Source organism: Lytechinus pictus, unplaced genomic scaffold (assembly GCF_037042905.1).
Source record: "Lytechinus pictus isolate F3 Inbred unplaced genomic scaffold, Lp3.0 scaffold_20, whole genome shotgun sequence".
NCBI classification, from domain to species: domain Eukaryota; kingdom Metazoa; phylum Echinodermata; class Echinoidea; order Temnopleuroida; family Toxopneustidae; genus Lytechinus; species Lytechinus pictus.
In genome coordinates this window covers 5,327,138-5,399,226 of record NW_026974141.1, presented here as the reverse complement: position 1 = coordinate 5,399,226, position 72,089 = coordinate 5,327,138, and the positions used below count along the sequence as shown (strand labels likewise).

General features: G+C 37.5%; 1 long non-coding RNA gene and 1 pseudogene across 1 annotated transcript; both read right to left on the bottom strand.

Annotated features, from left to right (window-relative positions):
• Window positions 1-38,332: 38,332 nt before the first annotated feature.
• LOC135157864 (uncharacterized) lies at window positions 38,333-50,471 on the bottom strand. Its single transcript, XR_010296785.1, has 3 exons — window positions 50,151-50,471; window positions 41,853-42,648; window positions 38,333-39,205 (listed from the first exon to the last, which is right to left on the bottom strand). It is a non-coding gene; the product is annotated as an uncharacterized LOC135157864 (long non-coding RNA).
• On the bottom strand, window positions 38,607-38,676 carry LOC129283430 (U6 spliceosomal RNA; annotated as a pseudogene).
• Window positions 50,472-72,089: the final 21,618 nt, after the last annotated feature.

Here is a 72,089-nt window from a genome sequence, read left to right as displayed (position 1 = left end):
TTTCTCCTTTTCTTTGTGGCACCTTGCTCAATTATAACCCGGACTATAAGGGTAGGGTGGCTATTGCATACCTTCTTTGTGGTGAGCGAGTGACCGTTTGCACCGACCTGTTTCCACTACCAATACATTTTTCAAATATTATTTATTCTACAACATGCTACAATGCATTACGACCTGTGCACCTGCCATGTTCCTCTTTTTATTTTCAGTTTTTATTTGCACCTCCCTTCTCTCCCTCTTTCTTTCCTTTGCCTCTTTTTCCCTCCCTATTATAATGTTGTAATCTGTAATGTCATTATAGCCGTATCAATGTTACACAAATATGTTGTGAACTCTTCATTATGTTGATCCTAATTGTTTATCGCGATGTGATTTTATTTTGACGTCTTAATGACAGATGGCACTCTGGATCAACCAAAGATGATAAAAACGCCGACCGAGGACCACTCCCAGATGTTCCTGGAGGATACGCAGATTACCTTGTAGGAGAAAAGTCTAACCATACCTGAAACCAAGCAACATTCCACAGGGATATGAGACCTACGAAAAGCCAATGTAAATTTATTTATATTGTCACACCTCTTTGTGTGAATAGCTTTGCATTTGTTCTGTAATTATATTTACATCAATATGATTTAGACCTTTTGGTTCCTTCTCTTTTTTCCTTTCCTGTATATATACGCAAATATGAATAAGTCGACTATATTTTCTTCATTTCCAAGGGGGATCCACACTTAACGCTTAACAAGCTTTGGTTTTTAGTGGACCCTTCTCATTTCCATTTATGTTCAATATTTTACTAGTTTTTTTACTAAGTAAGAATGCTCGTCTGTAAAATTGTACTTGATTTGTATTACTTTATATTACTTTGCATTATGTTTTGAATGGAAATGGAATAAAAATTGAATTGAAATTGTTACTCCACCCATGGCTAAGAAGCCTTATTCTTAATCAGTTATCATTCTTAAATGATAACTGGGGGTCGTTTTATAAAGTTGTTCGTAAGTTTAGATAGACTGGTGAATCTTCCGCACTAAATAATCACCAATTAACATTTAATATTGAATATCATAGAAAGGATCACCAGTCAAAGTCACTCATAATTTACGACCAGCTTTATAAAAACACACACCAGGTCGAGAATCGGTTTCCATTAAAATGGTTTTATGAACACTATTATTTAATTTTGTGAAAATACGGAAAACAAACTTCAAATATTTGAATTGTTGTGACTTGGGTGTGATATTATTATGATTCCATTTTCCCTTATTGTAAGCATGCTTGCAGAATTAGTGAAATGAATATTGTCACAATTACTGCAACTAAGTAAACAGATTAAAATATCAGCCTCCTTGCTTTTATCTAGTTAAATTCATAGAAGTGAACGGAAATTATTAACATTTACACAGAGTTTTCATGTTTTGGCTGCTACATAGTGGTTGTGCCAGAAGTTGTCTTCAGAGTGATTAAAGGAATATCCATTACGTATAATATAATCTTTACATTAAAACATAATATTATGCTAGTTTGACATGACTTGTTTGGATTATAAATTCATTCTTGAATGTGAATCGAAGATAAAATTGATGATTTTATTATTAATATTTGTATTGATTTATTTTCAAAGGCAAATTTAAACATGCAATGTCTTATTTGATATTCGGATTATCTTTGGCTTTTATTATATCCCGAATTACTGCTTAAGTGCTTCTCTGGGATATTAATTATTCCGCTCTTTGCTATCTTTGGGAATCAGATAAAGAACTGTTGATTTCATGATTTGAAGAGCTCACTTGCAAAAGGAGTTAGGTCCATTTTGCATCAAAATATATTTTTTTTTTCTCAATGTACAGATTTCTAGTAGCTTTATAAGATGATACCAAAGAAAAGTTGAAATTCCAATTAAAAAGTGATCTAAAATGGCAAAGAAAAATCACCTTTTTTTCAAAGGGGTTAGGTCCATTTCAGTTTTTGTTGTAAAAGAGGTTAGGTCCACACAGATTCTTTTTTGGAAAAGAATATTAAAAAAAATGAAGACATGTAGATTTCTTTTATACCCAATTTTATGCTCTCAGGGTAGTGTATCATGAAAATTTAGTTTGGCATAAGAATATTGCAATATGGGAGAATTAAAAAAAAATGATTTTCTTGGAGTGGACCTAACCCCTTTTTCAAACAAACTATTCTGAAGAGCTCATTTGTCAAAAGGGGTTAGGTCCATTGTACATAAATAATATTGTTTTCTGTCTCAAAAACTTCTAACTTTTTAGTCGTTCTGATAAAAACAAAGAAAATTTGAAATTCACATGAAAACGTGCATAAAAGTGGCAAAGAAAAATCACTTTTTTAATCAAAATAGATTGGATTCATTTCAGTTTACTTGCAAAAGGGGTTAGGTCCACAATGGTAATTTTTAAAAGAATATATAGAAAAAATTGAAGATAGGTAGATTTCCTTTATATCCAATTTTATGTTCACATGATAGTGGAGTACATCATGACAATTTATTTTCTCATAAGAATATTGCAATACGTGAGGAAAAAAAACGTGTTTTTTTATCGGAATTGTAAAAAGTGGACCTAACCCCATTTTGCAACTTAACTCTTCATTTGTAACCATTTATTTATTGCAGTCATGGCAGTTGTATTAATGCCAAACTTGCAACGTGTGCCTATCCATTACTTGTTCAAAGTTGACAAATTGCACCACAAAAATGGAGACTGTAAATATCCTGAACTTTATTTCTCAAAAGCAGCCATTCTTTTACTGATCTGGTTATGATATTGGAGCTAGGAGAGGAAAGCTGAATACATCATTTTGATAGTTATCTTATTCTATTTTTGTGTAAGAAATCTGTGAATGGAAAATGCTAGAGCATTTCATTATTACAGATATCATTATCATTTTTTTAACTCTCTGTGCAATGCCGTAGTGGCAAGATTCTTATTCGGAGTCTTGATCACAGAAATTGATGTTAGTATATCATGTACATGTAGGCCTGCAAAGTAAACTGTGATTGTTGCCATAGCAATTGATGTTTTTCTCTAGATATGAGTGTTTTCGAGCTTTTTTACAACAGAGCCATCCAAAGGAGAATGTGTGATCTATGTGTAGTTAAATCATTTATATACATATTATCCAAATGCACCGCATTGTTTTTCATAATCTGATCCCATCGTAAGGACAGATAATTATAAAAACTTTTTTTGCACTCTCTTTCCCAAATAAAAATAATTCAGTAGTCAGAAATTACGAACTGTGGTAGTAAGACAAAGTAAGCGAAAAGTAATGAAATACACAGAAAAGAACGCATTGATTATTTAATGCAGTGTAAACAGGATTGACTTAGTTGTAAATGATTAATACGGTTTTAAGTTAAAATATGTGTAATCTTCATGCAACACACAATAAAATAAGGTAACAGAACAATTTGTATGCGTCTTCATTACTTGATTCTGTGTTGTAATCATATCCCTCTTTTAAAATATACTCATTCTTATATACAAATGCATTTTAAACAGTTCATCCAAAGTTTAGCAAATGTGACATTTATATTCTTATTCTGTAAAATAAGGCCAGGTGGCTTAATCAGAAAAGGGGCATGTAAAGAATACAGAATACAATGTAGGCACACATCTTTCCTTTTTGTTTCAACTAACAACAAGTTCTGTGATCTCGGAATGACTGTGATTATAACATCATCTATCCCCCTAAAAATGTTTTCCCTTGGAATGGATTAATTTCAGTAGCTTCTCCACTGTTTCTTTCTTTCTTTTCTCTTTCTTTCTTTTTTCGTATATCCTTCATGTGTTCATTTTTAATAGAGTAACAAAGAATCAGCTCACCAAGTTGAAACTATAATTTGGAAAATTTATTTTTTTAAATAAAGGCCAATCCTCAGGAAAATAAGGTGCTGCTCGCCATTCCAATTGGTATAGGCCTACTGCTAATTGGGTCCACATCCGCTTGGTCTATGTATTTTGTGTGTGGTCTCATACGACATGGTCCAATTTTAGTTCGTCTCCTAACCATTTGGTCTAATCACCACTTAGCCCATGTGCCATTTTGTTTTATACTGTACATATGTATGCAGATAGGTATTCATGATTTTGAAAAGTGCAAATTATAAAACAGACACCGTGGAAATTACCGTCTAGGCATATTGCTCAAATAATACTGAGACAAAATGAGTTTTGGCCAAGTGGTGGTTGGAACAAGCGGTAATTATCAAAGATCTACTGAAAGATTTAAACTGACATGACAGACCTCTATACTAAATCTGACAAAGACCTGATCATTATGCAGGCCTGGTTGAGGTCAAACAGTCATACGGCAGTTAAGATTATGATTTTTTATTTTATTTTTTTTTTTAGTAATATTTTATTTTCTTCTCTCATAAAACAAAATTGAACATAGTAAAATATATCATTCATGATCATAAATTAAAAAGCGATATCAAATCAAATTACCCATAGTTACAAAGTTTGATTTGAACGTACCAATATTGTGATCAACACCTCCATACATTTGACAATTCTTAACAAAAATGAAGTCAAACAATGTCATCAATAAATTCTAAATCAATTCGATTTGTTCTCAACATATCTGATATACATTCTTTTCTCTTACATTTTTATACATACATAATACACTGAAAAAAAGTACAACCTAAAATCAAATTACTCACCATTTATTGATGGTTGTATCACAATTTTTTTTTTTAAACCTGTAAGTTATTAAAATACTACTAGTGAGATTTATGAGAGAAGATTGATGCACGCGAAAAACGATTGATGGGAGAGTAGTAACGGTCAATTTGAAGGATCGTATTCAACATCCGCAGTTTTTACAATCATTTAATTTTTTGATGAGTACTAAATGAGAAGAAATTTTCGGATTATAAGTGTTTGATACACTGGAGTCCAAGACCTATATTACAATTTCTATTTAATAATCGTCTGTGATCCATAATTTATGATCTTTATCCAAATGTTTTATTTACTGATATGGCCTTCACTTGTTTGTAAATATATGACTCTGGATTTCTGTATTCATGATATTGATTGAAAAAGAAATGTTCCTGCAAATAAAACTTTTAAAAAATACAGCAAATTTTTTGGTAACGCAAGATTTAATAAATTTAATATATATATATATCTTACAGAAAAAAAGGGCCTAATGTGAAAAACGAAATGTTTACTTTCCCCTAGTTGGCAAATACTCCCCTCTTGAGATGTTTTCAATCGAGAGCAAAATATTTTAAAATCAAATTTATAGTCTTCGATCGTTATGAATTTAGACTCCAACACATTTGCCATCAGAAATTAACACGAAATTCGATCCGATCGGAACCAGCATATCGCCACCTTCAGTGTTTAATTCAGCAAAGTTGATTATTTACCTACTAATTGAACAGGTGGATGGGTCACTAATCTATATCAATGTCTCATATAATCGTCACTAAATGGTTTGACGTCACATGGACTTTCTTTTGTCGACGACGCCCACTTACGAAAGCGACTGGCGCGTATAATCTGGAGAGAGAAGAGCGCCATCATTGTTCAACAATAACTAATGTAAATACTAAACTTGGCGTTGTGGCGTGCGCCTGTAATCCAAGCTGTGGGGAAGTTACAAATTGATGCAGAGGTTCGAGGTTCGAGCCCTGGTCACGTCTTTCGGAGGGTGACGTTAAAGGTCGGTCCCAGACGTAAATAATCATATCTGATTGATACACGTCTGACAAAACTCAAATACACTCACACACACACTCCTAGTGATGTCTCACGTGAGATTAATCCAGGTCACGTGAAAGTTGCAAATATATTAAAACGTCCAATGTTCAAAGCCTGTGTTCTTATATTAAAGCGACCTTTCATTGACAAATCATGGGGAAATCAAGGCTTATCTCAGAACAGAGAAGGGATTCAAGTCTTTCACTCGGCTGCATGCCTTGGGGTGTTATGTAATAGACGCCGGCATGTATGGGAGGTATAGGAGAGCAGTAGCAGTAGTAGACTAACCAACCAGAAGTAAACTGCGTGTTTTCACTTTGAAACATGTAACTTCACAGTGGTTATTTATTTTGGTTCAGCAATCAAGAGACCTGCTAAGAGTCTAAGAATTGGGATTGTTGGAAACTGGAACTGCGATGATCCGAAGTAAATAGCCATCACGAGTTCGGTCAAATTCGTACTCCCCAAACTTTTATCGCATTAGTCCGACGGGCGCTCATGACGGACGTATTATATTATGCAAGACAATTGGCCTTTTGCAAATTTCGTATTGTTTCAATTTCCCCATGATTTGTCAGTCGCTGGGCCCTTTAATATCGCTGTGTTGGAGGAAGGTCCAGTTTCCTAAAATTTTAGCTGTATGATTTACCACATGATGCAGGCATTCGGCTTCGATTCGGACCTGATCGGTATTCAGGCGGAGAAGACGTCATAGTGGCAAACGGCAGTTGGAGATGGACAACCACTCGACCACTCTTTTATTCATAAGCCACCCCCCCCCCCCCGAAAAAAAAATAATAATATAATGATAATAAATAAATAAATAAAAAATAAAAATAAATAAATAAATTTAAAAAAAGTTCATTGGTTTCATTTATTTCCACGAATCCGTAACGTTACAACACTTTATAAAAAGTGACATAATTATGATGAAGAAATTTGACGTGTTTATGATAAAGATGAAATATAATATAAACAAGCATTCTCGATTAATACTGAAAATGAGTGAAGTGCATAAAAAGGAAATGTAGATAAAAGCTAAGAAGCAGAATGTTTGTAAAACAAGACTCATTTATCGTTGATTATTCGAGCTTGTGAATTTTCGTTTTTGCAGCAATTAATGAAGTTCAATTAAGTTTTAATTAACATATTGTATTTTTATTTGGGACTAAAGAGAGAAATAAGGACTCTCTCAAAAAGCACGTATGTGTCGATTCGTGTAGGGGGCAGGGAAAAACCAAGTTGCGTAATACGATGATCTATGATTATGTAATAAATGTGTTTATTGGCATATGAGAATTGTCTACATGTTTTCGTGAATAACCGAAAATGCAGCATTGAATTAAATACACATTAGACCTATGGGTTAAAGGTTGTTAATTTTTTTTAGCATTGTTTAGGAAACTAACAGATTATCTGCGACTAGGCCTGTGTGATTTGTTTTCAGATATCACGGAATACGGGGATGAGGTTAAGTGGAAAAGGAGAGAGAAAGCTATAACAGAGAACTGACAAATTAAAAGAAAAGAAGAAAAATAAAAAATAAAAATGGTCGAGTTTTCAGACGGCACTTGGAGTAAACTGTACATTTGTGTGATAGGCATACAAGGTTTTAGGAGTCAAATCATATTAGCTCATCATCAGCTTAGACATGGTGAGCATAATAGTGGGATACCCTTAACTATGCCATCTCGATCGCTATGGTAATAGTGTTCAGCTGTGCTTACGGGTTTCACATCTCCGACTCAACATATTATCTACGAAAAACATATACCAAGTATATATACTTCAGATGCCACAAACCAGGTGAGACGTTAACTTGGAATCGACTTACTGTATATCAGTAAATCTTATCTATAAAATCTTCTCTATCATGTCTATAAAAAAAAACACAATCAAATTGACCGGAAACGCACGTTATTTGTCCTTAGCCATTGTTAGCTTTGGGATGAAAGAAATGTTTGATCTTCATTAAATTAAATTCAATTGTTATTTAATTTCTAATTTTGATCATGAGAGGAAGGAAAGACCACGAAATCCACATAAATCATGATATTTTCTAAACAATCCAAGTTTAATTTCCGATTCAGTGATACTAGTGAGTGTGGGAGGTCCTGGATAAATATGGTGACTAATAACGATTAGGCCTATACATTTTCGTCATTGCCTTAGTTAATTTCTCCTTTGCTATGTTTTCTGCACACACTCAGCCCCACTCAGGTTTCACATTCATTTCAAATTTATGTTTAACCGTTAGGGAAAAAATGCAATTTCTATCAAATGAAATTTCTATTCTATCAAATGAAATTAAATAGTATATTTTTAGATTTATTGGGGCTCAGTGGAGATTCTGATAGGCCCCGTGCACAAAGCAAAACGATTTCGCATTATGAAAATTTTTGATTTTCTAAACTTCTACACAGCTACAGATTAGTCTCGATTCACTCTTCTTGAAATGGGGGCGGGGCTCAAAATCCCCCAAACGACCGGCGCTATTTACGCACCCCCCCCCCCCTTTTCGTTTCTCTGTTGCGTTCTCAGCGCCCACCGCTGAAAATGCGTCACTGACCATGTACCAGTTAGGAGAACAATTGGTAATGGTAGTGATTTTTTTCCTGATTGCTAAGAAAACGTTAATGCTTGCAAGCAAGTAACCAGTGGACCGACGGCTTAATGTCTTCTCCGAGGGACCTGGTAATGAGGATTTAAATGCCTCATCAAAGGGCATCAGCGCACCAATTGAGAATCGATGATGATCTACATATGTGGAACTAAAGTTAAATTCATGCAAATCTCCGTGATCCAAATTATTTCACAAAGTTAAATCCACATTGCTTCTAGCTATCAAAACATTTATTTCTTTATGATGAAAACTCAATTCAAAATTATGTGCAGCATATGATATCACATGCTCCAGTGCTAACTCTGCGATATTTGATTTGATTTGATTTATTTATTTCCGTTTCACAATTGTACATAGTATAATAAACATAACATAACAAGGTCTAAAATACTACAAGACAAAATATAATATATATAACATAATCATAGATTTAAGGAACACAATTCAGTAAATAAAGATATCTCAAATGACATTTGTATTTAAAAGTAAAACGGAGGGACTTGCCGAAAAAAAGCAAAGCTTGTACACAAGCCCCTATCTTAGTTACATTACAAAATTACAACAAATAAATATTGGGTCTTAATAATAATTTTGTTTAAAAATAAATACAAACAATTTTTGTGCACTTGACAAAACGTAACTGATGGATCGTGTGAGAAAAAATTACGTTTTACAATATTATAAGAGAGGGGGGAGGTGAGGGGGGAAGACAGGATCGTGTGAGAAAAAATTACGTTTTACAATATTATAAGAGAGGGGGGAAGACAGGAGGGACAGAGGAGTGCAGTACACTAAGTAGAAAGAAAGAAGAAGGCGGGCAGCAGGAGCAGGTACTTTTGCTAATTGCAATCTTAAGAAGAAAATAATAAAACGAATAATATACATGACTATGTATATAATATGAGCGCATATAATACGCATATACAGAAAAGTCGAGTATAATTAAATAAGTTATTCAGCTTGACCTGTTTGCGACGAGTATTGCAGAATTAACATTTTTTCAGTTTGCGTTTAAAAATATTTACATTGGGGGATTCTTTGAAATCTTGAGGCAGAGAGTTCCAGTAGGCAGGCCCAGAGAAGACAAATGAATTCTTTACAAATAAAGTTCATGTTAAAGGGAGATGATAATATTGTCGTTGCCTTGTTGGGTAGCAGTGTACGGATGTATTTAACGGAACATATTAGAGAAAATGGCGGGAAGGTCGTCCTTGCTTAATTTGAACATAAATTGACTAAGCTCGAAAGATATATGTCACTTACTTTAAGAATGTTATTTTCAAAAAAAAAGATATCAGTATGTGATCTAAAGTGTGTTTGAAAAATTATTCTTAGAGCTTTTTTCGGGAGAAGTAATATTCTTTTTTAGTTGTGTTTGTATTGCACATCCCCAGGCAATAATTCCATAATTAATATATGGTAGAATAAGGGTGTAATATAATGTTAACAAAGTGCGGGAAGGGAGAAAATGTTTGAGTTTATTAATAATTCCAAGGTTTCTAGAAATTGTTTTACATATACTATCAATATGATGCTTCCAGGATAATTTGTCGTCAATAAGGACACCCAAGAATCTGGTAGTGGAACATTATTAAGAACGAAATTACTGAAAAGCATGTAGTTTGTCTTCTGGTGATTAAGCGAAAGTTTGTTTGCCTTGATCCAATCTGTAACATTTGTTAGTTCAAAATTTACGATTCTAACGAGTTGGTTAATATCATCATGGGAATATTCCAAAATATTGCTATCAAAATGATGAAAATACAATTTCAGATTTGAAATAAACGATACTTTTCATCACTTTCAATGGTCTCCAACAAGCGCAATTTCTGGATAGGTCGCCTCAAATTTCCAGAGGGAAGTTTCACCTTAGCTGACCGCACAAGATTGTCTTTACTGGGGTAGATTTCAACGACTTGACCCATCAGCCCTCTTTTACGAGGCATGTTTTCGACAACAACTATGGTGTTATCGATTGCGATACTTCTACTTTCGCTGCTTATGATCCACTTAATGCGTTGTTGCAATGCCGGTAGATACTCTTCAGTCCATCGCCTCCAGAACACATCGGCTATGTGCTGTACCTGTTTTCACGTTCTGCGCGAGTAGAGATCGTTTGATCAAATACCCCTGGTGGTAGCTCAGCATTCGGCCTAATCACGAGGAGGTGAGTAGGAGGTCAGAGGCTCATGATCCCTCTGATCTGTGGACACCACTGTCAGCGGATGACCATTGACAAAAAAGCGCCACCTTACACATCAATGTTGTCAGTCCTTCATCATGAAGACTTTGCTGCTTTATGAGAGCACCAAGGTTCTTTCTACTACAGTTTGTACATGGCGCTCCAAAGCACCTCCTATGTGAGATGATGTAGGCAGGTGGGGGGGGGGTAAGCTTTCAAGTGATTTCCTTCTGAAGTAGGAACTGATGAATCTGGCGTTGGTTCCAGCCTTTGATCTTTTCCATCAGTTCTCTCTCTGCCCTTACAAAGTTACTGGCGTTGTCTGACCAGATAATGTATGGTCTCCCTCGTCTCGAGGTAAACCTCTCCAGACCATCGATAAAGGAGTCTGTGTCCATAGCATGAAGAACCTCAATGTGGATAGCTCTGGAGACTAGACAGGTAATAATACATCCAAATCTGTTTACATCCTTTCTTCCCTGCTTTAAAGTAAATGGCCCAAAGCAATCAACCCCTACATATCTGAATGGAGGCTTGTCATGAGTGATTTTCTCTTGAGACAGGTGAGACATCTTTCGCTCCATTGGTTGTGATGATTGTTGTCTACAAACAAAACATTTGCGCAGTGCCTCCTTCACTGCAGGGCATCCACCTACAATCTAATAGCGTTCCCTTATGCATGCCAAGAAATTTTCCTGCCAAGAGTGGCCAGAAAGTTCATGATAACGTCTCCCAATCATCGTAGCCACGCAATGTTTCTTGGGAAGAATCAGTGGATGCTTGTAACCTTCATCGACCCTGCTGTGCAGCAATCGGACTCCGACACAAATAAGCCCCTTTTCAGACAGCTCTGGATTGAATCTGGACAAAGAAGTTGACTTCAAACATCTTAGACTTCTTTGGCTTAGACTTGTCACTTTCTTTGTTGCCTTTCAGTACTCCTTGAAGGCATTCATACTCGGCCTTGAAATGTTTTCTCTGCACATAGCGTATGAGAGCTTCATCTGCCTCTGTCATCTCGGTCAACGATAAAGGGCGATTCATACGAGAGTCTTCGAGCTTGACTTCATGACCAGCTTACCATCAGTATCTCAGTCTAAGTATTATTCTACTGCTGTCTTCAAACGAAACCATGATGAGTATCTTCCCATCAGAACTTCGACAACTTCTTCCGAGTGCGCAAAAAACAAAAATCCTTGAGTATGACCTTTATTGACCTCAGGATCATTTTCCAACTTGCTTTCTTGAAGCACAAGACTTTTAGGCCAGTATTCTTAAGCAACATACAGGAATTCTGGTCCCTTAAGCCACCTCCCATTCAACTGTTCGGGATTCAGTCCTCTTGTGATATCATTTGCAGGATTCAATGATGAGTTCACATGCCTCCATTGACTAGGATTTAATCCCTCCCTAATGGCAAAATCCCTGTAAGCTACAAAGATAAGAAAATACTTGTGTTCCTTAGCAATGTAAAGAACGATAATGGAACTATCTGTGCAGAAGACTGAATTTTTCAGTTGCAGATCTAATTCGTGCTTGATCATCCTATCCATCGGTACTGCTTGAGTTACCGCCATTAGTTCTGATATTTGAAGCATCATATTCTTGAGGGGTGCCAAACGAGACATGACCATGATTATGCTGCAGTTGACCTTTCCCTCAGCATTCTTCATGCGAAGATATGTCACTACTCCATACGCCTTCCCTGAAGAATCACAGAAATGATGGAGCCGATTCTCTATCTCTTGTCCAAAGTCAGAACTCCTGTATTATCGTCTTACCTTGACATGTTCCATCTTTGACAATCATCTACAAAGAAGTTGTGGGCAACAGTTTTCACTACTTCAGGACTATATTTTCCTGCTGGTATTCTGCAGTCCTTTTCCAGGTATAGCTGCAAACGCTTGGACTCCATGTCCAACCAAATAAGTTAACACATATTCTGAAAATCTTGGGTTCAAATGTCAAGTTACCTTCTGGCCACCAGAGAAACCTCAGATCGTCAGGTTCATTCAAGGGCACACGGACCTGGTGGAACATAGCATGAATATCAGCCATCAGGTCAGTAGGTAATTCTTGCCTGAATCTCAGTAGAATTCTTGGCAAATTATTTGTCATGTCTGGGCCTTGCATGACAGTATCTTCAAATATCTTGCTTGCCATTTAGCAGCACGGTAAAAACGATTCTGATTCTCGTTTTGTGTGGCTTGTTCGGGTTGAAGACAGGATGGTCGTTAATTGTCTTCTTCCTGATATGTCACCACTTCTACAGTGCGTCCCAAAAAAAACTATACACTTTTGAAATGGCTGCCAAATAAAAAGTATATCACTTTGGGGGGAAAGACTTATATATATGGAAAGCCGATAAAGTCGTCTTTCAAATTACACCAAAATGTTGGAAAACTATTCATGCTTGAGTGAGCACTACCCGCTTAAACAAAGGGTATGAAAATTAGGGTGGGCAGGAATTAGCCTTTCGGTTTCTTTCAGTTTTTGAGAGGCGAGTCCCTTGGAACTTGCAAACTGGAGGGTTTTCTGATGAATTGATGGTCATTCATTATCAATTTAAATTGTTAGAGCAAATTTCATGAATTATCAAATTGAAATTCCATGCATGAGTGAGCATGAATTGCAATCTTTAGTGAAGCATTTTAACTTTACAATGTGGGTCTCAGCAGTGTGTTCATTGGAGTCAGGAGAATAGGGGTAAGAAATGACTTCAGTGGGTGAAGTAAGCTGATGGGAAAAGGGTCAACAGAACGTTTAGCCTCCCTCCTACAGGTCCGTCCCTCCCCCCTCCTGTTGAGATTGAGACTGATTGCTATTACATGTACGCATTAAGTGCAAAGCGGACTGTCAATTTGATAATAAATTCTGAAAATTAGATCATCAACTTTTATCTATCAATCATTCAATCAACAATCTGTTAGTAAATAAACTCAATCAATGTGATCAATCAAATATTCACCCTTTTCAATAAATTATCAATCAAACATTCAGCTTTTTCAATAAATCATTTCATAAATCATAATTAGTCAAGTACTTAATAAATCATTCAATGGAAAAGAAAGACCCATCAACCATCAGTCACTTGGCATTTTAAGTTTTAAATACCAACCAAGAGAAAGAAAGGGGTGGAGGGCGGGGGTGAGTACATGACATGTAATTTGTAAGAGAACACAAAGAAGAATGCCCCTTTAACCCAGTCTTACCCTATCTCATCCCCTTGCATGTAACAGGTACCATCACATTACCCTGACTCTCACAAGCACACTTGCTAAGATCCACATAACAAACGAAAACTGCTACACTAAAATTACAATTCCTGTTTACTCATGCATTACATTTCAATTTAGTAACTCGTGAAATTTGCTTAAGAAACCAAAACTGATCTCCATTTATCAGTAATTTAGCATAACACCCTTAACTTTGCAAGTTCCAAAGGACTCACCTCTAAAAAAAATGGAATTAAGGCTAATTCCTGCTCACCCTAGCAAAGGCTAGTCTCTCAGGAGGGGTGAAAGGGGTAGAGAGAGAGAGAGAGAGAGAGAGAGAGGGGGGGGGTTAAGTGTTCTGTTGACCCATATCCCGTCAACCTACTTCCCCCACCTAAGTCCTATCCCTATTCTGACTTCCATGAACACATTGCTGAGATCCATTAAAAAAGTGAAAAATTGTATTTCATGTTCACTCATACATTAATTTTCAATTTAATAATTCTTAAAATTTGCTCTAAAAACCTAAATTGATAATGCTTGATCATTGATTTATCATGATTTATCAAAACATCCTCAACTTTGCAAGTTCCAAGGGACTCGCATCTCAAAAACTGAAAGAAATTGGAAGGCTAATTCCTGCCCACCCTAATTTTCATACCCTTTGTTTCAGTGGGCAGTGCTCGCTCAAGCATGAAAAGTTTTCCAACTTTTTGGTGTCATTTTAAAGTTGACTTTTTTGGCTTCCATGTATGTAAGTTTTTTCCCCCAAAGTGATATATTTTTTATTTGGCAGCCATTTCAAAAGTGTATAGTTTTTTTTGGGACGCACTGTATATAATTATGCTGTAGCAGATCTGTAATGCCCTCCTTGTACTTGATATGAAAATGATCATCCTTTTGTCAACCTCCTATGGAGTGACTTCAGTCTTAATTCAGCCAGGAGACAATCATCTGGAAGTCTAAGAGGATCTTCCTTGAAAAATTGAAAGCTCATAATGGCCGTCCTTGAGACTGATTTGTCACACATTTCAATTGCCTTTTTGTCATTGACTTACATTGCTCTTGTGTCTGCAAGGCGCTGAATGGATTCTAAGGATCAGAACAATTTCAACTGAGCAGACTATCATCACTGGTGGCGAAATTGATTGATGCGGGCTGAATTTCCCCATCTGTGTTTTCTGTGGTTACCAGAGGTACATTAAGCATCCATGTTTCGTCTAATGGCAAAAGGACCATATTCACCCTTGCGTACATCCAACGGAATCCGAGCTTCCGGGGTGTCTTGTCCATTTAATAATTCCACCTTCATAAAGCTAGAGGAATATAGAATATCCTAATCAACAAGATGAGGACATTGTAAGATGTCTTCTTGGCTTACATTGTTGCAGCTGATGTTAATAGCCTTCTTAGTGTCGACATGAGGAAGGGCGATTACCTCATCAGTATAACTCTGAGGCTTATTTCAAGACACTCCAACTGATCATTAATATTACAATGATGACCAGGCGAATATGTTTTTTTTCAGTAGCTTGAAGCCTAGTAGATAAGTCTTCAGTATTGAATGAGGTCGTTGAGCCAGGGTCAAGCATAGCAAACATATCAATACTGACATTATCCTCACATGAATAGACCCATACTGGTACAATTGGTAGAGCTACCTCCAACTTGCCGGCCCCTGTGACACGACTATGTGTTTCAAGTTGTTGCTTATCAGGCTGGCCTCGAGACTCAGACGGAGACTGTGATTGAGGCTGAGGACTTCCTGTCTACCATAAGCTGTGTGTAGACATTTTGTATGTTTCAAGCTACATCATGCAACTGAACAGGTTCTCTTTAAGTTACACTCCTTTGATTAGAGAATTGAAACATATGCCTGCTTTCTTGGCAAAGTGTAATAATAGTAATAATAATAATAATAATAGGCATTTATATAGCGCCGTCTATCTATAAATATTCTATTCCGAGGCGCGTTGTTATTATTATTATTACCCCGGCTTTAGCTCGAGCTGCCTCTCAGCGCTCATGCATTCAAGGAATTAATCCTGCTGGGTACCCATTCACCTCACCTGGGTCGAGTGCAGCACAATGTGGATAAATTTCTTGCTGAAGGAAATTACGCCATGGCTGGGATTCGAACCCACGACCCTCTGTTTCAAAGTCAGAAGACTTATCCACTGGGCCACAACGCTCCACACAAAGTGTAATCTATCTACAGGTGCCATCTTCTTAAATGAAAGGCATCCAATTAAGCTCTGCTCAGCCTTGCACAAGTAACAATTCGCTTTATTGTTCTTGTCCTTGTTGACATCTGCAGATGCTGTGGATATGTGAGAGAAGTGGAAGTCTTTTATTTCATAATTTCTTGTCTTGGAGGGAGATTTTTTACCTCTAATAATGCACAAAAACACGGGGCCTTTTACCTCCTCGGAGGAATCTGAGACAAATTGTACTACATCATTGATGGTTGGTGCACGATCATGGTGACGAATGTCCTACACAACTTTTAGCCACCCACCCTTAAGCTAATGTGGCAACCTCTCTATGATCTTCATATGTTCTTGATTAGTCATCTCATCATCATTCCAAGTGCTTCGAACGTATGGCTGCAGATTGTAAGATCATAAGCAAACCTCTGCAAACCAGACTTGTCGCTTGGTCGCAAGTCTGGCCCACTTGTTACCTTCTTCATCCAGGATTGGTTAATCTTGAATCTACTGCCGAAACGCTCCTCTAAGAGTGTTCTCATATCCTACAGTAGGATCCATGTTCATACAGCACTGGATGATATTATTTGGTTCTCCCTTACGACAAATAGCTTCAGAAGCTCAGCACCACTATCTAGTGCTGAATTTCCATTCAAGTTTAACTTATCAAAGGATGTTCTAAACTCAAAATACCTCAAGGGGGCGTCTTTGAAATGAGCAATGATAACATTGTTTAGACTTACGGCTTCTATCAAACGGTTTTGTAACTGTTCTTCTGACCTCTCAGGAAGAGATGTTACTCGATCGACTCCCATCTTTAATGGCTAGAGACAACATAGGAAATGTCTGACTGGGAACGGAGATTATCTCGTCCCGGTCTTGATCACGAGGTTTCAAATGTTGCTTCTCGAAGCTGAAGTAAACCTCACTATCATGACTTATTTGTGTCTTCTCTTCTTCATGAAAGCTGCTGTATATTTCCTCTTCAGTTTTGGCAATGTCTAACCTTTCGTTGCTTACGTACAAGTCAAGCTGATGGCTTTTGAGTAAGTTTCAGCTGCTAAACCTCAAGTTCTTGTTTCTCCCTTAAGGCGTCAGCTTCAGCTGCAAGAGCTGATCTACGAGCCATAGCCTTGCCCCGTAACCTTGAACTTGAATTAGTCTGGAATTGTACATTATTAGCTGAATCTTCAGGCTTAACAGAGTCTTTTGATTTAATATCACTCATCTTAATTGGCTGAAGACTACACTGATGACAATCATCGAAGACCGTGTTGTTGAATTGTAAGTGACGGAAGTTATTCTAATTTTCTAAAGACAAATAAAAATCACAAGAAGGCCCTCACTTCTGACATCATCATCCAATTTCCAAAGGAATCAGAACACTCAAATTAGCATATCGCTAATTAACCGGTGATAGATAAAGCCTTGGCAATTTACAGGGTATGCCTTCGATCCTCATCAATGTGAAGTTTCAAACTTATACAAAGGATCTGGATCGTGGGACGCACCATCCATGAGGAATGAAACAAAGCAAATAGGTAGACACTGGTTCACCACATGACGTAGGCATTAGGCTCCTGTACGGACCAGACCAGTATTCAGGTTGGTTAGACGTCAAGCTGGCAGACGGCAGTTGGAAAATCACCTGCCCGATTATTTTTTACGTTTATTCATTTCTTTTTCTTGTTTTTTTTTTTGGCTGCTATAACGCTAAGCTGGTATATAAGCAATTACAAATGAAACATGTATGCCTAAGTTAACCAGGCATAGTGGCTGATCTTACCGATGACAGAAATTATAATCGACTCTTTTTTTTTAGAATGGAGGCGATGGCAGAGTGGGTATTCGAACTCACAACATTACAACAATGAGTCCAATGTTCTAACCACTAAACCACACGTCCGAAAACCAAATAGTCTCGAAAAGTACTATCTGACTATTCCTGTTACGATTGACAGTTTATCTGATTGACAACAAATCTGTATTTGAACAAATATTTTCAGTTTCTCTTTTTTTAAGCAACACAAAAGGGTAATCCAACAATTGCTCAACCGACTTGAATTGCCTCGCAAAATGCGACAACTTATGCGCCGATAATTGCTCCGTACAATTGCTCTGCCGATATTTGCTCCGCCGACAATTGCTCCGCCGATATTTGCTCCACCGACAATTGCTCAGACGTCATTTGCTCTGCCGATATTTGCTCCGTCGACAATTGCTCTGCCGATTTTTGTTACGCCGATATTTGCTCCACCGACAATTGCTCAGACGTCATTTGCTCCGCCGATATTTGCTCTGTCGACAATTGCTCCGCCGATATTGCTCCGCCGACAACTGCTCCGAATATACGACAATTGCTCCACCGATATTTGCTCCACTAAATGCGACAATCGCTCCCCCAACATTTGCTCCTCAAAATGCGACAATTGTTCTACCGACATTTGCTCTATCGACAATTGCTCCGCCGATATTGCTCCGCCGACAACTACTCCGATTATACGACAATTGCTCCACCGATATTTGCTCCACTAAATGCGACAATTGCTCCCCCGACATTTGCTCCTCAAAATGCGACTATTAATTGCTCCTTCGACATTTGCTCCTCAAAATGCGACAATTGTTCTACCGACATTTGCTCTGCGGACATTTGCTCTTTCTTTATTATCGTTGATTTGTTTGTAGTTTATATGCCAACTGATAATGGGTAGGTAGCATTTATATTTTTGTCAGTAGGATAACTGCTCTCCACAACGCACCTGTACGTGTTATACATACAATTAGTTAAAATCAAGTCATAATTTACTGTACACAGTAACACTAATCCCATTTGAATGCTAGAACTCAATTGAGTTTTTTTTTACCCAACTAAACAATTTTTTTTCAATCTAAACAGTGAAAAGTTAGAATTTGGTTTGAATTCACAGCAGTCTTAAAAACAAACACACATACATATCTTGTTTAATATTATATACACCGCTGTTTACTTGTTAAACGATCGCAAATTGTTTTTTTAAGATTGAATATGGTACCACTTTGTTATTTAAGATTTTAAACACTTCTTTAAACTGTACGAAATACATAAAACAGTGTTGTATATATATATATCTATATATATACATATGTATATATACATCAAACAGCATATTTATTGTGTAAGGATATATTTTTCTAAAAATTAAATAAACTAAAAACAAAATCACATTATCATTGTTACACCAGGGCTTAAATGATTGCATGGCGATATATTTTTCGAGATTAACCGAGGATAATGCTGGATATGAATTGAAGAAAATTATTTATTTTTGCAGTCTTTTTCTTTCCCGGTTCAGTCTACAGTCTAAACTCTGGACCTTTTCATTCTCATTTTGCCACATAGCTAGGTAAAAATGGAAGTTTGATTTAGATCCGACTAGCTTTCGTTTCAATCCTGAAGTGAAAATCTGTTTGATGATTTATTTGATTTGTTTTTCTTTTTGCAATGCCAGATCACTTTAGGTTGTTGTTGTATCCCTAAATTTACATATCATCAAGTTATACCACCCCATGATCATAATGACGAAGCACCGCAAAACCCACAAAAAGTCGCACTGCGTGATTTCAATTTTCTGCCATTGATCTCCTTTTCTGCTGATGTATCACTCTCATGTGATCCTCCTTATCTATTTGTCGTGTTTTATCCATATAGGTTTGATTTTTGTGTATTTGTATTCTAGTGTTTCCTTATTTACTTTCCTTCCACAGTTAAACTTGTATAACTTTGTTTTTTGCCCTTTTTGTCTCCTTGTTTCTAGTGTTGCTGTTGCATGTCTATGGTCTATATTATGTTTGTTCCACTTTATATGTTTGTCATTTTGCCTCCGACGAAGATTCTGCTAGAATCGAAAGCTTAGGCCCTTTTGACTCTCTGATTTCAATTGGAGCAAATTCTAAGTATTTTAGTCAGAATGTTGAAATTTAAGATTTTGGTGTTTTCTGAAAGAGTATACTCTCCCCTATTTACTTTTTAAAAATAATCGATGTACCAATCAAACCTAAAGTGTAATTTTTGAGTGTATTTAGTAGACCTATTTTTAATTGTAATCATGTTTTAACGAAAACCTTAATATTCAGCTCTCTTTGAAAACCTATAAATTTAAAACAGGATTATAAACAGGATGTACCTAATTAGTGCGTGAAGTTTGGAGGCAATCTGATAATTCCTTCTATTGAAATTCTATTGATATTTAATCTTCCTTTTGTCTACAATACACATTAGTGGAAGAGTAAGTGCTCTTCAATAGACAAGTGATTTTTAATCCCCCTTTCCTCAAGAGGAGCGTTCCATGGTAGTGAACATTCTCCTCTTACTTGAGTGGGTTAGGATTAATCATTGTTAATGAGTTATATATATATATCATTGTAGTATCCTGAATAATCACTTTTCTTCAATTGGGGAAAATCTTGCAAGTAATATTCCTCCCGCAACAAAACACTTTTCTGAATTTTTAGGCCCACCAAATTCTAGTTCAATGTTTCTCGCTCCAACTTATAATCAGGAGATAATTAATATTGTCTCTGATTTTAGTTCTAAAAAAAGTACAGGACATGATGACATCAATAATTTTCTTCTTAAGGGGGTAATATCGTCAATTGCGGATCCCCTAACTTATATTTTCAATCTGTCACTTCTTAACGGCATTGTCCCCGAGAGCATGAAAATTGCAAAAGTCATTCCCTTGTTTAAAAAGGGTGATAAATTAGATGTTAATAATTATCGCCCTATTTCTTTGTTATCTACATTGTCGAAAATACTTGAAAAAATTATTTATAAAAGAACTGTAAATTTTTTCAAATCAAATAATATTCTTTCAAATTCCCAATTTGGATTTAGGGAAAAGCATAGCACCACACATGCTTTATTGAGTTTCATTGAAAAAGCGGCACATTCAATCGATAAATCTTCTCATTTAATTGGTTTGTTCCTGGACTTCTCCAAGGCCTTCGACACCATTAATCATGATATTTTACTTAACAAATTACATCATTATGGAGTGCGTGGGAATGCCTTGGAGTGGTTCAGGAGCTACCTCTTGAATAGGAAGCAATATGTCTTTTTAAACGGTTGCAATTCTCAAATGAAAAAAAATAATTGTGGAGTTCCCCAGGGTAGTATTTTAGGCCCGATTTTGTTTATAGTTTATATTAATGATTTTTGTAGATCATCAGACGTTCTTTCTTTCATTCTCTTTGCGGACGACTCTAACTTATTCTTTTCACATAAAAATCCTCTTCACCTTGCTAATATAATCAACTCTGAACTAGAAAATGTTACCGAATGGATAAGAGCAAATAAATTGTCACTAAATCTTCAAAAAACAAAATACATGTTGTTTAGCAACTCCATAAATACACTTCCTGTTGATATTATTTTGGATGGAACTCCCTTGGAAAATGTATCCCATATTAAGTTTCTTGGAATAACAGTCGATAATAAGCTCTCATGGAAATTTCACATAGATAACATATGTAAAACTATTTCACGCAACATCGGTATAATTAACAAGCTTAAATTTTGTTTACCATTATCGTCCCTGCTTACATTATATTCATCCCTTATATTGCCTTATTTAAATTATGGAATTTTAGCGTGGGGTAACACACAACAAACACTCTTAGACAAATTACTCCTATTACAAAAGAAGTCTCTACGTATTATATGTCACACGGCATATTTGTCTCATACTGACCCATTATTTTTTTAACATAGAATATTGAAAATTAAGGACTTATATTTGTTTAATCTCGGTCAGTTTATGTATAACTATAACAACAACAACCTCCCAAATGTATTCAATTCAATGTTTCCAAAAAATCAATCCATTCACAACTATCCAACAAGGCGATTGGGTGAATTTCATTTACCACTTTTAAGAACTTTGCGGGCTCAGAACACATTTATATACGATGGACCGAAGTTATGGAACTCACTTCATAATGATATAACAAATGCAAAATCTTTGAATTCTTTTAAGACTAAATTCAAATTATCTCTATTAAAACCTTATAATATACTCCCAAATTAATTTTAATTCATCATTTCTGTCAAGTCATCATCATTATTATGTCAAGTCATCATCATTATTACTTTAAACTAAAATTAAAACATAAAATTATTATCCTTTTTTATTAAAAAAATCTGACACAAGTCCTTCTCAGATGTGCTCATTATTGTGTCTATCCTCTCCTCTATTTTCTCCTCTCCAGTCCGCTTATCCGCCTTCCTACCGGTTATTTGTTTAACGGCATCAATCACATTTTTCGTGCATTATATTCTTTCCAGGTTATTTTATATATTTTTTCTCCTCTTATACACATCATTGAATCCAGTTTGCTTGAGTCCACGACGGCATGTGTTCTATCTACGTACAGCAGCACCCATCCATCTTCTCAGGGCATTCTCCCCCCTTTTTCCCTTTTTTTTTCTTCTCAAGTTTTTCTGGGGGGGGGGGTGGGAAGGGTAGATATTTTTAGGACGGGTTGTTTTGTCCTTCACCAAACTGTATATTTTTTATTACTTTGTATTTATTTTGTGAGTATTTCCCTCTCATTTATTCATTCTTTTCTCATTTGATTATCTGTATTTATACTTTGTTATTTTGTTATTTGTTGTGTTATCTATTTCTTGAGGGGCCCACATTGTACAAGCATTGCTTTTTAGTGGGTCCCTCCATTTCCATCTTAATTTAATTTCTATTGAAAAATAGTATATATATATTTAAAACCTACAATGTGTTGCCCAAATCGTCTAAGTGTTTTTTTTTTTCACTACATATGTATAATTAATTTTGTTTGCAACGGATACAAATATTTATGTTTTATATATGGTATACAATTTGTTTTTGTTTGATGGAAGTGAAATAAATGAATTTGAATTTGAATTTGAATTTGAATTATAAAGCTTAGAATCTCCTCTTCCAGAAGGGTTATTTAACTAAAATTTCATTCCTGGCGACTTTTTTGTGGTGCCTGGTCAATTACTTTAATATTATACACATTCACAAACAAAATGATGAAGCATTTTGCACCACAACTTTTCAAACGTTTATTGATTTCAGATATACATTGGAAAGAATATAACTTTGCAAAGCAGATAATGCATTATCATATCAAACTCTAATCTAATTATTTGCATTTATACAAAAAATTTCATTAATATCGAAAACAATTTTAGCCGCATACAAAACATCACTAGTCTTACTACTACTACTACAACTTCTAGTACAAGTACTACTACTACATGTACTACTACCTTAACAATACACGTATTACTACTATAACACATAATCACTTATTTCAAAACTACATCATTACTAGTATTCATCCTTCTCTTCCTACTCCTACTATAATGAAATAAGGAATGCTATACCGCATATCAAACACAAGAAAACAATACTAGGAATATGACACTTTTGCTTAGGATCGACCGACTTACAGCTATACTTTTATGAGTTAAGATTTCCTGGAAAAAAACATGCATGTTTCTATTCCGTATACCTGTACTAAGTACATAGTTTTTTAAATATCTGTTGGTAATACAGTGTATGATGTTGGAAACGAACAGACCGATTAGTAAATTAAAAACCCATGACGTGTTCGGTAAGACGCATCACGTTTCATTCATGAAACCCATTTTCGAGAGTACAGTACTTTAATTCATCCGATAAGATTGATTATGATTATTATGGCCAGTTGCCAAACCATGAGGATTTAAAAGATTTAGTGAATGACTTACTAAACAGCCTATATCCCAACCCATCATTTTTTCATGAAAGATTGAATTCGTATCTCCAGGAATGGTGTTATCGAGTATTACCCTCAATGCCAAACATGCAAAAAATCTGTATACTAATAGGTTATGCCTTTGGAAGTCAATACTCAGCTGGGTATGTAATAATAAAGATGTCATATTTTACCCAGGTTAGTCACTTCAGTTCTGACAATTGTTCTCCCAGCGGGCCCTGCTAAACATGATAATGTTATTGTTACCCCCAGCTTTATACCACGGCTACTTTAATCGGGCGCTCGAGCATTCGAAGAATTTAACCCTACAGTTATGCAATATACATTTTAATCGCATTATATATATATATATATATATATATATACATATGTATATGATTTTAAAACTTAATCTTCTTAGTATTTAAAGTAGGGTCCTCCTGCAGAGATCCCAGCTTTTGACAGCTTCCAGCAACGTTGGAGGGAAAACCTGGTTATTCTATTTCCTTCATAATTATCATGCGGGATCTTCCTTCAAGCGTATCAGAATCATCCTTAGCAATCGCTTTCTCTATCCGATTCTCTTGCAAGTATACGACTCTCTTGTCAAGTAGATTTATTCTGAAGAGAGTACCGTAAATAAATAAATTAGAAGGAATAGATAAACTCGTATCAACTCGGTCGGTGACCTTTGGCGGTTTTTCATTCATGCGCTGGTAAGTTGAAAGATGGTCGTGAACTTTACCACTTCTCTGCTGGGTTCGCTTTCTCAACTGTTAAATACGTTGGTATCGCTGGAGATGACCTTGAACTTGACACAGACGACAGGATTGAACTGGCAGACCGCATGATGAAGGCAATGCAATTGTTGCCCAAGTAACGTTTAGGAAGATGAGACCTTGATGGAGAAAAAAAATTAAGACAATGGTTAAACATGTTGGGGTCATGCTCTTCAGTTTGTCCAGCACTTCAAGAGCAACTGTTCAATCTTTGAAGTGATTTGGGAGATTAGAATGAGACCCTTATATAATAAGTTCTTTATGATTAGTATGATCTTCATCATACCCAATAAGGTTTTCAGGGCACAACTAAATAGCAGAGGATCAGAATCAAAAAATGGTTCCAACCAAAAAGGCAATATATATATATATATATACATATATATATATATATATATGGTTCGTTAACGGGCGAAATTAACATATACGTTAGGCCCGTAGGTTCGTCTACAGCATGGGCCAGTGTCTCTTTGATCCCTACATGACACATACTATTTGATTTCATATAGGCCTATATAAGCATAACATTAGCCTTTACATCAGACCTTTCCGTTGCTCAAAAGCATTTGGAGACGTTTTGTGGGCTAGAAATAATAGTTTTCAACCATTTTCGGTCCGGATTTCGGGAAATTATGAAAATATGAATATTCCAAATGCAAAATTATGGAACGCTTCACAATCTTGTGTTCCATGAATGATAATATTAGCCTTTAGACCAGACCTTTTCAATGCCAAAAAATGTATTTGAAGTTGAAGACGTTTTGGGGGCTAAAAATGTTAGTTTTTAACCTCTTTTGGTCCGGATTTCTGGTAATTATGAAAATATGAATATTCCAAATGCAAAATTATGGAACGCTTCAAGATCTTGCATATCATAAATATTAATATTAGCATATCTACCAGACCCTTTCAATGCAAAAATAATTTGGAGACACTTTTCGGGCTAAAAATGTTAGTTTTTAACCATTTTTGGCCCGGTTTTCGGGAAATTATGAAAATATGATTATTCCAAAATGCAAAAATATGGAACGCTTCACGATTTTGCGTGTCATCCTTGCGCCTGCTACATCTCAATCTTTTTCATTTTTATTGGAGCCTGCAGCCAATGACGTTGCCCCGTTTTCCAACAAAAGGAACAACATATGGGCCAGCCGACCAATCAAAGGCGTCCATTCGGCATCTTTCCGTCCGAATCGTCTGCCATAGATCACGTCATAGATCACGTGCCACCACTACTTCAAATTGCTTTCTGACGAAGATCTCTCGAACTTCGAACGAAAGTTTTTGCCGACCTTCTTCTGCAATCAATTTGACAGGTAATTTTACCTTTTCTCATGCCAATATTAGTGTTGAATGCTGATATGATTGTTACTGCAGAAATTCTGATAACTCTTGTTATGTTTTGATGTGCCATTAAGTGAAAAATTGGATGAAAAATATGACGAGTTTGTCGCGGTTTGTCAGTTGGAGTGCACTGACGAGTGATAGCTATTGTTTTTCACGTGTATTACAATGGTCGATTTTCACGCGTGTGTGGTGATGAATTGAACTGGTTTGAACTCTGATTGAATTATTGATTAGTTAATACTAGTAACGGTCTGTGGAGCCTAATCCAAATCCGGTGATTAAGTATTGAGTGTTGTGATGTATTAATATCTACCCGAGATCATTATTTGTGTCAAAGGCGTGTGTAGGGGATTGTCTTTATTTAGCTTGACTGTGTCTGTGAGAATTGACTTGAGTTTGATCTACTCTCAACTTCAAGTATCATACCTCTGGCTACCTCAAGGCCAAGTGATGTTCGTGCAGGCTCCACTCCACTTCTCTACCGCTACACTACGCTAGGTGGAGCGTAGACGTATGTAGCGGTAGTGAAGTGGAGTGGAGCCTGCACGAACATCGCTTGAGCCCGAAGTTGAGGTAGCCTCTGGCTAACGTCAGTCTTGATGCCTGATGGTGGGGGAGGTGTTGACTTAACCACCGTGGAGCACTTAACATATATAGGTGGTACGGGGATGGGCTGCTTTGAATGACCCCCCCTTTTCAGTTCTGTAGACTAGATGCTTCATGACAGAATTTCTATTTAGATGCCGCCCAGCCCCGGTCGCAAGACCCCCATTAGGCCTTACGAAACATGTCAATGCCCAGGCCTAGCCCTGCCAAAATTGTCCAGTGAGAGCTGCATGCTCGCCTTCTCAACCCACTCCGCTTAGCACCGTAAGCGCCCATTCATGCACAGCAAGTGTGCGCCGTACCGCGATCCCGTTCCGTCACGCTGCCTGGAATAGAGTAGATAGATCTATATTTAGTTCCCAAGACCGTGTATTTTACTCTTGTCAGTTCCTCAGGGTGTTGTGAGGCATCCACACCCCCATCTAAACATAATTTTAGTGCCCACCCCCCCCCCCTCCCCATTGGATTTAATTAACAAGATCAAAGTTTAAAAACTCATTCAATGAAGAAGGTTGTGATTTTCTGTTAACTAGGACTCCTTGTGTGGGAAGTGAAGTTGGTAATGTTTGCTTGATTGTTTTTTGCATACTGCAGTTTGCAGTACAACTAGATATATCATCATTTAACTTTGCTCTGAAATAAATTGAATTATTTCTAAAGAAATTTGTAATGAATTAAAAATTGTAATTGTTGACTAATACCAGTTATGAAAGTGTTACATCACACTTATTGATATATTGTATGTCCATGTGCAATTAATTCCTTTAAAGAAGTGGAAATTTCATAAAAATTAGATGTAAATAAAGTTATGACATTTAATATTTTTGCTTAGTATCACAAAACAGTAAATATGCACAGCCTGATCGGTATGAGGGGGAGTGATGACTTCATGAATTTACTTTTTATTTTGCTTGTAAATACATGAAATATGAAATTTATCCATTTTAATTTTGAAATGAAGTTTTATTCCTCCTGAGCATGTGAAATTAACATTGTTTTAATATTTGTTGGTTCAGCAAAGTTAGATGTGGCCTGTGATTCCTGCTAATAATTGTTTTTGTATGTTTTTCTCTTTCTTTACCTCTGCAGCAATCTCCATAGACATTTGGCGGCCATCTATTTGTTATCTGTTTCGTAGTCAGTCTTTGTTTTGTCTTTCTTGTGTCTCTGTGTGTGTTAGTACTTTTGTTCTTTTCAGGTCTTTGAAGGAGGGAGGAAGACATGTTCGAGCCAGCGTTCTTCTACAAAGGCAACATCCTGAGGTTGGGGGATTCAGATAGAGCCAGAGCCTTCACCAGACCAGAGGGATTCAAGGTACGCCCAGCTGTAGAAGTTGAGAAGGAGGCCAAGAGGGAGGTCCAACGCCTTGGTGGAGACCCAAGTCATCGTGTGTCTGTGCTGGCCTTCTCCAGAGTGCAGTTTGGCAAGTACCCAGGACAGACCTTCAAGTGGCTGGTGGAGAATGCCCTGGGATGGTGTGCCGAGTTGATGTGGAACATGGAGCGGACTGGGGAGAAGTTGGACCCAAAGAGAGACCAGTCCGTCAACAAGTTTGCCCTTAAGGAGTACATCACAGCATTTCCTGAAGGGTGTGCCGCTGTTGAGATGAAGAGGAAGAAGGGGAAGCGTCAGACAGCAGGATGCAGCCAGAGTGAGAGTGGACGACCTCCAAAGACTGGATCCATGAAAGATCAAGGTAAGTCATTTTTTATTTAAATTTAATTAAATTTATATTAGAATTTTGAATAAACGGAAATGGGGTGCAAGGAATTTGTATGTTCGTTAGAGATGTGTAGGAATCCTTTTTATTGAAGTTTATTTTAAAGGTAAAATTATAGTAGATGCTGCAAACAGTTATTTCATGAGAGAGTCTTTGAAATTAACCTGTATAAACTGGTCGGTCTGAAATAGCCCAGTTAAGATAGGGTTAATGTTAATTGCCACAATATTATCATAGATCTACATCTAATAAATTTAAAGTAACTTTGTGAAATCATGAAATCTTATCTGAAAACCAATAATTCTAACGATCAGTAGTGAGAAGAATGTATATGCGGCACAGTGTATTGATAATGTTTTTAAAATGCCCAACATATTTTATTTAACTCTGCTTATTTTGCTAATTTATCACCAATGACACATTTTTTTCCATTAGCTATTAAATGTCATTTTAAGATTGCCATTTTAAGATTGCAACCACAAGTGGTGTTTATAGCGTTAATAAATAGAATGATTGTTCATGAATAGAAATTGTTAATAAATATAATTTAATTGTTAATTATTGCAGTGATGCCACCTATTATAGCAAGCTCTCTGACAATTAAGTCATTGGTGATAACTTTCATAAAACATTCCTTGGGATATTTATGACCAAATAGCATAAATATTGACAGTGAATGAATATTAAAATATTAGGTTGATATCAATATGAACTTTATACTTCCCCCAAAAGGTGAGGGACAAGTTTTCGATGATGACCTCACTGATGCTCAGTTGATTGAAGCATTTCTACAACGTTCCTCCTTAGATTCTGCAGGTGCGTATTGTATTATAAGTTAACACATAATGTAAATTTTGTATTGGTCTTTCTTGAAATGGCTTTGCTAAAAAAAAACCTACTTGTAATTGAAAAGAGGAAAGGAATGCGAGAGAGCAATAGAGGAGGTGTATAAAATGGAAGAAAGAGAGGAATTTGAGTAATGTAAAAAACAAAAACAAAGTAAATATATTAAAGCATAAAAAAAAGGAATTCATTAAAAATTCCATCAAAGCTAAAATGTAGAACATACTCTTCATTCAGTGTTAATGTGTTAACAGGAAATGTGAATGCTCATATTATTTCACTGATCACTTTTTTAAGAATTTGAATATCCCTCTCCTCTAATAATCAATGTTTTGTTTTGTTTTTTCCTTTTAGAAGCCACTACATCAAGAAAAGTGACTTCAACATGCAAGAGAGCAGTAGCAGATGACGGAGATAAGACAGGTAAATGTGGTTCATTTTTTCTTTTCTGGACATTTAACTTATGGGACAAGAAATATGTACTGCAACCAATCTAATAAAGTCCAACACTAGATATAATTTTTTGTTAGTGTGCACTACACGTGTGGTTATTGAGAATACCTTGAAAGCATTGAAATAAATACATATGTTTCTTTATAGTAGAGACTGTCTTCCCTTGCACCTGCCATTTAAGATTGAACTTTTTTGCACGATTAGTGTGAACAATGATTGGACGACACCTACATAGAGAAGAAGTAGCTTGATAATGTCATAACTGTATCATTACTTGTACATTATTAGAAGACAAATATTGTTTTCCTTATTTTATTTGCCTTTATTCTCCTGATTTCATTTTTCAATGTACCAGCATGTTACATTATTATGATGTGACTTGAATCTCTTTCAAAGATTAATATATCTGTATATTCGTCTAAATTATCTTTGTACTTTTTTTTCCAGAGTACCTCCTGACCGAAGGGTGGAAGCAGACACTACCACGTCAGGATCATCAGTGGGTTTCACGTGCTTTGTTCAAGGTGTCAGCACGTGGGAAGCCTGAGTTTGACATGCAGAAGATCAACACACTTTGGTTCTTCCCACCTTTACCACAGTTCGCTCAAGGCCAAGCTCCAAAGCCAGCACGTTACTTTGCAACCAAACTGCTGATGTGGATGCCTCGCAAGCTTTGGGGATTGAAGATTCTTTGTCCCAACAAAGAATGCAACGGTCAGGAGCTGTTATCAGCCGGTGTCTACTCCCATGTGCGACAGGTCATGGACATTGATGGATTCTACAACATGGGTGCTGAGTACCTGGAATGCAGAAAGTGTCACAAGAAGTTCATCAGTTGGAGCAAGCCCATCTTAGACCAACTGGACACCAGTCACCGGCTGTCATTCCCGGTCTTGCTCACATACAGGTTAGTGAATATCTTGTCAATATCCAAAGAATATTCCTTTATTTCTTGTTTATGTATAGCTTTTGCATTGCTTTATTATTATAACACAATTCATATGTCATTGTATTTCTGATAATTTATTTCTTTAACTTATTGTTTTCAAAATATTTAATTAATTAACGTCATTGACTTATTATTATCATTATCTTGTATTTCCCAACTTGAGTAGGCCCTTTGTTTACCTAATTTGTAATATGAAAATACTTTACACTTTACATTTCCTTTCTTGTTTGTTAAATGTTCAATTATATTAATGTATGCTATTTGTCAAGCGCTTAGATACATCATGTTAAGCGCAATATAAATAAGCGCAATATAAATACAATTTTAATTATTAATACTTTACTTCATTGCACCCTATACTGCTATAATGCGATATTTCAAAACCCTATGACAGATGGAAATTCGCACTGATATACTGATTCCTAAATATCTTCTTTTTGCTACAGAGGTGCTTGTGACAGGAAAATCATCGGGATGATGCGGGACAGGACACTTGGCAACGGACCATTCCAGATGATCCGCAAGCTCAAAGAGGTCCACACCGATGCTTGGCTTGCAAAGACTGCCCAGTATTGTTCTGTGGTTGAGGAGTTCGTCAATGCCAGTGAAAGGGGCCTCATCAATCGACCAAACTGCCCACCACCGCCCGCAATGTCTTCTCTTCCCACGTATCGTTGGCTCCTGACGGTGTACTGCAACGACGTGCTGGAGCGCATCGATGAAGTGAAGGCTAGCATCACATCTACATTCGGCCGTATCCTCAAGATGGACTCGACCAAGAAGGTGAACATGAATGTGCTATTCATTTGATGTAATATCATCTTGTGTAACAAAATGGTTAACTTAAAAAATTCAAGAAAATGGGTGATGAACGTTTGTAATCAACCACTTTTAAGCATCTAATTATTTTATTGTTGCTTGTGTGGTTTAAGTGGTGACTGACAGCAAAAAAATTACACTTTAAGGACTTTCAATTAAGACTTTGATTAATAATTGTAATCTCATTCCTGTTTGTTTATCAATGTTTCTTTACTTCCTTCATTTCTCTGTATAATATAAATGTGTATGATTGTATAAGATACTTGAAATTCATTCCATTTCTGAAATTTATCTTTTCATCACAGATCACAAGGAAACTGAGAGGCGAGTCAGCAGGGACTGCTGCTTGGGCAACCAACGTCGGCAACGAGTACGGACAAGTACTGATGTCCGTGATGACTGTTGGCGAGGGAGCCGGTCTCTACGAGATGATCAAGGGCATCCAGAGACGGTATGCAGCAGCCGGCCAACCTAGACCAGAGCTTCTGTACGTGGACAGAGGCTGCTGTGGTGCGGAATCCAGGATCTTCAGGGGGTGGCCAGACATGCCTGTCCGACTTGACGTCTGGCACTTCATGAGGAGGCTTGCTAGAGGATGCACCAGCACTGAGCACCAACTCTACCCGTTCTTTCTGAGACGGTTGTCAGCCTGCATCTTTGCATGGAGCGCAGACGACCTGAATCAACTCATCGCCGCAAAGAGAGGTGAACTCAGGGACCAATGCATCGCTGAAACTTCTGATGAGGTCATCCTGAAGCACCTTGGAAAGAGCTCGATCGCACGACACTGCAGACGAGTGACCAGAGGAACGGAGGAGACTACCCAACTCATCGGAGATCTCTTGGCTTCCTTGGATGGCGAGGGAGGACATGACACACTCGGTGTTCCCCTCTTTGACTCCGACAGAGTGTGGGAGATTTGGGACTCACAGCAGAAACACATCGCATGCCTACAAGATCCACCAGATGTCCAGCTCTACACCAAGATAGGAGAGTCAGTGAAAGGTGGCATCACATTGCCTGTGTACAGATGTGCTAGAGGGTCAACATCGCTGGAGTCCTTCCATCTTCACATGAACCGGTTCATCCCTGGTAAGTTCATGTCTTATATCACTTAAAGTGTTGTAAAACAAGTGCTATAAAATCTGTCAATGTAAGATCATGCTGATTCTTCACCATCATGTCACTATTTGGAGCATCTTTATTTCTACAGGTTTCTGTCTACATTCCTTTTGTGTATTGCAATGGATACATTTCATAATACATTAGAAATACTTTGTTCATTTCATTTTTCAGGGACATCAGCCAACAATGTCCACTTCCAGGCCTACCTTCTTGAGGGGGTACATCGATGGAACTGCGATCGTGCAAGGGATGCTGAAGCTGCCACTGCGCCTTCTCACGCATCATATGGCACCTACAATGAGTACGATGTCAACCGGTTGACCGAGAAGCTGTTCGGACTTAAGATCAACCCTACTCTGACTGCACCCCAGAAACACACAGGTATGCCAATGCCTTTTCTATTGTAGTCCATTCATATATGACTCCTAATGGTCTATGAGTTATGTCAATATAAAATGCATTGAACTGATGAAATGAATTATTTTGTTATCTCAATTTTAATTCCATTTATTCAAAATTTATCTAGATCTGTATTCCTTTCTTTCTGTCAATTTATTTGTTACAGGGGAGCTTATCGGCCTGGAATATCTCTTCAACCAGACCAACGAGGAGCTACTTCCCATGCATCCTGATGAAGGGGAGGTAGAAGATGATGATGGCGAGGACGTAGGACGTCGGGAAGAAGAGGACGTAAAGGACCCGACTGAGCCACCCCCGGAGTTTGGAGTAAGCCCTGCTTCATCCCGACGTGCCTCGAGAGTGTCAAGCCAGCAATCAGTACCACAGCACGTTAGCAGTGAGTATTTCCTATATTTTCAACGACTTTTCTTTGATTGTATTTTCAGGGAGTCATTACTACGAGCTTTACTTCAACAATTTATTCCATGACAATTGAGAACTTACACTGCTGCTCAGATGTTGTTGCAGTCCAAACACATGCTGTATCTTTTACTTTTTTATTTCTTTGTACGACATTGTACCATTTTTGGATCAATGTATTCTTCATTGCTAAATTAAATAACAATTCGATATACCTGCAAAAACCCAATAATAAATCTTCTGAGTGACTTCCCAACATTATAAAATATTATTTCTATTTCTTCTATCTCATTTTACCTACAGCAACACCACAGAAACACAGATCACAGAGATCATCACTGCCGGTTCCATCCACCAGATGCAGACCCCACACATCCAAGGCACCGGCAACAGTATCACGTGCTCCAGATTCACCACCACCAACTTCAATTCACAGAACATCCACAGCACCAGCAACTGTCTCCCGGGCACCCGATTCTCCAAGGGATGACACACCGGATGGTGGAACACTTGCTGGAGATGAAGAAGTGAAGGATGTTGAAGATGTGGATCTTAGAGAAGAGTCCGACGTAAGAGAAATAACCTTTATTTTTATAATGCTTATTTCATTCATTTATCTATTATAATAAATGAATAAAATGAAATAAGCATTAATGATTCATTTCAAGTGTCCATGGGAAAGAAATAATACATGTTATTGTTGGCTTCATTCAGAACAAGTTGGCCTGAATAATTAATTTATTTTAAGATGTTATCATGTTTCTGGTCTTACATACAAAGCTTGCATTTAAAAATATTATTTATTTCACTTTTTTTATTTGATGTTCCTGTTATAATCACTAGACATTTTATAAATGGATGGCTATAGAAAATGACATATAGATTGGAGTCACACTGTTTATCAATGTGCAATTCTCTTTTGTTAATCCCATCATATGCATTGTCCTCTTTATTGTAATTTTACTTTTACAGGAGGAGCACACAGGTCGCAGACCAGGTTACGACCGTGTGCAAGCACTGGGGAACTACCTCCTCAAACTCAGAGGTGACGAACATCTGATGAGCTCCAGGGACTCCAAACAGATCGTGAAACTTTGGAGCGAATTGGATCCATACGACCAACAAGTGAGACGCCCGGCCCGTCACCAAGAGAAGCTCACCAAAGGACGCTTCAAAGCCAGAGGAACATCTCCAGTTGTCCCAGGCATAGAGAGTACTCAAAGGTATGTACATTCAACTCTATTAATTTTTCTGGGTGATTTATCATGATGCAATCATGAGCAGCCTTCTTGTCTACTTTGCAAAGATATAGAATAACAAAGAAGTATCTCAACTCGCCGATATGGATTTCATTCATCACATTCCAGTTCTTCGTTTATATCAATCACCTTATTACTTTCACTTACAGCAATACAACCAGCAGTTGAAGTGTGCTGTACACGATTTCTTGATGTATTTTTCTATCTTTGTATATTTTTTCCTCCCCTCGTACAGATGCTTTCTTGGAAGTAACTCAGGACCCGCCTCCGTACCCAACGCCAACAGGGTTATGGAGTATGTCATTGGTCAGCTCTGCAGCTACTACCCAGAGCACCAGAGGCACAAAGGGAGAGTCATTCCCAGGTGGACCACTATCATCCATGACTACAAGAACATTCGAAGCAGGGTCCTGGCCTCCACCCACATAACATCCAACACCCGCCTACAATTGTTAGATATCAATCGATATGTCCTCATTCAATGGTAAGAATATTGTAAAATGAGTTAAATTTCGAGCACTTGGAAATGTCTTTTATTGAAATGAATTGATTTCTTTTACATACTTTGGAACATACAGATAATTAATATGGTATATCAATCATACCTGGCATCGTTCCCCTGAATTAAATAATACAGCAATTTGAAATCAAAGACAACTTAAAATATAATGAAGCAATTCAATGGCATCACAATTTTATTTGTAACAAAATTTATCTGTGTTATTACAAAGTATTTCAAATGTAGCAATAGATCGTATCTTTAGCAATATCTATCTCCCTATGAAATACAGCCTGTCTAATGCCATTTTTCTTCCTCTTCCTTTTCTTATTTCATGTACAGGCATAACCGAAGATCTAAAGAAGAGGAGAGGAGTGCATTGGAGATGGGAGCTTCGGCACCTAGACCTAGCATGACTGCCCACCAATCTGTCCCACCACCAAAGGAGAAACCACATGCCTTGCCACCACCTCCCATCCAAAGGCCCTACCAGTTCCCGATGGTTTCCAACACAGTCGGTCAGGCAAAGATGAGGGCACCAATAGCACAACCAACATTTGTTCTGGTTCCTGTTCCTGTAATGGCCGTACCATCAACCCCTGTGTCCACCCCTGCCCCAACTACAGTCTCTGTCCCTGGATTCCGGTCCATCCAGCCTACACCTCCTACCTGGCGGCCCAGTGTACCACAGCCGAGTCTACCACCACCTTCATCACTCCCGAAGTCCACCCATTACAACAGGAAGCGCAGAGCACAGCAACGACTCGAAGGACAGGTTTCTACCAAGGTTTACAAGGCCCGGAAAGGTCCGATTGTATGCAGCCAGTGTCATCAACCAAGGGATCGAGAGACTCACACTCAATATTATGGCAGCTGGTATTGCGAGACATCCCAGAACCAACCCTTGGCTGAATGGAAGGCGATGATGTCAGAACGGCGACTAGCAAAGCTGAAAGCTGACAAGGAGGAAGCCAAGAAGGACTAGTGCAGTGAATATATCAAGACGGCAGAAGTCGGGTCGCCGGCGACTAAACTGGCGCCACCTACTGGAAGCTATGCCAGTAGGAAGGGGGATTAAGACCTCCTGCAGGATGAAAAACAAGACCTGTTAAAGTGGATCATTGCACCAGTCAGGCACAAGCAACATCGAATCTATGGATTTAGGACACACTAATGAGAAACCAGAGGAATGAGAAAAATGGAATGAAGATTACCTTCAAGGAGAGAGGAAACAGTATAGGTAGAAAGAGGAGATTGTGGGCAGCTTCATATATACGTCAAATCAGATGAAAAAGGGTTTAAACATTCATTGACAAATAAGGACAGGTTTTAAAACAACAGTGAAAGACCATCTGGAAGATACAGAACATATTACAAAAAATTGTTAGATGACAACAGCGGCAGCAGAATAGTGAGGAATCATTGACCAGCAATTTTCAAATGCAATACAACTACGAAAGCAGATGGGATATTTCAGCAGTTTTTGAGAAAAGCTACAATCTGATAGAAACTCATTTTCACCGCCACAAAGTACCCCGAGGAGCTCTGGTTCTTGTAATCATTGAGCATCTCGAGTGGTGACTCAAGTTATATCGACATTCACGACGTCTCAGTGCTATAGTACGATATCCATGATGGATAAGCATTGAGGACTTAGTGGAATGTATGTGCAACAGAATTTAGTAACAATGAAACATGTAAAGAAATATAAATGTTGGATGTTATACAACAAAGTACTGTACCTTAGACAAGCAACTCCTAAGGTGACTATTTTTTCCGATCGTTCACGGGTATCCTTGTGGAGCTCCATATTTAATATGTTGAGCATCATTTGCGATGACTTTGTGGAGCGGTCTCTTAAAACTAGTGTGATAATGTCAACTAGTTTGGTTTTTAATGCTGCCAAGACATTAACCAACTTTCTTCAAACTGCCATTCAAATTTGTTGAAAATTGGTTGATGTTTTGAAGGTCCCAAGCCCTTGTCAAAAGCAGAGGGAAAACCAAGTAATGCTTCATGAAAAATCCCAGGAGAGGAAAAGACATAGAAAAAGAGAGAGATTAAAAATGATGGGGGAGGGATTTACAACCTTTCGGCACTCGCATCCTTCTTGTATAAATGTGACTTAATACCTTTTTCCACACTCATAAATGGGATTTACTACCTTTTAGCACTCACACTCAAAAATCTTAATGACTTCTTGAAAATAATTATTTCTTAAATTGTGACTTGCTTCCTTTTGGTATAAATGTGACTTAATACCTTTTTCCACACTCATAAATGGGATTTACTACCTTTTAGCACTCACACTCAAAAATCTTAATGACTTCTTGAAAATAATTATTTCTTAAATTGTGACTTGCTTCCTTTTGGTATAAATGTGACTTAATACCTTTTTCCACACTCATAAATGGGATTTACTACCTTTTAGCACTCACACTAAAAAATCTTAATGACTTCTTGAAAATAATTATTTCTTAAATTGTGACTTGCATCCTTCTTGTATAAATGTGACTTAATACCTTTTTCCACACTCGTAAATGGGATTTACTACCTTTTAGCACTCACAGTCAAAAATCTTAATGACTTCTTGAAAATAATTATTTTTTAAAATGTGACTTGCATCCTTCTTGTATAAATGTGACTTAATACCTTTTTCCACACTTACAACTACATATATATATATATATATATATATATATATATATTTTTTTTTTTCTGTTTATTCATGACTAAACTACAACAAATCTTTTGAAAGGTTTATTATTTATTCCCTGGGGAAGGAGAAATGGGAAATAAACGTTTGCTTCAATTATAAATTAATAAAGAAGGCATGAATGAATAAAAAAATGAATGAATGAGTAAATGAATTAATGAATGAGTCAAGGAATGAATGAAAGAAATAATAAATGAATGAGTCAAGGAATGAATAAATGAATGAATGAGTCCAGGAATGAATGAATAAATGAATGAATGAATGAATGAATGAAAGAAAGAATGAATAAATGAGTCATGGAATGAATAAATGAAGGATCTTTCTCTCATTCTATTTCTTTTTCATTACTTTATCCCCCCCCCTCCTCATTCTATTTCTTTTTCATTACTTTATCCCCCCCTAACCCCCCCCCCCCCTCTCTCTCTAATCAATAAATTTGAAAGGACAAGATATATCTTTCCTTCCATTCTTTCATTTTCTATTTATTTATTTATCTATCTATCTATCTAATATTCTTCTTATTTATTCATCTAATATCTATCTATATATACATATACATACATATCTTTGTTTATCTATTAATTATTCTGTCTATCTACCCCCCCACCCTCTCTCTCTCTTTCAGAAGTGAAAAATACAATGAACACGAAACATAAATGCAAAATACATTCATTTCATTTCAAACAAAATGCATTTATTAAAAAATCAACCGTCATTACATTACAATAAAAATCGTGCCTAAAATTTCATTATTTACTTTCTTTTTCCCCCTCTCCGGCGTTCCATACGCCCGAACCCGACCGATTTGTTTTCAAACAAGGCTCCATTTCCCACGCCAGCGATAGCTCCGCCCTCCTTCTATGGCAGACGATCTGCCCAAAAATCATCAAAACAGCGCCGGCGTGGGGGCCTATGGGACGCGGGGACAGAGAAGATTAGTCGGTAGCTTTTGCGCAGGGGCCATGCTAATCTTCTCTGTATCGTTCCAATTTTAATAGATGTGTTGCCGAAGCGAACACGACTATGTCAGGAAACCTCTCTCAATTTAAACTAGAGCACATGTATTTCAAACTCTACACAGTTAGCACGCCAGCACCACGTGTACCCGTAGAATAGCGACGCTCCGGCGGGATATAATAGGTACTATTGACCGACTGATCATAATAACAACTGGAAGGTATAATAGATTTGTCACGTGACCAGAGCTCCCACCAATAGGAACCAAGCACAAGCCTTTATGCAAATCGATTATATGGAACCGAGCCACCGACGCACACCGATGCTCGTAATGTGTGATCAAAGTCCACAGGAAGCTTTCCATTTGTAATAATATCCGAGAGAATAATAACAAGCAGACGTCTATGGCGCTCTTGATCTCTTTGTTGACTGCAACGTTGACAAAGTACAGACGGGAATCGTTGTAATTGAAGTAGACCCATGCAGATATTTGCTGATAGACGGTGCACCGTAGACATCTGTAATACTGAGGGTAATATGGATATTCCTTTACTCTCCGCTGGTCTAGTTCCCAGTAACCCTAGTCATAGTCTGAAAGAGATTAGAAAAAAAACATATTATCTATAACATCAAATGAAAAGCTCCATGTATGTATTAACGTATATTTATTACTCATGGTGAAATAACATAAGTCTAACTTTACAAAGGAACATTAAAGTTCAAGACAGAGTAACTGTAGCAGATCACAATCAATAATAATTTCGGATGTTGGGAAAATATATTCAATCCGAATACACAGGGATAGAGAGAGAGGTTCAGCAAGTAGAGAATAGAAGGTGAAAACACGTGTATTTTGCAGAAAAAACAATAACACACAGATGGGGGAAGAAAGTATACGGAATGAGATTGCGGATGCTAAGTTTAATAGTGTATGAGTAAATGAAGATTAAGTACTAAGTAAAGCAGAGTAAAATACATAGTGGGCATAATAGAAAAAGGGAGATGAATATACATGTATATATATATAAGTACATAGGGAGATGAGCATATACAGGAAAGAGAAATGAATATAATTATATAGGAAAGAGGGCTATAGTAAACATCGGCCTATACCGATATGAGAGAAAAGGGATCGAAAATAACAGAGAAAGTAGGATGAACATAATTAAAAGAAAACGAACATATATCAAGAAAAGGGAACATACATATATCAAGAATGAGAGCGAACATATATATCAAGAAAAGAGAACGAACATATATATCTCAAGAAAAGTGAGCGAACATATATATCAGGAAAAGGGAACGAACATATATACATGTATATCAAGAAAAGAGAGCGAACATATATATATGTTCGCTCTCTTTTCTTGAGATGTATATGATCGCTCTCTTTTCTTGATATATATATATGTTCATTCTCTTTTCTTGATATATATCAAGAAAAGAGAGCGAACATATATATCAAGAAAAGAGAGCGAGCATATATATCAAGAAAAGAGAAGGAACATACATATGAAAAGAGAGCAAATATATTTATCAAGAAAACAGAGCGAGCATATATCAAGAAAAGAAAGCGAACATATATTTTAAGAAAAGAGAGTGAATATAAAAGTTAGTGAAAATGTAATAATAGAAGAGAAAAGGCAGCAGAAAGACTATAGTCAACACGAAGAGGGGCGAGAGTAAAATGATATACAAAGACAAATCACAGAAGTGAATATAATCCGAGATATAGCGGAGCGAGGGAGGATCAAATACAGTGAAAACATTGTGAAAACTAAAGTGAAAAGAGATTGAACTATATAAAGAGTGAACATACATCATATGTATAGACAAAAGTGATCATACAGGTATTAAGAGAGTGCACCTTACAAACAAAAGCGAGTGGACAGACCATGAAAAGAGAACTAACAAAGGGTGTAGATAAAAGGAGTATCGTACAAAGAAAAGATGATGGCCATAAAAGCGAGACTGGACACGCAGCGAACAAGAGTGGAATTTTGTACCAATACAGAGACCAAACCCCGGGACTGAACATATAATATACATAAACCAGGATAGAAAAAGAAAAAGACAGGGAAGGTCCACAAATATGATCAGTAATTTATAAAGAGGAAAGGGTGTATAACCATTAAAGAAAAAAAGATTTAACATATTAAAGAAAGACGGATGACCAGACCGAAAAGAAGAGAATAAACGCATAAAGCCCCTTGGTCTGCGACCCTTCGCGATTTTTATTCGATCGCACGACAGGCTGCAACAGGCATCAATCGTATCTAAAGCCCCTTTCTCAATTGGTGATGCGACTGCTTACAACCGTTGCGATTGTGTGCAACATATATTGTGACCAAATGATCGCAAACGATCGCAAGAGCGATTGTGAAAGCCCCTTAACTCATAAGACGGCATTGCGATCGGCCGTGCCACAGACTCATGGTGTACTGGCGGCATCCAGTCGTAGGAGCCCATGCTAAAGCCCCTTTCACAATTGATGGTGCGACTTGTTACAACCGTTGCGGTTCTGTGCAACATTATGTTGTGACCAAATGATCGCAAACGATCGTACGAACAATTGTGAAAGCCCCTTAATCTTCTCTGTATTTCAATACATGTGTTGTCGCATTCAGTCACAAGGCTGGTCTCTGTATATAGGTCACTAGCGCACGTTCAAGTGTTTCACGACCTCCAGCCGACTAGGTGCGACTACTTAGTCGTGCCAACTCTCGCATCATTTCGTGCAACGTTGAACAACACTTGCACGACTGGTCCTACTATCTGATACCAAATTGATCGCATTTGATCGCGTTTGGATTTTGTACACATTCAAAGTTGAGATGCAAATAGTCATGACCATTTCGGGTTCGTGCGATGGGCGATCCTCCACAATGACTACGAGTGCTCGCAAGACACAAAGCGAACGATCGTGCAATACCAGGGGAAAAAATGTTGCCGGAGATCGCAAACTGATTGTGGATCAGTTGTGAAAGGGGCATTGAATCGTACTATTCAGAGAGGGGGGGGCATTGGGTTGAAGAGAAAACGAAAAATATTGAGCAGTGAAAAGAGGGATGAACATTATGATAAGCGAAAATGAAGAAACGCAGACTAACATACAAACACGTAACAGGAAAGGAAGTAGTGATCATTGTGAATGTAATAAGAGAATAAAATAATGGCAATGAATCATTGATTGAGTTAATATATTCATAAGAAAGATAGCAAACCCATTTCCACTTACCGACTTAGGGTAGTCTGCAGGCACAGACCCCGATTGAAACTTTGATCAACAAGTGGGTCTCCACGCAAAGACTAGTACATATAAAATTTGATGTCTCCATTTGAAAGGACCTTCAGTATACATGGCATTGTAGGCTCCACAGTCAGACTCCTTAGTCCAGCGAAGTAATTGTAGCAGGCGGGACTTAGGGCGTGCAAAGCCCGGGGGGGCAGTCAAATCTATTACTGTACGCATGCGTGGCCAAATTATTTCCAAACACCCCCTAAACGAGTGTTTCTCTGTGCGCAAAATAACCCCTCTAAACATGTTTTCCGCGAGCTTCATTTACGCATTTTGGCCCCTAAGTTGTCGCCAGAATATGACTCCTAAACAAGTTTTATCTTCTTGCTAACCGTATATTTAAATATAGACAAAACTACATGTATATACATGGGTATTGCATACCCCCAGTGCAATACCACAATCGGGAACAACCTGAACACTTTTCAGAAACGAGGAGGAAAAAGCCTCGGGGAAAAGCTTGGAGAAAGAACATACCCTTAACACGTTTGGCCAATCTTAGAAGAAGAAAAAAAGCTTTGGAAAAAAGATACCCTAAATACATTTGACCCTACGATTGACCATTGACCAGTCTTTCAAAACCACCCTTTTTGATACCTTAACGAGTGCACGCGCGGCCCGCGTCCAAAACTGAAAAAACATCCCTTTAAACGCGTTTTTTTTTTGGTCACGCATGTGTACAGCAATATATTTGACTGCCCCCCCCCCCCCCCCCCCGGGTGCAAAGATGCCAATCCTGCAAAAAATCAATCGAAATGATCAAATTAATGCTGAAGTAATACTCTCTTGTTTGTAAATAGAAAAGAAGTTCACACGAAATCCAAAGCAAACAAAAGACTACTCAGTTAAGTGTGATTGTGCGTGCTGACTACCGACAATAACCACCAGCGGATAATTAACTTAACCCTTTGCGTGCGGGCCCGCGAAACCGGATACCTCTCCCTGCGGCGGAGCCGTTTTTGTACATTGCTGGTATTTGGATCTGTGGCGGTGTTTTCCTAATCTATTGCTAATTGCGCCAAACTGAAGTATTTTCAGGATTTTTAGTAAATGTAAAGATGAAAGATCAGACATTTTTCTTTCTAGAATTAACGGTCTCGCTTCTCAAATCAACAGAATAGTTAAGAAATTTACGAGGAAAAAGTTGTGTTATTTTGTCAAATCTTTGCTTTTTCCCAAGTCAATAGGCACTGTGTACAAAAATGCGTAAGGGCAATCAGCACGCGCGGACAAGTCGGGTTCGATCGATACCGCTTTGTTGTCTGCTCTAGTGCTTTTTTTCATTGCCTATTGTAACGCTACTCATAAATGGTTTCTTTACCCCCTTGTATTCAGATCATTTGCAAAGTGTATAATTACGACGATAATCCGTTTTGGGTGAAATCACAGCATATCAAATACCTTTATTTTTCAGAATGAATAAAAAGGGTGAATAAATTCCCTTGCAAGTATAATGATGATGCTGCGCAACGAAAGTCCGAAACTATTTTGTGATTTTTGGCTTCTGGGCTTCAAGACGGTGGCCTCAATGTTTCACTAAAAATCGCCTTTGGTTTCTTCTTCTCATAAATTACAGTTTGCAATAAAACATAATTTTGTTCCTGGAGATTGCATACCAGTGTTCGATTTGTTTTCCTGTTACAATTTCAAAGAGTGAAGGGGGTAAATGTGACTCAAATCTGAAATCATACCTCCCAACGCTCTCCTCGTCTCGTTCTACGTTTCATTTTTCTATCTCCCTTTTCCCTCCAAAATAACCATGCTACCGATTACTGTTCGTCACAATGAGAGAAAGTAAATTATTTTTATCTATTGAAATTTTAGCATCTAAGTATTTTTTTTCTTTCATTTTATTCATTTTTTAACCGTTCTGGATTTTTTTCACAACCGAAAACAAAAGTAATAAATAAGCCATGAAAGATTTGTATCCCGTTTTGTCTCTATCTTTGTACTCGTTCAATTAAATACAGATGCGTTGGAGTCGGTATGAGGCGTCATTCCACCCCCCCCCCCCCCTCCATTCAGCAAACGTATACAAAAACGCGAAGTCCATAAATTTGTGATTTTTAGGGGCCGGATCACTCCCTCCCACATTCAGCTCAACCCCTCCACTATTGACAATTTTCGCGATTTATCTGCTGCGCGAAATTTTTTGACCTCGCCGCTCACTGACTTTTTACTTTCAAGTCTCGCGCAAATTTTGAGACCAAATTATTGTAGATTACATCGCACACTACCAGCGTGCAAATTTTTGCGTCGCTCGCGCGATCGGCGGCCAAGATCTTAAGGGGGGGGGCATAATGCCCCCCCCCCCCCCGGGAATGACAAGAATCAAAATACCCCGGGAGATTTAGGGTTAAGCGCCTGCATGTCTTAAATAAGTAAACATTTACTTTTTTTATTGTTACTGTCGTAATATGAAAAGTAGTATTTCTGAGAGCTTTTTGTATCGCTAAATACGAGAAGCATTTACTAGGTCATCCTGACGAAATACACTAATCTTCCTTTTATTCAGGGCGTTGGCTATTAGTCCCCTCTTTTTTATAAGGAATTTGTTTGAGCGTCCGCCATGACTTTCTTTTGTTCATTTTTAAAAGAGCAGAGGATAAACGGTGTTCTTAATTCCTTTAGTTTCTATTTGTTTCCTTTGAAATAGAAGACAAAAATAAGAGCAATATCGGATGAGAGAACGAGAGAAAGCGGGGGGTGGGTTCAAAAGTTTTCCAGGGGCCCGTTTTATATAAAATTTGTTTACAAATTTTATATAACACTTGAAAGCTACTGAAATTATTCTATTTGACTGGCGGATGGTAAATTTGTTTAAATTATTGCGCATTTTTCATATAACATGTGCATGTATAATGTATTTATAAAACGGTACCAATTAGGGATTTCCTCGTTTTCCCTTTCTCTGGTTTCTAACCTGTAACTGAATGTATTATCTACTGCTTTCATTCCCTTATATCTATCGTCTTTCTATATCCCCTCCCTTCTACACCTTTTTTCTCTGAGTTCTTCTCATTTGAATTATATCTGTATCGTCTTCTTTCTTCCCGATTTGGATAACGAGGTATATACCCGCCCCCATCCCCCTCAATCCTTTCTTTCTGATTTTTTCTTCTCAGTACCTGTCATTTTACATTACATGTAACATCCCCCCCCCCCTCTCTCTCTCTTCATCGGTAACGGTTTCGAGAGATCAATGCCTCGTTTTTGCCAACTTGTAGTGATCGGAGATGGTTGCATTTGTGGGCCTCTCGTCCTATTGCATCGTGGTCATCATGTCGAAAATTTTGGGGGTTTTTCCCCCTGTTTCTCAAATAATGTCCCGAAAAACCTTCTAAAATTACTATTGTAACTGTCATTTCACAAAAAATTCTATATCATCTTCCATTTTCTATATTGAAAACGTGGGTAGATATCTTTCACAAAAGACAATATGATGATGATCTTCATCATCATCGTATAAAAATGTACGACTAAACTATTTTTTGTGAACCTGGGGCTTAGGGTTATGGCAAGACAGAGGCCTCAATCTTTCACTAAAAGTAATTTACTTTTTTAGATTTTTTTTAAATTATATGTTTCATTTAATTCGATTTCCCCCGCAGATATTATAGTAATAAAATAATTTTGTTCCTGAAGTTTCCGCATCGGTATTCGATTTGTAATATCCTGAAATTATTTCAAAGAGTTAAACGAATAAAAGTGACTAAAATTGTAAGTCTGAAATCATACCTCCCAACTCTCTTCTTTTCACTTTCTACGTTTCTTTATCTTACTATTCCCTCAAAAAGAGCAAAGCCATTACTGAAAGTAAAAGAAAGTATTTTTTCTTGAATAAATTATAGCATCCGCAATCATAAGTGTTTTTTTTTTTATTTGTTCTTTCGTTTTGTTCTATTGTCTCCTTGATTTCACAACCGATAATAAATCATTAAAAAACATTCACAATAGTTCGAATTCATTTTTGTCTCTATCGTTCAATCTAATAGTACAGAGGCGGCGGAGTTGGTAGGAAGTTTCAGTCCTCACCGTCCTCACCCCTTTCAGCAAACATGTACAAAAAATCCGAAGTCTATATAAATTTCTGATTTTTTTTTCGGGCGGTCCACTCCCTCCCACATTCAGTCACGGAAACAATTTTTTCCTCTATGAATCTTTTCTACCACGCTATTCGCCAATTAAAAAATGAGAAAGAAATAATTGGCAAAAAGTACGAAAATCAATATAATTTGGATCGGTATCAACCTTTTTTTTTGGGGGGGTGTAGGTTACACATGAATAAAAGTTTGTAGGATTGAGAGGATTCTATCGGGTGACACGCCATACAAACGTGTTTTCTTTATAGGGGGTGCCTTAGCGTAATTTATCATCCTGTATCATTCTATTTCCTCCATTTCGCGCGAGGAAACTTTTAGTTCATTATTGGTTTTATCATTTGAAGTAATTATGTTACCGTCAACTTTTCATTGCAAAAGTTTTCATCTGGGTGAGAAAAGGAAATAAGATGAAGAGCTTCTAAAACCTAACCTAATATAAATTCATTCTGTAAAATGACATGAATTAACAAAGTGTATTTTTTTAGCCGCTCCATCCCCGTCCCACAGCTCAACACCTGCACCATAAAAACATTGCAGTCCCTGTATAACATCTTTTTCCAAACATTTTGGTTTAGATGCTAACCATGGTAAGCGCCCAAAATGCGATTTTTTTTTTTGGTCGTAACGGGGGAAAAGGGGGCCAGGACGGTCTTTATTCTTATCTTTTCTACCGCGTTACTCGCAATTAAAAGCAGAAAATCGGAGAGAGGAGACAAACAAGCAATATTAGAGTGTAGGTCAGAACATTTATATCGGGGGGGGGGAGGGGTCAAACAAGAACAATGATAAAAAGTCATCAGTTTGACAAGGGTCTTAGGACCGAGTTGCAACAAACAAACATTGTGGGATTTTTTTTAAGTAATCTAACCAAAAAATAAAGTCATGTTGTAATTCGTTTAAGTAGATATTCCTTTATCTCATTCTCTCTCGTCCTCCCTGACATTTGAACATATTTTTTCGATAATTTCCCTAAATAATTATTCGTTCATCCTTATATGCATCATCACCCAGGGGAAGCGCCTTTTTGCAATATGAATCACTGACGGATGTCATAAGCACCTGTGTTGTCGGTAATGAGACATTTTTTTAGATACGGTATGTTGGTCGAAAAAAGGATTCATAAAAGCTTTTTGTATTGCTAAGTACGAAAAGCGTTCAATGGGTCATCCTGCCGATAAACACTAATCTTCCTTTTGTTCGGGACGTTGACCATCTGTATCCTGCTCTTTTCGGAAGGAATTTGTTTGAGTGGCCGCCCAGACATTCTTTTGTTCGGGTAGTGCCGATATCATGAACTACGTGGACGTTCCCCTTTTGAAAAGAGCAGAAGATGAATGGTGTGCTAAACTGCTTTCTTTTCTCCTTTTTTTTCAGAATAGTAGACAAAAATAATGAGAAGAAGAGGGATGATGGGGAGGGAAAAAGTTCAAAAGTGCACCGAGATCAGCTCAAAGTATTAAGACATTACAAGCTTTTTGCTTTTCTGAAAATGCAATCGATCGATGAAACCAAGGAGATATCATTCTATCTAGAGTAATATCTTCTTGATTAAACAAATAAGACGAAAATGGTGAATAAACGCGGAGCTTATTACGTGACGATCTTGCAGAAAAGATGTTAGCGTATAGTATACTACCATATATATCTATCAGAACAACGATACGGATCAAATCACGTGATCAGAACAAATCACGTTATCAGGCCTTATGCGCGCGCGTACGTGCTCGTCACAAAATGTATCCTCCCCGTCCGACTCCAACGAAAAAATCGGGTAAAGTTGAAATGATTTCCTATTTTCGGGATTTTTCCCCACGTAGCTGTATATTTTTTTCAATCTGTTATCGAAATAGGTTTATGAAGGAAATAGTGTCAGAGGTTTTAGTACATAAAAATTACGAAAAAGCTGAAAAACTTAACTGAATTAAACCAAACATTTCTCGGCTTCTGTAGAAGCCCGTCGTAGCTAAGTGAACGACTCGCTGGGCTTCTGTGGAAGCCCGTCGCACGCAAAGGGTTAAACTGCCATTGTTGGTGGCGGCTTAAGGCTTTACGCTAAGGGATTACAATTTCTATTAAACTTGTCACAGTATACTACCCTGTACGATTAAACAATGGAAAACATACTCAGCCTCATTACTTTCTGGGATGCCATAACAAAAGCCAGGTGTAAGAAGATTGAAATAAAGAAAAACACTATATTAAGAACCCACGTAGAATATCAAAAACGTGAAATGGATGGCACAATACAGAGGGAAAGTGTTCGAGGAAAATAAGAACAAAACATAAAAGGAAACAAAATGATAAAGTGAAAGTAATGCTTTTGGAGAAACGTGGTCTGGGGCCCGTTGCAATCAATCGCAATTCTAAAAATCATGTGCAACTTGATTTTTAACCAATCAACAGCACGCATTTGGGACTTGCGATTGATTTGTTGACTTGCGTTTACACGCAACTCTTTCTGCAACGGACCCCAGAGATTGTGAAAAACATAAAAATACAACGCATTGGAAAGGAAAACTTGAAAATAACAGCTATTGTGAAAAGAGTATATGTTGACTTTGTTTTAGAGAAAGAAGAAAAATAAATAGAGATGAAGAGGTATATAGAACGGCGATAAAAACTTCAAGTTATATCATCGTTGCCTAGCTCATAATCGAAATATACGGAATAAGGATTCCTAAAATATAGATGTTATTTGAACCCCCCTTAGAAAAATCCTTATATAAAACTATACCATCATTTGTTGTTCCTGATTAGACCTCCCTTCGACGAATTTTTGTTTATTAGAACCGGGAAGTTGGGAGGAAGAACTGTATAAAGTTTTAAATGGAGGACACCAAAGCGCTTTGAAGTAAACGAATTGGGAGGGGGAAATGAAGGCCAAGATCATTATTTTATCAATCATAATCGTCTCTGCATGGTTCTGACCAGGCCTCTGGTTTGGCCGGGTATTAGCTGGTCGCATAGTCACACCATGATCACAAACGTAGTAGAAACAAGCGAACAGCCGGGCATCTTAATTGTGTATTCACTATACATGTATATCAGTGAAGCACCACATGGACGTTTTCTGCAATAATATTTATGCGAGACATAATGACCTTCAAAACAATTAATCTGATATTTCAAGAGGGAATATTGGAAGGTTTAGATAGAGTCTTAAAATCACCAGAATTATACGCGTATTTGTAGAGTTAATTCAAACCTCAAATATAACGATACTTTTCATGCACAGTTTTATAAAATAAGCAAAATGCGATAAGTTCCAAAGTCGGATCGTGGAACAGTCGTGAAGGTGTGCAGGTTACCTTTGACATCTCCAGTATTTCATGAATAATTATACCGCAGAACCGTTCCTCGGCCCCTGGAGATACGGAGATGGGGTCAACGAAACTACTATCAAGCCACAACATGCTTGATATGAAGACAATGGAGCCCGCTGACTTCTAATTCCCACCTCAATATAAACACAACGAACTACAATTATGTCATTTAGCAATCAACCAGATGCGCATGGTGTTTATCAAATTTGCGTGGCATGGATTTGCAAAACCATCGAATATGACTAACATTTTCCCTGCTGGCCATTAATACAGCTTAGATAAGCGGCCTTGGACATGCAAAATTATTCTTTCTTCATAAGACATAAGAGTTGAACTCTGCGCCATTGCAATATGATGCATATACGCCCCCCCCCCCCTCCCCCCGCAAAACCATAATAATTCCATCCTAATTAGTAATAAACATAATAAGAAAGAAAGAATTTTAAAAAAATCAACAAGTTTAATTTCTTGCACTCCATTTCAATTCCACACTTGTTCGTACCAACGTGAAACAGTTAGGCACAGTATCGTTCAGGCCTCCAGGGACAGGCTCCTTATGATGTGGTACCTGTCATTATTTTATCTACTTCAAATCCACCACCTCAAAATAATTATGACTTCCCTATGTCCAAACCAGCCTTCACCTTTGTCAATTACTTCATTCAATAAAAACTTACATAATATTTCTTCGGATTATATTTCTTATTTAACTTTCCACGGCGAAATGCAAAATACGCCTGTGATACATCTCCATGGTTTTTATCCCTAGGCTACACACCATCCATCACGGTGTTTAGGTGAGAGAAACTTACCACCAGTGAAATGATCATTCACCAACTATCAGCGGATCGTTGATGCTTCGCGTCGCCGGGGCAGTCGGCGTAGATCCGAGAGAAGGACACGATCCCCGCGACCAAACATCTCTATTGGTGCGATGACCTTGCGGTAGACAAGACAGTTGCTGGTCCAATCTGGGAACTCTGTTCCAGCCGATTGATACTTTGCAAAAGCTTTAGTAGTTTAGGATGGAATACATCGGAAAGTCAAACATTCTCTCGGCTGCAAAAGCAAACGCAACCATATCTAATTTCTCGTTTCAGAAGATTGACCTGCACAGTCACACGTTCAGGAGCAAGCGCGGGCAGACGTGTAAGAACTACCGGGAAAACTATCAACCAGTCACGCACGTGCTTATGTTTTGAGTTTTGTTATGTAAATAGAGGAAGGCGTTCTGACTTCAGAATTCACCACTTGGTTGGGTGGAAGTATGGTGCGCCATTTGTCCCATATGAAGGCGATTAACTCAGGGTGTTTTTTTTTCGATCGAAAAGCTCGGTTCATTGAGGAAAGAAAAATCATTTTGTCAAAACACAGAGGAGTTTTTTAACGACAAAACTTCGTTTATCGGCGATAAATTCTTTTCTTTTCGCCGGAAAATCAGTTAATCGGTGATAAACGAGGTTTTTTGTGAAGAATAAATGAATGAATTTTAATTTCGTTTCAATTCCGACAACAACAGAAACAGTAAATCATTGCATTACAAGTAAATAGCAAAGAACAAAAGTAAATAATTACACAATAATATATATATATAATACATAGTATGAAACATTTGCAACATGAATGAGACAAGATGGAAAAAAAACGTGGTGACCTACTAAGAAGCTTAGCTTGTGGGCCATACTAGGCCACCAGAATGTTATAAACTTTTATAATCAATCGTTTAAAACAAGAACAAACAAACCAAAATATGAAACAATTTGGAGTAAATAACCTACGTACATGCATACATATTTACAAAAGATACACCAAAAAGTAGAAAATGTGAAATGCTGAATGCAAACGAATTCTATTATACTTGAGGTATAAGAATCTGAAACTCAAAAAGAAGTAAAAGACGGAAAAGGGAAAAATATGAAAAGTACGAGACGGGAGGGAAGGTGGGGTAAGGAGTTTTCAAAAAAAGGGGGGGGGGTCATAAATCTAGGTGCCGGGTAAAAATGGCAGAGGTAATAATGGCAGAGGTAATAATGGCAGAGGTAATAATGGCAGAGGTAAAAATGGCAGAGGTACAAATGGCAGAGGTAAAAATGGCAGAGGTAAAAATGGTAGAGGTAAAAATGGCAGATGTAAAAATGGCAGAGGTAAAAATGGCAGAGGTAATAATGGCAGAGGTAAAAATGGCAGAGGTAAAGATCATGATATGCTACATCAACAAGGAAACAAACAGAACCTTTTCGGTTAATATCAGTCATAGTCATTGAACTTGAATGGACTCCTCTCGACGAAAGGAGTATTATGAACTGATTAGATATTATATGGATTTTTCTGTCATCATTTTAGGTCTATACATTATCGTTGATATGATCAAACTCAAACCATTTCATGCCAAAATAATTTCAGTTAGTGATTGATGACAGTATTTATCTTGGCCAGTTCGTATAGTAGAACAGCACTTCATCCCATACATAACCAACAAATTTTAATGTACCAATGTGCCTTACCATTAACACACTGAAATAGACAAGTTCGGGATTTCTTTGAACCACTGGCATAACTTGGATAACAGAAAAATAACAAAACGTTATGTAATAAAAGCAATTTTTCATATTTCAACATCATAATGGATCCGAATAGATATTGATATGATACGTATATAGTTTAATGTAAATGATATAATAATAGCAACTAGTGTTCAGTTTTTCAGAGCAATACCTCATTGCACCTAGTCCAAGTGGATATCAGGTTCCTAACCTAGTTTCTATGGTAACGGTTACCGCATTAATTTTGAAATGTGTAGCGAATCAGGGATTTGAATTTTTAGGTGTTTCTTAGGTACCATTCTATCGACCTGTCTTGAAGGGGAAATTCACCCTGACAAATGGTTTACTGTAAAATTAGCTGAAAGATATATTGGTGAAAGTTTGCGGCAAGCCCATCAAAGATTAAGATAGTTATTAGAAGTTTGAGTTTTTATGATCTGTGACGTCATATACTAGCAGCTGCCCCGTATTTAATGCACCAAAATGTATACTTTTCAATATTTTTGTGACGTACAACCCCTGACACCATCGACGACAGAACTAGCCAAGTCCATGTAAAGTACCGTGCAACTGTGCAGGTTCAGTATCATTGGGCTTGTATGCAATTTTAAACCAAAATCAATGGCATCGTCGGGCAACAAAACAACTCCAAACTCAGAATTTTTAGCAGCATACAAGATAAAGGTCTTATAAAAACAAAACTAACACCGTAGTCAACCAACATATACTCATTCAATATGAAATATTAAATGTTCTTCTTCAAATGCAGTGTATCACTGGCTCGAAAGCGTCCATCATGGATATTAAATTTATCTCAATCACTTGCATCGATAAGTCCGTTAACAAAATTGTCCAACTTGCTTGTCTCGTCTTCGTACGCGAATATATTCATCGTCTTAAAACGCAATTACGTTAATTTGTCGTAGAGTGCGCTATTCCTTATTGTTTGTCGACACCGAATACTTGTAGGGTTTTTTAATTACAAGAAAATATGACTGAGTTCTTTGTTTACAGTTAATATACATGTATTGAGGGCTATGACTAAAACAAATGCCTGTATAAATTTGGAGTACATTTATGATAAAATGAGTTGTACATGTATGTTTTGTAATTTTCGGTTAAATGCTCAGTGGTTCATGATTGCTAAAAAAAATCTTTCAGGTGCGGATGTGAAATGATTTGTATGTTACAATAAAAGCCATTTTCATTTTTTTTTTTTTTTTAAATTGACATTTCATTGATATTTTTTATTACACCATATGCGGGAAAAACTGCTCGCAAATGACGTCACCGTTAAAATGTAAAATTCTAACAGCTTTTTAAATCTTTGATGGATTCCCTAAAACCCCCACCAGTACCATTTTAATTATTTTCTGCTATTTCTACAATAATCTTTATGTCAGTGTGAATTTCCCCTGTAATGAATGAAGTATAATACTTGGGATCCAAAGTGTGCTTCAAATTTGAATATTAGAAGAGCGATTTGACATGAGAAGACCGTGCATGTAAGTCCAGGAAAAAATAAGAAATACCAACTCAAGTGCTATCCAGTCAGACTGCAGGTCCGAATAAAGTGGCTTCTTTCATCCAAGTGATATTCATGACTTGAGATGTTTTGCATATTTAATGAGCTTGATGCGGACCAAAACACCTCTTTTCATTCGGTCATTGCTGCTCTAATTGTGCATCGAATTTCATGAATTTGGTACTATTGTAAAGAGGAAGAATCATTCTTTCAGGTCATGTGTTTTGATTTATTCAAAGATTTTGTAATATAGGTTAAAATTTTGATCTAAAATATGCTACAAAATAAATATTTTCACCTGACAAAAGCTGCTATTTTCACACTTTATTTTTGTTTGAGCCCAAATGATTTTTATATCATGATAAAGCTGAATATATATGCTTTGAAATGATATAGGTTTTAAAATAAGAATTGGTTTAATCGGGTCAAGATCACACTTTTCATTTGCCAAGTACATAAAGCAGTTTGAAAACAAGAATACTGCACTCTGATTGGTCAAAGAGACCACATAATGGCAAATTCCAACGGTCCCAGTGCCTGGGTTCGTGGGAAGGTCGCACTTCCCATGTGGTAATCTCCTCAAATACCCCGCGCCTGCAGTTCTGTGATCCTTATCCAGCCAATCAGAACTTTGGATTTCATGCAAGTACAAAATTTCAGAAATCTCGTCTTGTACCTTGGTGGGAAAAGTGTGATCTTGACCCGATTAAAAGGTGCCGCATATCAAGAGTGGCATTGTGAGAAAGTACAGAAATTCAGCTTTATGGTGATAGAGATATTATTGAGGCTCAAAATAAAAAGTTTTGCACAATTTGCAAAAGAAAACAGGGGAAGAAAATTCAGTTTTGAGGCACATTTTCGGGCCAGAAATTTACTTATTTAACAAAATATTGTATACAAAATAAATGACCAATATGAAAGAGTAACTTTTACTCTATCTGATAGTGCAATAATATTTCATTTAACTTGAAATTAAAACAGGTATATTCTTAGAGAAAGACAATCTCACGAATCACGAGATTTTGCAAGGAGGAGGATTCAGCCACGAGATGATTTGGATGAATCTGGCCTTTTTGCTCATTAGCATAGGGACCTGCGGTCTGAATGTATCAATTTGGTGCAGAAGATCTACAGCATCATTTGAAAATGTTACCCTTTCCATTAGTCAAACATTATTATTCCAATTTTCTTCTCAGAACCTTTCATATTTAATTTACTGTACATGGAGGGGCTTTTGGGTTTTTTGGCATGGGGGTTTAAAACTGACCATTTATACCTCTATCATTTTTTACCTTTGCCATTATTGCCTGTGCCATTTTTTCCTGTGCCATTTTTACCTTTGCCATTTTTACCTCTGCCATTTTTACCTCTGCCATTTTTACCTTTGCCATTTTTACCTTTGCCATTTTTACCTCTTCCATTTTTACTTTTGCCATTTTTACCTCTGCCATTTTTACCTTTGCCATTTTTTACCTCTGCCATTTTTACCTCTGCCATTTTTACACCGAGCCTTAATCTAAGGGCGCTGAAAGTAAGAGGTAGAGAAGGCTTAACCCACCCCCCCCCCAAACAAAACAACAACAAAAAAGGAAAACAATTGGGGGAGAGGGCAAAAATTTTCATAGGGGCAAGATGCATATTAGAAGAAACTCGAAAGCGAGTGAGCAAAGTAAAAGAAGGATTTCGTGCACACATAGGGATAATTTGTGAAAATATTCAATAAAACATGTTAGTTTTCAAAATGTCTTGGGCAAATTTTCCTTTTGCGCTGCGTACGGTCATGCCCCGCATGTGTCCCTTTAAATAATGAAAAAAATATGAAGGCACTCTTCTTGTCTAACAATTGTTAATTATAATTGTAATGAAAAAAATTATCTGTCCATTCAATGTCAGAAAGTGAAACCCCCGATTTTCTTTTTCTTCTATTTTTTTTCTAGCTATATAGAATATTGTTCGTTGCTTAGTGCGTTTCACCAGGGGCGGCCGTTCTGGGGGTGCGGGGGACAGGAAGCATATAGCGCTCCCCCACACTTAGGTCTTTAAAACTGCTATGTTGGCTATTGTGAATTACAACTCTATTCCACCCCACCCCCCCCCCCCCCCCATTACTCGGAAAGTATGTAGTGTTTGAAAAATGTATATATGAATATCATTTACTTTCATATGGTTATGTTGGTTGAAGAAAAAGTGATCATCGGAAAATTCCCTCACGAAATACATCTTTTTATTGCTTGAAGAGGACATAAACATAATTTGTATGGCCATAATTACGGATAAGGGTGGAAATTTGCATTTTTTTAGAATGAGAGGATCAGTGCCCTTTTAAGGCATAACTGTTCGTTGTATGAAATTGTATCATCTCTGTAATGCATACATGCCCCTTCAGTGCAAAAAAAGGGAGAGAGAGAGAGAGAGAGAGAGAGAAAATGGATGAGAAAAGGGATGTATTTCACAATATGAAATGTCAACTTCAAATAAGCAGATTCAAAACAAATTGTTACCTCGCAAAGGGCACATTTCATTTTAAAGACAAAAAAATCATACGGGAATTATTTGGGGCAACTAAGTGCCTCCTCCCCCATCCCATCCTCCGGTTCCATTGCACATGCAGAAAGGAAATGGCGCTAAATTTGCAATTACCTTCCATTAAACAGACTGAAATATCTGAACTATATAACGAGAAAAGAAAAGGGACGTTTATCAGAAGTATATAAGGGCATTCAATTGGGGCACATAATCAGAGGAGAAAAGGGCACAGTGGACAAGAATTTCACTTTGACAAAGGGAGAAAAGTGGGCGATTCCTCAATTTTCTTGTCTTTGAATAATTGATTATTTCAGGTTACACATGGGGGTGCATGGCTGTACTCAGCCTCGGGGGGGGGGCAGTTGCCCGCAGACATAAAAACAAAAATAACATTTTTTCAATAAAGAATTTCACAAAATTTACCCAAAGTGTATAGAAAATTTTTAAACTTCACCTTAGAAAATGCAAAAAATGCCCCACGGCAAGTTTGGCAACTACATTACATGTAAGCCCCATCGCTTTCGAATTTCTATTAAAATCTTTATTCCCCTTGGCCCTCGAGTCTCCATAATTTGTTGATTATCGCATACACGACAGGGATGGGGGTAGAACCTCGTTTTGCAACCCCCAAATTTCATTGTGGGGTGCGGGGGGGGGGGGTGAGTATCCCCTCTGCCTGCCCCCGCTTCCAGAACCCTTGGACCCAATGATGATGACAATCCATCTTTTTTAAACCCCTCACCCCACCCCAAAAAATTGTTTTGCCACAACCAAAGTTTATGTGGGGGGCAGCTGCCCCCTCTTTGGACCCCCACTATCAGCGCTTTTGAAATCAATGAAAATTATCCCTTTTTTAAGCCCCCATACTCCACCCCCACCCACGTGGATCCGAGACTATACACAACCGACATATTTCATTTCATTTCATGCAAACATTTAGTTTCTTCATTTTTTACTGTAAACATAAATTCATGCTAAAATCAGTTTGACATGAAGAATATAATTATGTACAACTTAAATTAATAGAAGAAGGCGTACATGCAAAGGCTTGTGGCGGGATACGCCTCTATAACACAGAACAAGTAACAGTAGCCTCTTGTAGAGGCCCTGGTGGCTGCTTCCCGAGCGAAGCGAGGGATTTCCTAATTCGCGAAGCGAATTAGGCCTGGCGAGCTTCGCTATATCCCTTGCTTCGCTCTGGAAGCAGCCGCCTCGACAAGAGGCTAAAGTAACACCAGAAAGAAAAGACGAAGGGCTGGAAAAGGGCAGAGAGAAGGAGAGAAGAAACGAGGGGATAATGGTTTCGAGAAACGCAATCCCACACGACAAATAATTGAAATGGCGCCATCTCTTGTTTACAATTTATATTAATTTTTTGAATTATTATTATGGAATCTTCAATGAACAGGTGGGTCAGTGATTTGCCTGGATTGTGTATTGGACATTCTTTTCCCTTTTTAGCTTGTTTTAAGGAAGCCCCCCCCCCCAAAAAAAAAAAAAAAATCCTCCCTCATCACGAAAATGTTGAAACCCATTTCTTTATTGTAGGCCTACATTTTAACAGAATTACACCAAAGTGTGCACCAAATCCTAATTAACTCCCGTCTCTACCTTTCTCTTGTATATAGGCGTATCATAGTGCTTTCATTTAAAACGTAGGATATAAAGGCGTCGCCATTTCCCCCAATTGAATGACATTTGTAGTGCAGCATATAAACATACGACCAATCCCTTTTTCCTACAATTTACACATTCATTATTCTTACCTTTGCCCCCCCCACCCCCTTGAAAAATCATGCGGTCGCTGTCTTCCCCCTCTAGCTAGCGCTGTCCCTGATTTTTGCCCCTTCTCCACAAAAAATAAAGAATAAATAAAAAAATCATGCATAACAATTATGGGTAAAATAGAGAATGTTTGGACACGTACTGAAAATAGCACCCCCCCAACAAAAAAATCCAACAAATCATGCATTATTATGGTCAAAGTGAGTAGGGGCTCGTATACTACCCCCCCCCCCCCCCAAAAAAAAAGAGAAAAATCCATAACCCCTCTCCCCTCTCACTCTCAATATGGGTGCCACCGATCTTTGGCCAAAAAATCAACAATGAAATACCACATCAGTTTTTGTATTTCACAGATTACATTTCGCATTTCAAGGAGGAGAAGTCGCATTTCTTCTGCATAGAATTAGCGGCCAAAAAGGGTTTCTACTAAATGAAACTGAGGTGATTTTGGTTGAATTTTTAACTTTTAGCGTACTTTCCAGACTTCCAGGGGGTGCTGCCCGCCTGTGTCATATAACACACTCAGCACCCTAAGGCAAATCTTGGGGGGGGGGGGGGGTGCTCGTCGCTTCACCACCCCCGCTTACCAGGGCCATGTCTTTATATAGATTTTGTTTAATGTTCTAAATCATTGTGTAAAGCGCTATGTCAATTTGTAAGAGCACTATATAAACATAAATTATCATCATCAGTAATATAATGATATTTTTCATTGTTATTTGCAAAAGGGTGACTTCATTTTTTTTTTAAATTAGTGTTGGGATCCAATACATAAAATATGCATTGATAGATTTGTTTTCTTCAGGCCCTATGTTACATCGTCCCAGGCTTCACTTCATTATATTAAGCCCTTGTAATGTTTTCATTATGCTAGAGGTAGGTCCTTTTTATTCACCTTTGTCATTTTCGATAATTCAGATTTGAAAATGCCAGTTTCAGTATATATAGTAGGCCTTTTCATCTTTGCTAACTGACTTGACTTTTGTCGATGGTGGCAGCAAACAACATATTCTTCGGAGTTTGTTTGTGTACCATTTCACCACCACTCGCCGCATACTTGGAAAACCAAAGCTAAAAGAAGTGTTACCAAATCTTTGTATTGAGCTAGTCCACCGCCCACGCCTATGCATACACGCCTAGTTTATACGCATGCCTCATAAACCCCAAGCCCGTACACACGGCGTGCAGATCTGTTCGGCGACCGGTGCCTAGCTGGATATTCCGCGGGAGGGTAGCGTGTGATTGTGGAAGATTTCGTGGAATTATCACTTTTTTGGCCAGTGACAGCATTTTATTTGATCAGGATCCGTTCAATGAGGATATCTTCCAACACGAGGAGTGCTCTTGAGTCTTGCATTACTTCAGAAGTTTCGTGGGATATTTTTTTCTTCTGTAAGTTTGATGACAAGTTTTGATTTCAATTTTCATTCACGGACCTCATTTGTCCAACATTCAATTCCAATCGAAACAAATGTTGTTACATTTGACTTCCGGTTATTACTAAGTGTTGAATGGCCCATGATTATTATGAAACCTAAGAAGTCTTGTGCATGTATGCATCTTTGAAATGTAAGTTTGGCAAGACCAGTGTTCTAAATATTGTTTGTGGTCATTCGCATGCATGTGCAATATTTTTGGCGACTTGTTGGAAATGTGTGAATATACATGTATGCAATTTTGTATTTGCCTTTGCCTTCTTTGGCTTTGCCTTCTTTGCGCATACTATACTACCAATAATGTGTCTCCTGTGTGAAAAGTTGGACCAATGGCAAAGGGGGGGGGGGGGGTGGAGGGGGAGAGGTGGCTCTTTGACTGAGTCTTTGTTTAAAAACCAGAGCACAAAACCCGGGGGGGGGGGGGGCGTCAAATATATTGCTACATGCATGACTCCAAAAACGTGTTTAAAGGGGTGTTTTTTCAGTTTTGGACGCAGGCCACGCATGCACCCGTTAAGCAGTTAAGGGTATCAATGGTCAATTGCGGGGTCAAACGTATTTACGTGTAGGGTACATGTTGTATACATATGTTTTTTTCCAAAGCTTTTTTTTTAATGACTAGCCAAACGTTAGGGGATGTTTTTTTCCCAAGCTTTATCCTCGGGGGCTTTTTCCTCCTCGTTTTTGAAGTGTTCGGGCCCAGACAAAACTTGTTTAGGTGTCGTATTCTTGCAAAAAAATTCTATAAGGGCCAAAAAGTGTAAATGAAGCCTGCGACTAACAGAGAAAAACCCGTTTTGGGGGTGTTTGGAAATAATTTGGTCACGCATGTGTACAGCAATACATTTGACTGATACAAGTGTTGCCAAGTACGACTGTACTACTCAACGGAAGGAGAAGAAGAAGAATTTTGTGCTCCTCCTGGCCATACTGCTATGAGACATTTTTTATACTCTATGTATGTGCTATATTGTCTCAACTCTCAAATACTACCGTATACACAAACACTAACAGTAGTCCATTTGACCATATCACTTGAGCAGTGAGCTAAGAATTAACAGGCGGCCTTATTTACCCCACTCTCCCCTAAATCTCTACTTTTTTATTGAAAAAAAAAGGGTCTTGAAATGATTAAACCTACGTTTTGAAAGACTTCTACTTGGAAATATTACTCACTGCAACCGCTTGAGTGTTGCAGCCTCCAAGCACTAACATGTAGGCCAACATCAATCGTTGCCATTGATTTTGTGCAGTGGTCAGTTATGTGCTTTTATGGCATGATTAATTGCGATGAGATGGATCTGCATTGTAGATGACTATCCTTGGCTTGTATAGATTTCCATTACTCAAATGACCCTCAATACTAATTTAGAGTGCACACACAGATCTACACCTTGGTATCCAATACTGGTTGCCATTACGAGCTATCAATAATAATATTATTTTGGAGTACATGAACACTATATATTACTGTGAAAAATTATTATTGATTCAAAAGTATTTACTATTTATGTGTTTAACGTCAAATGATGAGGCACAGCTTATGCATAATTTTGTTTTTAATTTTCAGAGGCTTGGGATTTCGGATTAATATACATTGTATGTAGTTGTTTGTAAATGCTTCCTAATATTTGGACACCCACCTGGGTCCCGTTTCATAAAGGGCTTGCAACTGTTGTAACTTTGCTATTATGGCAACTACATGTACCATGGTGACAGGGCTCAGCAGCCAATCATAATCAAGGTTACCATTGTAGTTGCCATAATAGCAAAGTTACAACAGTTGCAAGCCCTAAATTATGAAACGGGACCCAGGTGGGTGTTTCATAATAATGATAATATTCCGCATTTATATAGCGCTTAATACATCGGAACGACGTCTCTAAGCGCTTTACAGACATATTATTACCCCGGTCATCGGATCCTTGCATGCCCGCATACAATGTATGCACCTTCTCCACTCCCTGGGGAGCATTCCAACAAGAGTTCCAAGACTCAATTGCTAGGCATACTACATATAGGCTTTCACATCCTACCGGGTACCCATTTAACACCTGGGTGGAGAGTGGCAAAGTGTGGATTAACGCCTTGCCAAAGGACGCTAGGCCATAGTGGGATTCGAACACACGACCCTCTGATTACAAGGCGAGAGTCAGAACCGTTACACCACGACGCTTCCACGAAAGCTGTTTGTATTAAAGTTAAGAGCAACTTTAAGAACGACCGGTGAACCTTTCTTACATGTACATGTATGTGCTAATAATCACAGATGAACATTTATGGTGAATATCATTTACCACAAGAAAGGATCACCAGTCGTTCTTAAAGTCACTCTTAACTTACGAACACCTTTATGAAATGGCCCCCAGGATTTATAAAACATGAACATGTACACACACCTTATTTGATCCATGTGATATTTGTAATTTGAATTGTGAAAGTGGGTCTGTATTCAGTATCTATTTTATGATATATGATGCTATGATGCTATTGAACTTTCTATGTGTAGCGGGATGGAAATTTGAGATTTTAAAATGTTTTGGTATGAAAGTTAGTTTGCCTTCAAGCATCACAGAATATCATGAAGCATGTCTTCAGGCCTCCAAAGACTGATGATTCAAATTCTATATGTTTACTTTTAGTTGTCAGTTTCTGGGTCAGGCTGACGTTTCGAGTGTGAATGTCTGTTAATTTCTAAGGAATATAGAGGATCATAGAGCAAGATGGTTTATGAATCAGAAGAGGATTGGGAATTTGGGATGTTGCTAGGATTTGGGCTGTCGATGACATTTTACTGCCATTATTCGGAGGTTGAATAGGTGTGACTGATTTTAATCTCCTTCAGATTTATTCCAGGCTTCTTCTTGTTCGGCTCGCTAGCAGTCTTCAGTTTACCTCTTTATTTTGCAGTGCATCAATTGAAAGATGCATAGCTAGCCTACATCTAGTATTAGATGTTATGTACAATGTACATGTACATCAAATGACTAGGCCCTATAATACCACAAATGAACTTCAATACGTGCCTGGCTTCCATTGCAAAACGTGTGCATCTTTCTGACTGTATTTGTTTAGTAAACAATACCTTGATAATTAAAGTTTGCTTAATTTATGTTGTACTAGGGTGTGTTCAATGGAATCAAGATTCAGAAAGAATCACATATCATAATGCACACACAGAACATTTGTGGGTGTGTGGAAGTAGTCTGCTGGGCAAACCCTTCACTGGAGTAAAGGGTCTGAATTACAGCCTACTCATGCCTTGTGTACCGAAGGCCGTCTCACTCCTGAAGGATTGAAACAACAAGTTTTGTTTGTGCTAGTCTTTGCGTGGAGACACACTTGTTGATCAAAGTTTCAATCAGGGTCTGTGCCTGCAGTCTAGTGTGGAAGTGTGTTCAATAACAATGGCTTTCCTCTCTTTTAAAGCCCACCCACCATAGATATGTACATTTCAGATCAGACTGTTTGACCCAGGAAGTATAAGGTCAATTTGGAGTGTACTTTACATGTACATGTACGCAATGTATCCAAACTGGCAGAAGAAGGCCTACATGTAAATAGAAAAATTTATAGTAAAAAACGATGATCAGCAGCTCCATTGATTTGTGAAATACATTAAAAGGTACCAGTTAGTCTCCAAGCACGACTCATGTGTGACACTTTAACCAACCATGTCTAGCCTTAAGACTACATGTACATGTAGATGCCAAACTCTATGGCCCGTATTCATAAAGGTGGTTTTTAAAACCATCGTTAGAAACTAAGAACCCATGCATGGTTTATAAAATGCAAATTCAAAAAATGTCCAATGCTCATGCACGCTTTTCTCACATTACACCAAATTGAAGCCTGTTGCCATGGTTAAAGGGATGGTTCGGGCTGAAAATATTTATCTCTAAATAAATAGAGTAAAATTCACAGAGCAAAATGCTGAAAATTTAATCAAAATCGGATAACGAAAACATCATTTGAATTTTAAAGTTTATCAATATTTTGTGAAAAAAGGTTATATGCACATCGTCATGAATATTCATTACATGTAGGTGGAAAAGGCAGCTCCTTGATGGTCTTAATGCTGTTAAAATCAGAGTTGGATAAGATGAATCTGAACAACTGACATGCTAAAAGCTCTTTGTATGTTTTCAATTTCTGTATGGTTGCATTCAGTCGAAGTATGTACACGTACACAAAATGATTGCAAAAAATAATGAAAAATATATATACAGTTTTGTGTATAGTTTCACTTGTTTTAATAATTTACAGTGTGTAAATTCTTCAATATACAGCTGTGAAGCAGACTTTGAACATTTTATTTGTAATTTATTACTTTAAGATGAAGAGCAGGCTCTCGGTTGTCAATTTGTTGGGATTGCACTGCATACACAAATATACACCTTTGAATTTGGAAGCAAAAATGGAAGCCTTCTGCTAAAAGTTATTTCCTCTTCATGTATTTCTTATATTTTTCTACATGTTGTATTAAAGTCAGCTTTATGCAATAAAGCCAGTACATTACAAGTACACATTTTTTAGAGGAGATACACGTGCACAGGTGAATAGTTGTTTGAATTGGGATTATTAGTACCGGTACACAAATATCTGTGGTACTTCGACCAAGGAAATAGTATACAAAATACACCTCTGCATTTTTCTTTTTCTTGTCTGGGAATGTTTGTTTTGGGGTATGGTTGGATGATGTATCATTGTCTTGGATAGCAGACCCTTTTGCTAATTGACTCTTTCAGACTACACAGGTCTGTATTTTTTTTTTAAAGAGAAAATTTGTCATAAATTTGTTATTTCATTTTCCGATTTTGATGAAATTTTCTGTTCAAATCATATTATTTTCGGCCCGGAGTACCACTTTGAGAGAAGTGCCGCAGATAATAATTTTCTCGCTATCGCATTGCAATTTGCTCCACATTTTCTTAAAAGATTGCTGCAGAAAAATTCTTTCGTGTAGTTTAAGCACAAGTTTGCATAGGACTGTACTACAAAACTCAGTTGAGAGCTTTTGTCTTATGATGAAAAATGCTTGTATATCGAATATGGTAAACAAAATTATTGCCTGTGCTGTTGAAATAAAACTTTAGATGTTCTTTGTTTTCCTCACTCTCCTTTATTCAGATATCATCCGCAATGAAGCCTTGGGCCAGACGCATGTGATATGCACCCTGATGAGGACTGCGTGATGAGTAAGGATTAGGCACCTATCAATTATTAGAGAGCATTGGAGACTCGGAGGGTGTGAAGACGCTCAGCCAGGATGTATGTACCAGAGGGCGGCGGGGTGGAAGGAGGCGATCGAGAAGGTAAGAGCTGAACTTGGTCTGAAGATTCTGTTATCTCTCATCTGTCTCTGCTTTGTACTCTCTCTCTGTCTCTTTAGCTCTCAAAAGTGGAAAAAGTGGAAAAAGTGGGGTAGGGTATCATCCACACCCTATCCCATGGTTCCTTTTACTTTTTAACCCATTTAGGCATCATGTCTTTCCCTTTAAAGGTAAAACAGAGTAGTTGCAGCAAACAATTATATTATGAGAAAGTCTTAAATCAATGTTAATTGTCAAAATATTATCATACATCTAGATCTGGATCATCTGGTAACATAATGTAAACTTAACTTTGTAAAATCATGAAATCTTAGCTAAAAAAAGCCTCAAAATCAATAATTCTGTTGTTCACTAACGCAGAAAAGCATATGTGGGACAGTGGATAAAATATTGCTTCTGTTTCTGTTTGTGGTAACTCCCGTAGGAACTCGGCAGGACAGCATTTTTTGCTGGTAAACGCCAAGCTGGTATATAACCAATTACCTTGGAAACATTTTACGTCTAGGTTATTCACTAGGTGGTTTCAGACCGCCTCGAAGTTCGCCAGTTCCAGGTATTCTCTGATCGGGAAATTTACCCCGATCAGAAAATACCAGGTATTTTGGCGGTGTGAAAGCAAACTACGCGTAATATCCCCGAAAGAAAATACCCGATAAATAGTAGGTACTTGGCGAAATTACGAGAACTTTCGCGGGGATTTTTCCAAGGTCGTGGGTATTTTGGCGGTCTGAAAGCAAATTACGGGAACTTTTAGCCCAGCGTGTCGTTGGGTGCGGCGCCGTGCATGGGTTGCTGCTGGGCTAGTGATTTTGAATTTCGCGCCTTGCTGCTTATCAGACCATACTGCGCATGCTCGTAACTTCAGGAACTTATCCCGAAGGGTATGTTTCAGGGCGGTGTGAATGCAGGAATAATTAATTAATAATTAATGGGTATTTTTCAGCCTAAAAAAGTTATCGCAATTTAACGGGGATTCTTGTGATCGAGGCGGTTTGAAACCACCTAGTCATAGCGGCTGACGTAATAGACGACAGATATCACTCTTGGGCCTTTTTATCAAAGTGGAGACAATGGCAGAGTTGGGATTCGAACTCACAACCTTGCGATTATGAGTCCAATGCTCTAACCACTGGACCTCACGACCCGTATAAAATATTGCTTCGAAAGGTGCCCGACATTTGATAGAATCCCGTGCTTATTTTGCTCATTTATCAGCTTTTACCCATTTTCTTCGAGAGATGTTTGGCACTTAAAGGCCTATGTACAAACACTTTGGTGGTAATTTCATTGGATTCTGTTCAAACTCATTTTGAGATCATTTTAATACCACAACTGGTATTTATCTTTAAAGTTTAATTTATTTTTCAGACTTTAACACCACTTTTTACCTTTTAACCCTAATTTGCTCTTTAACACCCCTTTACCCTTTTATCCCTACCTTTTCCCCATAAATTCAACCCACTTTTTTTTCCTTTTATAAATATTAGTTTTAACCCCACCATTTCCCCAAACCATGCCTTTCCTCATCCTTTGCCTTTTAACACCTCTTTCCCCTTTTAACCTTTCCTGTCCCCTCCCCTTGCCATTGCCAATTCGTCTAAGTCAACTCGTCCACTCACCACATGGTCTACTTTCATGTAGTCTAATGCCATTCTGTCCATCAACATTTCGTCTAACAACCATTTGGTTCGTTAACCATTTAGTCCAATCATCACTTCGTCTAATCCCCATTTCGTCCATGACCATTTGGTCTCATTGACCGGCTGGTCTTATGTCCATTTCATTTTCATTCATTTTGCACAATTAACACTTTAGAGTCCAATTAGACCAAATGGTATATGAACTAAATGGCTACTGGACCAACTGGTTATTAGACGGAATGGCATTATGCTAAATGAAAGTAGACCATGTGGTGAGTGGACGAACTGGTGGTAAACCAAATAATAATAATAATACTAATAATGTGGCTTATAAAGCGCCAAATCCAATCTGTAGAGTGCTCAAGGCGCATAAAGAGCTAAGAGTTAAATAAAAAAGTTTTTAGAAGGTTTTTGAAAGTTTCGACAGAGGTACATTTTTTATGTATTCAGGAAGGCTATTCCACAAAGTGGGGCATGCAAAAGCAAATGATCTTTCCCCCCAAGTTTTTGAAACTTTTGGAATGACAAGGAAGCCAGAGGTGGATGAGCGCAAAGACCTGCTTGGTCTGTAGTGATTGATATTGTAAATGAAAGACTGTATTGTGGTGCTGATCCAAGAAAACTATGAAAGGCAAGCAACAAAATCTTAAAGGAGAATGAAACCCTTGAAACCAGCTGAATCCGTATCAAAGAGAAAAATCAAAGGAACACATTGTTGAAAGTTTGAGGAAGATTGAATGAATAATAAGAAAGTTATGAGCATTTGAATATTGAGATCACTAGTGCCATGTAGATCCTCCCATTGGCAATGCAACCAAGATCTGTGATGTCACACACGTACAACTCCCTCATTACTTTAGTACTTATTTCACTTATATTCTCACTTTTATAGAGTCTATCACAAGGTGAGGTGTTCTCTTTATGAGATGACAAGTACAGAGGTTTCACAACATTATATCATTGATGAATCGTTTGTCATATGATTAGAATGAGCAAAAAGAAATGTTTTGGGGTATATTTTCAGTGTCCAAATGGGAGAGTTGTACGTGTGTGACATCACAGATCTTGGTCGCATTGCAAATAGGAGGATCTCCATAGCATTAGTGATCTCGACATTCAAATGCTCATAACTCTTTTATTGCTAGTCCTATTTTACTCAAACTTTTGTTGATCTTATTTTTTTATTTTTCTGCTTTCACAAAAGCTAACTTGCTCCAAGAGTTTCATTCTCCTTTAAAGATAATCCAATTTTTGATAGGGAGCCAGTGTAGCGAATACAAGATGGGAGTGATATGAGAGCGTTTACTTGACAAAGTAAATGATAGTAGACGAGTTGGCAATTGGACGATATGGCATTAGACCAATTGGAAATAACCCCCTCCCCTTATCCTCCCTGTCTATAAACTTTTACACCGCCTTTTCCTTTGCCCCCACCTTTTTTCCCTTGTAACCCTACCCCACCAATTACATGTACATAGTAGTATGGTCTTACACAGACTATTATACAGTATAGTGTGGCATACAGATCTGATTGACAAAGGGACTGTAGATTATTACCCCAATTGTAGCTCAACAATGAAGAACTCAATGGAGGTTGGAAGCGATAGTCTGTGATGCTCGATTACACCCTTCTATTTCATCGCTTTACATGGCCATTCTGTCAAGGTCTGTTCCCATCAGTCCTTTACGTCCAAAGTTACCTGCTAAATTGTGATCCAAGGGAACGAATGCAAGCTAATTTGGAAAGTGCAAATTGATATAACTATAAGTTGAGGAAATGAGGATGAAGTATATGCAATTAGCGAGCTTTTTTGTCTGGGTTATAACGAACAAGGTCATATATTACAATTTAAAGGGATAGTCCGGGCTGAAAATATTTATATCTTAATACATAGAGTAGAATTCACTGAGCAAAATGCTGAAAATTTCATCAAAATCGGATAACAAAGTTATTGAAGTTTAAAGTTAAGCAATATTTTGTGAAAACAGTCGTCATGAATATTCGTTAGGTGGGCTGATGATGTCACATCCCCACTTTCCGTTTTCTTATGTTATTACATAAAATAATAATTTTTTCATTATTTCATACATGTGTGAATAATATGTCTCCCTTATAATGAAATAAGTTGCAGCAATAAATATCTAATGCACTAAATCAGTTGTCAATCCAATTTTTCTAGTTCTTGGAGGAAAAAATTTGAATAAACCAAATTTCATATACTAAAATACAAAAGAACAAGTGGAGAGGTGACATCATCAGCCCACCTAATGAATATTCATGACGACTGTTTTCACAAAATATTGCTAAACTTAAAAATTCAATAACTTTGTTATTTGTTATCCGATTTTGATGAAATTTTCAGCATATTGCTCAGTGAATTCTACTCTATTTATTAAGCTATAAATACTTTCAGCCCGGACCGTCCCTTTAAAGCCTACGTACTTTCTTTGTTATGTTCACGAGTAGTATATTTCCTCAATTCCTCTTGATAGTCTACCCCCATTTTGTCTACATGTACATGTACATGTACATGTGCTTTCTGTTTTGGCTCTTATCACACAATTTATTTGTTGTTTGTCTACATACTGTACAATTACATTTTTCTACTATTTTTGACTAATATAATTACATTGTAAATTGTCATAAATTTGAGCCCTTTTACATACACCATTGATTTTGTAGGGACAGTGATTTTCCGTTTCAAAAAATTGCCTTTTCCGTTTCAGAAAATCTCAAATTCCGTTTCAGCATGTCAGAAAACGGAAATTCCGTTTCCCCATAGACTTTGTACACACGGAAAAGTGACAATTCCGTTTACACATTTACATGCACACTCGCACTGGTCAAAATTTGTATCTGCTACTGTACCAACAACACAATAAAATCCGTTCTAATCGGATCTATGCGGGTGAATAAAATATTTTAACACACCCATTTTGCATGCATACATCCTCACCTTTCATATTATTAGCATTATTTCATGGTGAAATGATATTTCATCGATAATTTTGGGGGTTTTTGGACATCGTTATCATCAGTCATCGTCTTTTCCCAATCCGCCATCTTGGATTTTAAGACCACGATATCGTGCTGTTACATCTTCAAACGTAGAGGGCAGCAACACACAACTGTGTACATGTAGTTGAACGATACATGTGTGCATGTGAAGCCCAACCCGGCCGGCCGGGTACGGGTACGGTGCGGGGTACAATCGAGTGTGCTGATGTCGAGTGCAGTCACGATGTGTGAATTGTCATGATAGTAGCGAAGTGAGATCGTGTTTTCTGGTTTTTTTGGCCATTTAATATTCTCATTTTGTTGTGATTTTGGAGTAATTTCTGTTGCTATTCTGTGTATTTTTAGGGAAAATACGTTTTCCGTGATTTTCCGTTTGAAATGCCATTTTCCGTTTCAAAAGGCCCTTTCCGTGAATTCCGTCCGTTTTCCGCGATCGCGGAAAATCACTGTCCCTAATTTTGTCTATTTTCCGGTTCTAAAGGCTCTTCTAATATCCACTTGAACACCATTTGGTCGATGATTAGATGGAATGTTTGTGAACATACAATGTACATGTATGAACCGAATTTGACAAATTAGACCAATTAGAGTTTTGACCAAAATATGAGTAGACCAATTTGAGTTTACCCAAGATGATGCTAAAGATCCAGAAATTAGCCCATTTGGTTTAATATAGACCAAGTTCATGTGCATCAGGGTTCCCAGCCCATCAGGGAAAATTATTTTACTTTTCTTCCAGTCAGGGAAAAATCAGGGAATTCGATAAAAATACCTCAAATCAGGGAAAATGCCTCAAATGAGGGAAACATTGAGGAATTTTGATTAGCCCATTTTCACAGGGAATTTTGATTAGCCCAAATGTCGAAAGCACGGTAGTTACATGTACATGTACATGTAGTCAGACTCTGTTATATTTTGTTGCATATCAAAACAACATCCATTGAATGACTGGTGGTGGTACATCATTGTTTTTATACTGAAATGCATAATGTACATGTAATTCATTGCAACAAGTAAGAAAACATGCGAAACTGGGAATGGGTTTAAATAATTATCAGGGAATTTTTAAACTTCATCAGGTAAAAATCAGGGAATTTAGTTTTCTTGAGAAGCTGGGAACCCTGTACATTGTAATGACATACCCACAATTTTTTTTTTTCTGGCTGATATGCCTATTTTCAGCTGACGACTTGGCCGATGATGACATTTCCATCCAAAGCCACTGAATTGGATGAATGAATTTCTGCTGAAATAGTGATCATTTTGTGCTGTCATATTTATTTTGGTTGCGATGGAATCCATTTGTGTTTTTATTTTCAACATGAACATGTCTACTTTCTTTTCTAACTGCGACTACAACATTCAGGAGCATGTCTTGGGACAATTCCATAAAATATGTACGTCTGACCCCCTATATGTGGGACCTTCATAACATTTTCTGTCTCTGATTTCTTGTTCTTTTGCCAGTCTATAATGTTCTCAAAGGACCATGACTTGGTCAGTTTATGAAGTGACGTAAAACATGAGAAAAATGGGGTCGGACATACAAAAAGGTTGATCTATGAAATTGCCCCTTGTTAACAAGCTGCACTCACAGTGCATTACGTTTGTACATGTAAATGGAAGTACAAACATGTACTTGTATCTTTGATGAAGACGATTTTGTAGGTGACGTTTGTCTTAATTAGATCATCAGCATGGTATACATTACATGCAAGGACACCAACATGAACAACATAAAATGACAGTAATTTAACCTATATAGGCCAACAAAAAATTGACCAAAAATGTTGGTGGGGGGGGGGGGGGCTTGGCAATATTGCTGTACATACATGTATGTATCCCACAAAAAACAATGTACAAATCACATGTTTCTAATATCCAGAATGAAACCTTCTTCCTCCTTTGTGTATCGTGGACCTGTACTACATTTAAGCCTCAAGGTATTAATCGGGGTATATTTCATCCTTTAATGAATCCATGCATGACTCGAGTTCCTTGCAAACTGGCCCATTGGCTTTTTGAATGAACGAGAGATTCCATTCATTGCCCGGGAACATCTCCAAATATCAATATTCAATATCTGATTCTGAGTCGGAAATGGAAGAGATCTAGCTGCGACATCTAACGCTGAATAAATAATCTTCAAGGCCAGTCTTATCGCTGGGAACACATCTTTGGTTCAGTGCAAAATGGTTCTTAACCCATGTTGAGTGACATGACGTATGACCTTTTTGCTCTCAATACATGATATTGGCTTATGAGCCATGCAGTATGATATACATGTATATGTAGAAGTGCAGAGGAAATGAAATTGAAAGTTGATTGAAATACATGTACTTTGTTCATGACTGGAGTATTATTAGTTATTGTGGGTGCGGAACACCTTTTTGTTTGTGAAGTAAATACCTCATTTGATTATTTCAAAGTTCACTCCCTTCGTTCTCTAATTCAATTTCTTGCTATCAATAATCGCATTTTGTTCACCAACAAAAAATACCAAGAATGTACATGTACATAGTATTCTGAATATGAAGAGTCATTTGTCTAAAACCAACTTAAGCAGTTCTTGATATCAAGAACTGGGATTAAGAAAACGGATTATGGTAATACTGTTACTACATAGAGCTTCATATATGTACGTTGGTTTCTAAATGCTTCATATTCATTATTACCCCGGCCATAGGATCTATCACTGTTGCACTTCCACGCATAAAGTGCACCATCTCCACTCCCTGGGGAGATTCCTGATGATGACATACTATGGCTCAATAAATGGTCAATCCCTTCTCAACTGAAATTTATCCCCGCAACAAGTACATGGATGATTTTGATTATCTTACCTGTCATGTTCCGGCATACCAAAAATATACATCCTGTTCTCACGGCTGTTGCAGTGACCTTTCACGAAAGTGCACAAGAGAATGACCCACAATCATGGAAA